General features: G+C 35.8%; 5 protein-coding genes and 1 long non-coding RNA gene across 10 annotated transcripts; 5 read left to right on the forward strand and 1 right to left on the reverse strand.

Moving 5' to 3' along the window:
• Positions 1-6354: 6354 nt before the first annotated feature.
• On the forward strand, positions 6355-10315 carry LOC135767503 (uncharacterized). Its single transcript, XR_010542044.1, has 3 exons — positions 6355-7867; positions 8300-8366; positions 8902-10315. It is a non-coding gene; the product is annotated as an uncharacterized lncRNA (long non-coding RNA).
• A 3765-nt stretch (positions 10316-14080) lies between these two features.
• Positions 14081-20481, forward strand: LOC135767446 (uncharacterized). Its single transcript, XM_065277170.2, has 5 exons — positions 14081-15066; positions 15599-15694; positions 15782-15887; positions 18268-18360; positions 18445-20481. Exons 1-4 carry the CDS (start codon positions 14562-14564, stop codon positions 18323-18325), a joined length of 765 nt encoding a protein of 254 aa, XP_065133242.1. The 5' UTR covers positions 14081-14561; the 3' UTR covers positions 18326-18360; positions 18445-20481.
• Positions 20482-22642: 2161 nt separating this feature from the next.
• On the forward strand, positions 22643-33236 carry LOC135767415 (protein lifeguard 1). Its single transcript, XM_065277120.2, has 7 exons — positions 22643-23570; positions 25979-26373; positions 26479-26561; positions 26648-26848; positions 30452-30580; positions 30902-31045; positions 31992-33236. The coding sequence occupies exons 2-7, from the start codon at positions 25980-25982 to the stop codon at positions 32142-32144; spliced, it is 1104 nt and encodes a 367-aa protein (XP_065133192.1). The 5' UTR covers positions 22643-23570; position 25979; the 3' UTR covers positions 32145-33236.
• A 2497-nt stretch (positions 33237-35733) lies between these two features.
• parp2 (poly (ADP-ribose) polymerase 2) lies at positions 35734-45777 on the reverse strand. Of its 4 annotated transcripts, none has more exons than XM_073815002.1 (17): positions 45452-45777; positions 44847-44935; positions 44387-44590; positions 44115-44282; positions 43789-43862; positions 43645-43695; positions 42084-42180; positions 41915-41990; positions 40870-40972; positions 40641-40788; positions 40397-40535; positions 38533-38731; positions 38085-38212; positions 37842-37941; positions 36458-36556; positions 36250-36374; positions 35734-36168 (listed from the first exon to the last, which is right to left on the reverse strand). In XM_073815002.1, the coding sequence occupies exons 2-17, from the start codon at positions 44923-44925 to the stop codon at positions 36009-36011; spliced, it is 1950 nt and encodes a 649-aa protein (XP_073671103.1). In that variant the 5' UTR covers positions 44926-44935; positions 45452-45777; the 3' UTR covers positions 35734-36008. The 4 variants fall into 4 exon arrangements, with proteins under 4 accessions (XP_073671103.1, XP_065133125.1, XP_073671104.1 ...); XM_065277053.1 differs by lacking the exon at positions 45452-45777 and adding an exon at positions 45173-45307 and having other exon boundaries at positions 43789-43859; XM_073815003.1 differs by lacking the exon at positions 45452-45777 and adding an exon at positions 45173-45307 and having other exon boundaries at positions 40641-40785.
• On the forward strand, positions 45289-50173 carry mettl17 (methyltransferase like 17). Of its 2 annotated transcripts, none has more exons than XM_065277095.1 (14): positions 45289-45428; positions 46243-46381; positions 46509-46658; positions 46746-46833; positions 46902-46983; positions 47084-47157; positions 47270-47364; positions 47448-47518; positions 47589-47696; positions 47832-47900; positions 49145-49195; positions 49335-49418; positions 49574-49773; positions 49994-50173. In XM_065277095.1, exons 1-14 carry the CDS (start codon positions 45351-45353, stop codon positions 50088-50090), a joined length of 1386 nt encoding a protein of 461 aa, XP_065133167.1. In that variant the 5' UTR covers positions 45289-45350; the 3' UTR covers positions 50091-50173. The 2 variants fall into 2 exon arrangements, with proteins under 2 accessions (XP_065133167.1, XP_065133168.1); XM_065277096.2 differs by lacking the exon at positions 45289-45428 and adding an exon at positions 45864-45998.
• A 6654-nt stretch (positions 50174-56827) lies between these two features.
• On the forward strand, positions 56828-58032 carry LOC135767463 (uncharacterized). Its single transcript, XM_065277191.1, has 3 exons — positions 56828-57203; positions 57297-57500; positions 57588-58032. The coding sequence occupies exons 1-3, from the start codon at positions 56934-56936 to the stop codon at positions 57798-57800; spliced, it is 687 nt and encodes a 228-aa protein (XP_065133263.1). The 5' UTR covers positions 56828-56933; the 3' UTR covers positions 57801-58032.
• Positions 58033-59278: the final 1246 nt, after the last annotated feature.

Genomic DNA, 59278 nt, shown 5'->3' on the forward strand with positions numbered 1-59278 from the left:
TCACTACGTGCGGTGCATCTTAAGCGTGATCACTGGGTCCTGGCAGGCGAGGAGGCCCGCGAGAGTCTTTGATCGTGGGATCCAACGCCGCGCAGCGTCTCAGCAGCGCAACCCGGCTCCCTGTGAAAGAAACAAGGCGCTGCGTCATGGTGTCAATACATCGACACCACGACGCAGTGGTATGTCCAGAGATGGGCAAAATTCCAAAGACATGTATGGCCCGACCAACCAACCACCCTGTCATTAAATGTGTAAGCCTGGTTCTCCCAGGTGCTGCCATTAGATTTGCTTGTTTCCTAGCTCGGGATGCAGGACCCTGGGGGGAACTGCGGCCCCTGCCTGCCCTCCAACGCCGCTAGTCCCGGCCAAGGCGCTGCATCCCGATCTAGGAAACAAGCAAATCTAATGGCAACACCCGGAAGCGACCTAAACCCGAGGGCCTTATGGGCGCAACGGCGGTCAGTGTAAGGCTCACCTTTGCCCTTGACTGTCGGAGCAGTTTTAGGGTATTTAAAAACGGGTTATGTTGTTATGGAACTATGCCCATCTCTCGTGCACCAATGACTTAAAAGTGGAACTACTCACGGCGTGCGGTGTGTCTTAAGCGTCATCACTGGGTCCTGGCAGGCGAGGAGTCCCGCGAGAGTCTTTGTTCATGGGATCCTCCACCACGCAGCTTCTCAGCAGCGCAATTCGGCTCCCTGTGAAAGAAACAAGGCGCTGCGTCATGGTGTCAATACATCGACACCACGACGCAGTGGTATGTCCAGAGATGGGCAAAATTCCAAAGACATGTATGGCCCGACCAACCAACCACCCTGTCATTAAATGTGTAAGCCTGGTTCTCCCAGGTGCTGCCATTAGATTTGCTTGTTCCCTAGCTCGGGATGCAGGACCCTGGGGGGAACTGCGGCCCCTGCCTGCCCTCCAACGCCGATAGTCCCTGCCAGGGCGCTGCATCCCAAGCTAGGAAACAAGCAAATCTAATGGCAACACCCGAAAGCGAACTAAACCTGAGGGCCTTATGGGCACAACGGCGGTCAGTGAAAGGTTCACATTTGCCCTTGACTGTCGGAGCAGTTTTAGGGTATTTAAAAACGGGTTATGTTGTTATGGAACTATGTCCATCTCTCGTGCGCCAATGACTTAAAAGTGGGACTACTCACGGTGGGCGGGGCGTCTTCAGCGTCATCACTATGTCCTGGCAGGCGAGGAGCCCCGCGGGAGTCTTCGTTCACCAGATCCTCTGCCGTGCAGCGTCTCAGCCGCGCAATCCGGCTCCCTGTGAAGAAGCACAGTGGTTTGTCCAGAGATGGGCAACATTCCAAAGACATGTATGGCCCAACCACCCACCTTATCATCAAACGTCTCAGCGCTTCGTTTTTAAAAGAAAGAGAATGTCCTAATGGTTATTATTTTTGAGTACCTCTTAGACAAAGTATAACAATCTCTAAAAGAAAAGCCATGCCGTTTCACCACGTTATTAGGGAAAGCGCCAATGCTTATCATTACACACTTTTGTGTTTCAAAAGCAGAATTATTAAATAATTTTAATCATTGAAATGAAAAGTTAGAGGAAGTGGTTCGTTGTCTTGAATGATCCCTTAAAAAAAAAAATTTAATATTTTAAGATTTATTAAGAATATAAAATATAGAAATAAGAGGAAGGGCTCTGTGGTCACTGTTCAGACGTTGCCTGGGCATCACAAAAAAAGGAAGGTGGTCAGTGGACACTGGTCAGATATCGGCTGGACATCAAGATGATTGTTTGAAGAACTTCTCGGCAGCAGGAACTGGATCTGTTAGTCCCAGGTTCGAGGACGAGACTGGGAGAGAGAAACAAAATCCTATCAGCGTAGGGGACACTCACATAAAATTTAAGTCTCATACAGTATCATGGATGAAAGTGTGCTCAGTTCCAGACAAGCTTACTCATTTCATGCGTAAAAGAGATTTTTTGAAGAGAAATGTCTTTAGTTTAGATTTGATAGATTGATAGACTGTATCTGTTTCAAAACATTTTGGGGAAAAAATCCTTCCAGAGCTTGGGGGCCAAGTAGAAAAATGCATTTACCACACTTAGACACTTTTGATATTCTAGGGTTAATTAAGTGACCAGAATTTTGCAACTGCAGCATATGTGATGGATTGCATTCTGATAGTAGTTCTCAAAGATATCTCAAATTCACTGTGAGACACAGGCATTTCAGCTGGTTCACACGCTTACATGCCACACCTTGCATTTCTCATGCTGAAAAGTACAGTAATATGCAATTAATGGATGAGGCACAAGCTTATGCAGGGCAGTTCTGTCGAGTTCAGTTGTTTCCAACATCAGCCAACAATATCAGAGTACGAGAAATCTTACGGAGGAGGCTGATTTCAAATGGGTCTTGCGGTAGTTGGAAGAGCAAGATCCGATGAATGCGGTAGATATTATAAAAAAAATAATAATAATTCCTTACATTTATATAGCGCTTTTCTCAGTACTCAAAGCATATGAATTTACATATGAAGAGGGGAATCTCCTCAACCACCACCAATGAGCAGCATCCACCTGGATGATGCGACGGCAGCCATATTGCGCCAGAACGCCCACCACACACCAGCTTATTAGTGGAGAGGAGACCGAGTGATATAGCCAATTAGTATGAGAGATGATTAGTAGGCCAATGGGCAAGTTTGGCCATTACCCCTTTTTGAAAGGATTTTAATTGTATGATTCCTGGATGAAAACATTGGCCTTTGATCAAAGACACTGAGAGCTGATGTTAGGGGAAAAAAAGCCAAATTCTTAAATAATGTACTTAAAGTGGTCTGGGTAACACTTCACAATTCAATTTTCAGACCATACCAGGTGCAAAAATAAAAAAAACTTTTTCTGGATAAACTTGTAATTGGATAGTTATCATTTTTCTCTCCTTTTTTTGTTTGTTTTACTTTTACTAAATTATAATTTAAGAAATGAAAAATGTATACAAATGAAAACTAGGCGATTTTCTTTTTTGGTATTTTTCATTCATCAGTTTGCTGTGGGTCATACATTAGCTGGGGTAGGACTCACAATCTTTCTGTGATATTTTATTGTAATGATAGTTATAAGCGCACATATAAAGTGTCCACAACCCGTCAGTATTGCGATTGATCCAGATCACTCTTTTAAAACATGTCCAGTAACAGCCAAGGTTCATTAAATACATCATAGAAAATGCATGTGATCATCCTCCTGTCAGTACTGCACTACATTGTTTTGATGTTTTAAAAGAGTGATCTGGATCAATTGCAAAACTAACAGCTGTGTACCATTCATATTTATGCTTATTACAATCATTACAGTAAAATATCACCAAACAAATGTGCGTCTTACCCTCGCTAATGTACGGCCCACAGCAAGCAGATAAATGAAAAATACAAAAAAGAAAATCGCCTAGTTTTCATTTGTTTAAATTTTTTATTTCTTGAATTACAATTTAGTAAAAGTAAAACAAATAAAGGAGAAAAAAATGACAATTATTCAATTACAAGTTTATCCAGAAAAATTAACTCTTAGTTTCATTTTTTATTTTGCATTTACACTGTATGGTCTGAAAATTGAATTGTGAAGTATTATGCGGACCTTAAGTGCTCTATTGTACTAATTTTGTATTAAATATAGCCTACAAAAAATTATTCTTTGGTACATAAATATGAACTTAAATATGCTAAAATGTATTTTTAAAAATGTATTTAGGTACCACTTGTAGTAAATTTGAACCTTTCTTTGTATGAAAGATGGGGATCTTTACAAGTTTACTACAAGTGGTATACATTTTTGTAATACAACAGATATAAGGCCAGATTTACTAAACAGGGCAAACTAGCATGAGAGCGCAAATACAAAAAAGCACCAATGGGAGTGGTAATGTCTGTGGGTGATTAACTAAAAAAGCTAATTAAATAACACAGGGGAAACAGCAGATTTTCATAATGACCAAAGCTACTAAGAGCAGCACAAATTGGCACAAATTAGTTCAGGGGCGCAAAGCAGAGCTGATCTTGAGTTCAGCACCACGGACATCACAGCGGAAAAAGTTAAGGTAGTAATTACTTTCTTATACATTGTATCAAGTCAATCACATAGGGGGGAGCAGGGGCAAAAGTACAATATTTTGAGAAAAACGTAATTTTAATAGATAATGTTTTAGACAGATATATATTTGCTTTGGTCAATAACTCACAAGTATGGTCTATCAATATCAGGTTGGATTTTGAACAAATGTAAAACGACTTCAGTATAATTTCACTTTGAACATAAGCAGCACATTGTTACTTTCGACCCTGTCAGCTGGGACGACAGTAACACACAGGTGGGACAAAAGTAACACAACAAAATAAGGTAAGTTCTCTGTATCATGGGCACCGTAAAATAAAGCATTACAGAATAAGAATATAAAAGTACTTACATACCATAAACAGAAACAATTCATAAAAAAGAAATTCATAAAAATATTTTACATTATAAACCCAGCTCCCAATTCACACAGTTCCTTGATTAATTGTTCTATGCAACTTTGTTTTCTTCTCCAGAATTTTCAACAATTCATAACATTTTAAATAAATATTTAAAATATTAAAGTACAATAACACTTTCTATATATGTGTTATGCTGGCAGGAAGGCAGGCCGAGGATCCAAAAGCAAGGTTTTATTAAATAAATCAAAGTAGATCACACAAAAAACACAATAATCCAAAGTACCAGAAACCAACACATTACATAGACTTTCAACGAATGACAAAAGACAACCGAGACACAGGGCAATATATACTGAGGGGAAACAAGATAACAACACACCTGGGAAACAATCAAGAACATGGACCAATGAAACAAAAAACTACACAAAACTACAAAACATGGGTGACTAAACAGAACTTCAAAATAAGAGACATGGACAGGGAAAACAGACAGGACTGATCTCCACAATATGAATGTAAAACATGCCAATCAATATAACAGCGCCACCCTCAGGCTGAATTACATAAGGACAGCAAACCTCTGCCAACAGGTCTGTACAGTATGTGTTAGGTTATCTGAATGTAAAACTTAAGACTTTGTTGTACCCCCCCAAAAAAATCCAATTAAGCACATGCCTCCACAGTATAAAGTATATCAATATATCAACAATATATAATATTTAATATAGTCTCAATATGTTTATACACACACACACAATACTCAGTATTTCTAATGACATTTGTTAGAGTTATTAAAAATTGTTGGTCTTTACATCTGCTTTTTGGTTCCATTTACATCAACTTATGACATACATTACAATAACATATGACATGTTTAGACATGCTGAAAAGTTTTAAATACAGTATATACTACAGTATTCAGTATTTTGGGTTAGCAACAATTATTATTATTTTAGCCACAGTAGTTTTTATCTAACACAATTTTCTTTTGTAATGTTTTGTAAGGTTTCCTTTCATACCTTACTGATATTTCATGAATATTAAAGTGAAGTTACAGCATATGACATGTTGAGGATATAGTGCAGTACTTAAAAATTCCCAATCACTTATAGTGTTTCTAAATGGTTGGCCTTTTCATCTGCTTTTTGGGTCAATTAAGATAAACTAATAAAAAATTTTTTTACTAATTGTTATATTAGCCAAAGCAGTTGGTGTCTAACACGTTTTTGTTGTAATGCTTGGTAAGGTTTTCTTTCCTACCTCCCTTGCAGCGTCTCCCTGAGAGTTGTCAACCTTTACTGTTCTGAGTCTCACAAGAATGACCGAACACACTGCAGACAGCGCCTAATGAGAGAAGCGTTCTATGTGACGTCACGCATTCTAATGTAATTCTATCTGTTTCATAGCGACAGAAAAAACTAAACAAAAAAACTGGTTCAAAGCGGTTCAGCATAATACAAAATTAATAATATATGCCATTTTACATTTATTTACATGGTATTTATTTGTCTGGGAGAAAACGATTTCACCGATTGTATTATTGTTTTTTATAATAATAATAATAATTATTATTATTATTATTATTATTATTTATTAAGTACCATAATGCTGCAATGGTAAACCCCGGGTTAACTGAATCCTGGGTTACCTGTTCCTGTTTCACGTTTCACAATGCATGTTTAACTTACATCACTAAACCGTGGGTTAACTTTGCATATTTGCAGTGTCAGCCGACGCGATTGGCAAAATAACCAAATGACTGAATATATAACTCTTTAAAAACGCTTGTCTCGTGCTTCTGCATCAGTGACAATTCATTTTTCCTCACCTTTGACCGTAATTTCTCACTTCTCTGCCGAACGATTAAACGACTGCGTACACAGCGTCCAGCGTTTCTGTCACTACACACAGCTACTATGAATGCTCTTCAGTTTCTTACTGTGCACCACTCTCGTACACACTGCAAACTTTCGGAAGTGACAACCGCATATAAATGCGTGAGTGAATCCCCGAAATGACCGTTTCATGTCTGTACGGAACAAAACTCACTGCCGAAAATGCCATGAAGTAACCATAGCAACGCCCTGCCTGCTCACGTGGCTAAGCTTTGACCAAAATAATATTTCAGCGTTATGTTTTCCAATAAACCTCTGTCTTGGCATTTTGTTAGACACATTTGTCAAGCTGCTTCAGCGCTGTCTTGCAGTGTTGCCAGGTTCACGTCTTTTTTAGCTTAACGTTAACGTTACATTAATTATGCTTAGCCCCGTTTGTGGCTTTGGCTCATGACACGATCAAGTTTTTGGTGTCATTAAAGTGGGAAGGTGCCGATCGCAATATTTTGATATTTGAGGTAAAGAAATTGGATTTACTTTGGTTTGTAATGGAATTTGTCTTGTCCGCTGTAACCCCTATGGTTACAGGCCGTAACCACAGCTTGAACATTTTAATTTAATTTAATTTAATTTATAAAGCACATTTAAAACAGTCACCAGACTGACCAAAGTGCTGTACAGAATAAAAAGAAGAGTTAAATCAAGTCCAAAGCGAAAACACATACTAATCAAGAAAATAGTAAAACACATTCAAGCAAGACACATAATACAATAAATAGTATAAAAAAAATAAAAGAATACACTTCTGACCATGTCAATTGACAAAAGCTAAGAAAAACAAATGAGTTTTTAATAGAGATTTAAAAATACATAAAGATGGAGCAGCTCTGTGTGTTAGCACCCTATAACTTTGGCTGTGTTTGACGTATTTACATTGAAGTCAGTTCCTTAGATAAGCCCAGCGATTCAAAATATCCCATGTTTTGACTTACAGTTTGAGATTTCTTGTACATATATTTATAACCCATAAACAAACAGTAATTTTTACCAGGTTTGTCAAGTTGAGATACCCACGTAGAAGGTGACGTTCTCTGGCAACATTCCCTAAAATTTCTCTAAAGAGGATGAAAAGACCTGAACCTTTAGAGAACATTAGGTACATTCCTAAAACGTCCTTTGTTGGTTATAAAAGTCTTGCAGTTCAAGGTTCCTTATGTGACTTTAGGGGGACGCCTGAGACATTAACAGAATGTTCACAATGTGCAGTGGACCATACAAACAAAGTAATAAATAAATGATTTCAGAATGAAGAAAAATAAATGAGTGATTTAGTCTGCACTATCATACATCAGACAAATATACTAATATGTATTATGTTGTACTCTCCGAATATGATGATTTAGATTGCAATGCATCTTGGAAACAGTAGTCAGTTAACAGCAACAGCGTTTAATCCGCTTTATGAAAAGGACTACCTTTAATGGCACAGCTTACAAGAGGACCCGGAAGTCGCATGAAATTCAAACTGCCACAATTGACGACGTTTGATCTTCGTTTGTCTTTATATAATATACTGTAAGGTAAGTTAAGATACTTTTCTTTTTAAACCTACATAAATTTCACTTGTTGTTCTACAGCGAGTTACATAAATGTTTTTTCTGTTTATTTGCTATTCTTTTATGTGATGTTTTTTATTTCAATGTTAGGCTGTAAGTGCTAGTATTATATTCTTATTTGCCATTTAAAGTATAACGATAAACATGCAGGCTTACAAAACAATATGCATGTTAAAGAAATCTATAAGATGTTTGATCTTTACAAAATTAATTAATGCTCAGACCACAAAGACACCAACCGAAGATCATATGTTTTGTTTACAAAACAAAAAATATTTTTGAAAATGCTTTTGTAAAGGAATTTAATACCTAAGAGTCATAAATTTGTGTTTGTCTTACTTTTTTATTTTACTTTTTTACAATTAAAATGAAATCATGTTTGTGTTTGGTTTGCAGAAGTCATGTACCACACTTCGTCAAACCTGAAGAAGTGTTTCTTCCTGCAATCTGGGTAAAGAATGATGTAAGTTTAATACACTTTACTTAAAAACTTAACAGTCATGTTCATTATTTATCTTTGTGCAATTTGATTTAAATTACAATATTCAATGTATTGAATTTGCTAAGTTTTGTATGGGATAATTTCTTGTATGGGTTAATTTGCCTAATATTAGTTTTAGATACAAAAGCACAAGTGTTTTGGCTTAAAAGTGACAGCATGTTTTAAAAATGTTTCAGGTACTGGTCCTTGCATTGTTTGAAGTAGTAAAGAATAATGGCAAATAATGAAGCAGGCGATTAAAAAATACTTGACCAAGAAGTTTTGGAGCTTAACATTTTTGTAGTTTGTAATTGCTTTTTCTTTAAGTTGGTAATTTGAAAATCTTTCTGGAAGTCTGAAACCTTCCAACATATTTTTTCACATCTCGATTTGAATGTTAAAAATCTTAGTTCTTGGACTTGTGATGTTTTATACTATGTGTTTTTGCCCTTACTTATGCATTTTATGTAAATGTATTTTTTAACTGGATTTGTATTTGTATGCTCTTATTCTGCAGGCTCCAGATCTGGAGATTGAAGTTCCTAAAGGTTGATGTTTATCAAGCTTGTGACCTTATTGTATGGTGTTAATTTTTACATTTGTATATCTAATACACATTTGCACATCTGAAAACATACATTTTACATTTTGTGGGTTATTTTTTATTTTATTCAACCAGTTGTTAAATATTGGTTTCTGTTATTACATTTTATGCACTTCAACTGTAAATGTTTTGTTTTAATTGGATCTTTATTGTTTTAAACAATTTAATTATTGTGGGTTTTTGTTAGCTTTTATGTTATTCTTGTATTTTTTGGCTATTTATTTGTAGCTTTTTTATTATCATTCTGTTTATTTGCCAGATTTTGACATTCTGTTTATTTTTCCTGTAATCCCACTTCGATTATTTTCTGTGTTTTTCAATTATACATTTCCATCACAGTCCCAGTTTGTTAAAGCTTGTTTTTCCATGTTTCACCGTTCATCATTCATTTGGACTTCATTTCCCATAATCCTCTTCACTCTCTCACCTGAACTGTGTTTGTTATTATCCTCACCTGACAGTCATCCCCCTCATAACTCAATTGTCTAAATACCCCGCTGTTCCCTTTGTAGGTCAGTTCTTGTTTATAGTGATGTGTTGTGAGTTTTGCTGTTTACCAGTTGCCATGTTCCTTGTTTAATATCAATTAAAGATTATCATTTTGGATTCATCATCTCTATCTCCTCCTTTATCCTCCACCACACCAATCGTATCAATTTCACAGTATAATTATATATTGGTTGAGTTACCGCTATTTTTTGGGGCTTCTGGATAAGTTGTGGGTGAGTCTCAAAACGTTCTGGGAACTTTAATAGGCAATGTCCTTAACACCAGCAGGGTCGTTCTGAGCGCGTTCTGGAAACGTAAAGTCTACATAAAATATGGTCCCTTTGACATTTCCAGAACGTTCTGAATGTTCTGAATGTCTGCTGTCCTCCAACCCTTTCAAGAACTCCACAACACGTCCGTCTCAGAACGTTTTGGGAACTTTACTGGGCAACGTCCTTAACACCAGCGGGGTCATTCTGAGAACGTTATGGGAACGTAAAATTTCTAGGGGGGATATGGGCACAGGACATCCTCTTACATGTATCTTGTCTGCCTCACCATTTTGGTGACCGTAAACCATTAAACTGTGTTTTTAAGTGTGCATTTTACACAGATTTTTTATATACTCATTATCAGGCATGTCCAGATTTGTTTCCCGTTATGCACAACTGCCCATGTTGGGCTTGACTTGGCATTGCAGCTTACAGCTATAAATGTTACTGTACATGTGCACTTTCTGTAAAATGACTCCAGATTATTTCTCTGTCATCTGATAAGCAGAATCATGGGTTTCTACAATTTACTTATATTTTATGATGCTGTCTGAATAAGCATTGTGAGCAGCAATACTCTCTGTGATAAAACGCTTCTGTTTTTCATCATTTGCATGTGTTCAGATGAGTTAAAATAGTCCTGTCCAACATAATTATTTACTAACATATGTCATCTCACTTATTTAGGCATTACTTTTGTGCTAAGTTAATTAAATCACTGAGAGAAACATCTTTAATTGTTTGTTTGTTTTTTCAATTAAAAACAATAAAAATCACAAAACAAGTATTTAAAATTATGACCAAAATCTAAATGGTTTCATAACTACAAATACAATATCCCACAACATTGCTGTTTACATCATGATAGGGAAAAACAATCACAGTATATTAAACCTTGCAGATGATAAGGGGCATTAAAGTAAACAATGTGATCTGTATTAATGGTCTTTGGTTTTGCGGTGTCCTGGTTGTGTAGTGTGTGTGGTGTTGTTCTGGTGCTTTCTGCTTGTGTTTGAATGACAGGGGACAGCGCTGGATAACTCTTCTGGATGAATGAGGATATCTGCAAAGACATTACAGCAATGCATTTACTTAGATTAGCAGAAACACTTCAAGTATGATACATTAATAAAGACCAGGGGCAACTGTAAGATATTTCTTAAATCTCAAACAAATAATGGCAGTAATTCAGCACACTTAGTGACGTTCTCTCTGTGCCATCACATGTGAGAATTATTGCACAAATTTTTTGTCTGAAACAGTCTAAATTAAATGTTTATATTGATTTTGGTTATTGATGTAATCTCTACCATAACTAATTAACTAATGAGAGATGCTTAAACTGTTGGGAGTAATCGTGCAAATAATCATAGCTGTGAAGACAGGGATTAACTGCAACCTTTTTTTTAAACACAATATTATCCACCATTTCTGTCAAATCAACATATTTTTATGTCAAAACAAATTCAACTATGTTTTATACGTTTTGTCAGCTTATCACAAGCTTAAAATAGTGTAATTGACTTGTTTGAACTTTATTCTGCATTTTTTTTTTTTTTACAAAGAAACACTACTCAGTGTTACAACATTACATGTTGAAGCTATTACATTTATTAGTTTGAGGTTATATGAGAACAAGTTGGTTCATTTAATTGTTCTTCAAGTGATTCAATTCACCCACAACTAGTCATTTATAAATTCAATCATGTCATGTTACAAAGTATGTTCCTTAAACAAAAATATGACAGGTAGATTGTGGAAGTCTACACTGTAAAAAAAAATCTGTAGTTTTTACAAAGAAATGTGACCAGTCACGGAAAGTAGGGAAACAAACTATTACGTTGTAATTTTTGCAGGACAGTCTGAATTAAAACACACCAGTGGCTTTCCTGTCATCAGTATTAAACATGTTACCCCTCAAACCCCCCTCCCCACATAACAATTTCCAATTGAACCCCTATGTTGGCTAAACCGCCTTTCAATTGTCCATACATCCATACACGATGGTCAGAGTTCGTCCCTAGTGGCAGTCGTAATGAATTTTCAGTTTAATCTTTTTTTATTGAAATAAACGGACAACAAACATCAATTAAAAAACTTGACAGTAACAATACAAATACAAAGTATGCTAGGGCGAATTTACAATAAAATATTAAATAAAGTACAGATTTCAAAGTTTTCTGTGCCTTTTGCTTTAAAGAGAATTTTATAAAATCAATATAAAGTTTCATTTGTTTTTTAAATTATATGAAACAGGGTTTGTTTCCCAGAAAATGTAGTTGGTAGGTTAGTGATTTCGAAGCACGCTTCTTGGGGCTTTGAAACAGTTACGAATCATTTGTTTCGAATCATTGGTTCGGAGCATGTTTCAAACTTGCCAAAGTCACGTGATTTTAGCAAACGAGGCTTCATTACGTCATATCTGTTTCGAAACGTTTCGAAAATCCGACGATTCATCACTAGGGGGAGTTGATCACAAATGACCAGTGTAGGTGAACTTGGGTCAGTTTTATTATAAAAGTTCATAAAACATGCATCCTTCTGACTAATAACACTGCCATTTTGTCTACTTTTTGTTTATAGACAGATTTAATTACAAAAATGTGCATAATTACAAGAGGAGTTCGTTTTAATGCTTTGTTTGCACATAATACACTTTTACTTATGTCTTAATTAAATTAAATAATTCATTTTTCTTAAAAACATATTTTTAGAACAATCTTGCAATTATTTTGTAAAAAATGTAAAATGTTTGGACAGATCTTGCTGCTTTCACACTATTTTGACCAGCAGGTGTCGCCAGCGTGTATGGTGTTTCGAACGCTTCGAAAAACTGAATCAATTTGCGAAGCAATTGGTTCAATTGATTCGAAGCTTCGAAAAACTTCTCCAATCACTATAGTAGTCTCTTTGATTCTTCAAAACACCAAAAACACATGTCTCCAAAAAAAACCTAAATCAATATTCTTAACAGTAAAATAAAATAAAAAAATTCCCAGAAGGGTTTTACAAGTGGGCAGTACCAATATAGGTGAACCACATATTTTCTAAGCTGTTCATACAAAAAGTACAATTTGTGTCTATATCGCTTCTAAGTTTCACAAGAAAATGTTTTGCTAGGTAGATCCTATTAATAAGTTAAAAAGAATGAATGAACATAAGGCAAAGATACAGTGCCGGCTCTAGATATTTGGAGGCCCTAAGCAAAATTTATGATGGAGGCCCCTTGCACCCCCCTTATTTTCAGAATCATGTGAGAAGTTGTCATAAAGTGTTTTTTTCTACACTGTTAGAAATAATTTAAACACTGCAGTAATCAAACATGTTTTTTTTTTCTTTTTTATCAAGTTAACCAATGGATTATGTTAAATCTTTGAGAAATTATGCAAATTGTGTGTTAAACGTTTTAAGACTATGGATGCAGTAATTGAATTTGTTGTTATGGATGCAGTAATTTATTTATATACCTAATTTGGGAGGGAATAAAATTCAATGTACAGTGGAATGGTAAAAGTAACCACGCTGATTTTAAATCAAAGATGATAAAGATGACTGGACAGTAGGGTCGCATTTGGCCCATGGGCTGCCAATTATATCTTCTGTATGATAATTTTGTCCCATTTTGGACCATACCAGTTGCTATATATATATATATATTAGGGCTGTCAAAAGATTAATCGTGATTAATCACATCTAAAATAAAAGTTTGTGTTTACATAACATATGTGTGTGTAATGTGTATAATTATTATGTATATATAAATACACACACATTCATGTGTATATTTAAGAAATATTTGCATTTATATACTGTATAAACATTTATATCATTTATATTATATAGAAATATAACTATTTTATATATAAATATAACCAATTTTTCTTAAATATATACATGACTGTGTGTGTTTTTATATATAAATATTAATTATACACACTACACACACATATGTTATGTAAACACAAACTTTTATTTTAGATGTGATTAATCACGATTAATCTTTTGACAGCCCTAATATATATATATATATATATATATATATATATATATATATATATAGCCTAATGTATTTATAGTAAAAGGAAAAAGTTTTCTTTTATACATTTTCCATAGTTAGGCAAGAGCAACTTTCAAAATTGTTACATCTATAACATTGTTTCTTTTTCATGAAAATAAATATTATTTGTTCTTTCAAAACTATCCCTCTATATGTTGGGTGTTATTTCTTCAGTTTTTTAATTTACATAAATCCTACAACGTTGTCTCATTTTGTCCTTTATTGTCACATACATCTAAAATTGAAGACTGGATGGTATTGGTTCTGGAGTTTTTCATTAGGGTTTAGGCAACAGATGGTTCAATATAATGGTAATAAATACATTCTCTGAGCAATATGTAAAGTATATTTCACTTATATTTGAATAATAAAGATGTCTTTGTTAGTTCACATGTTAAACGACCCACAATCATCAACTCTCAAAATCAGTGCAGTACTTTTCAAAAGCTAGATGTGCGTGTTCTATGATTGGATGAAAAGTCATTGAAGACTGTGACGTCAAAGGATCGGTTGCGCGCAGAAGGCGAACTTCCGGCATAGTCCGTTGAGGAATACAGGACATAACTTCCAGGAAAATGCGTTAGACAGTTGTCATAACTGAAAGAATAAAACCAAAATACAGTACATTTCAATGTTATATGACGTTTAAATCAATGTACGATAAGGTTGTATATCCTGGGGGCTCATACGGAAGCGATCGTGTTAGCTGATCAGTCATCGATCGATAGGTATTAAGTGCGCGAGCTCGGCTAAACATGGGCACGAGATCTAGTCGTTTACAGGAGGATTCCGTATCTACATCTTTCGATAAAGATGGCATCAAGCGTGAATCCTGTCGACGGATCCGGAGCGCAAGGCCTACCAGCCTCATGGTGGAGTTTTCCGGTAGTTTCGATCATGATTCAGAGGCGAACCACAGCCGGTCAGAGGAGGGCAGCGATTCGGATACCGGACAGCAGGCGAGCGGTGACGGCAGCCCCGCCGATCGCACCGCGTCCCCGTCCCTGACCAGCCAGGCCTCGCCGACGGACGACAACGGAGCCGATGAGAAACGAGAGGAGGACGGAAGCCCGACGGGCCCTGTGAGCGGGGAGGAAATAGGCCGTGCACCGCAGCGCACTTTCTCGGAGCGTTTGCCCGGCGCTCGTCACTCTTCCGGGAGCGGCGTCACGACGAGATCCGCACGGGTGAGAGGGAACCACGCGCGCCCGATGTCTGAGGCGTGGATCGGCCTCTACAGAGTCAACAACCGTCACGGTGGTACGCAAAAAAGCGACCGTTTCCTTTAATAAACATTGATGTTAAACGTTCAATTATATTAATTTCCTGTTCCTGCTTTGTCATACTAGACATGCAGTGTTGATAGTGAGAGTGACAACAATTAGAAAACAGTCCAGAGGTTTGACAAAGACAGCAGCACAAGCACCCCTTAGTACAGTAACCAGGGATTAGTTACCATCTGAACAACCCTATTCATTTTATAACAAATTAAACATAAAAGACTTCAAATCCAGTTCACTGGTGGTCTGAGTCTCTGTTACTGTCCTGTTCATGATATAGAAAGTCTCCATAAGTAAGGGATCCAGTAAAACAATTTCTCTTGTGATCCTGCCTAAAATCCAGGTTAAAGTCTCTCAATCTAAATATGAGATTAGGAGCATCAATGTTTGATTTCAGTCACTAATATTGTCCGAGTAAGATCATGTCAAAGATTGAAATCAAGGATATATTTGAACAGAATGTCATAATGTCAAAAGGGTCATAGTATTAATTTGTTTATCCTCCATTCCAGCTATACGTTGCCCTTTCTGCACCAAACCCTTCCCCGGGGGGAGAATCGAGGACCACCTTTTAAGCTGTCTCACCTCTCCACCTCTTCCTTATAACAGTAAGCATCGCTTTTTTTATGTCATTCATTGGTGATCTCTTTCTTCTGCTAATAAGTCTAATACTGATCATCTGTTTTGCTCCATAGCGGATGTTCTTGCTAAGGACAGTGGCGAATGTACAATCTGTCTTGAAGATCTACTACAAGGAGAGACCATCGCTCGACTGGCCTGCCTGTGTGTCTATCATAAGAGGTATTTAAAAAATTACACTAACCACTAGGGTTGTAAAAATACATGGATATGGATCGATACATTTATTAAATTTCTAAAGATATGACGCCTAGATGCCACACGTAAAATATCAATATGACGTAACTATATTTTGACACTCTCCACATCCTCATTCCTTGATGTAACATCCATCTACTCGTTTCTGCCAAAGCGCACATTTTCATTTATATCCATCTGCTAGTGTCAGCAAGTGAATGCGATGCTGCAAAAAAAACAAAGCTTGTCTTCTGAGAAATAGACAGAAGACGAGCGTGTGTTTGGCACTGCAGGTAATATTGTGTCCATGCAGAACGCAGTGTCCGCTCTCTCCAAAAAATGTTAATTTGTTGATATTTATTTATTTTCATTTTTTTGTTATTAAGAAAAATCTCTCTACTGAACACTGCAGCACTCGTTTGACTGTTAGATCTAAAGTTGTGTGGCGGATTAAAGGCGGGGTGCACGATTTTTGAAAATGCTTTGGAAAAAGGAGTCAGGCACAGTACCAAAACACACTGGTAGCCAATCAGCAGTAAGTGGCGTGTCTACAAACTGACATCGTTGCCTGGGTTGCGTATTTGTGGGGCGGGTCTATCAAAAGAAGTTGTGTTAGTTTAGGTGATTTCCAATGTCAACACTGACTTTCAGAGATTGTTCACCCCGCCTTTAAAGGGTTCTTTCCTGGACATGGATTATCTTAAACTGGGACTAGGCCTCAGTTTGATTGGGTAATATTGGGTTTTAACAAACATGCCTTACTAAAAACTTTACAGTTTATTTTAAGATATGTTGTTTTCAGTTTGGACAGCTCTTACATTTATTTTAGTCTATGACTAGTCTAATCCCTGTCCGGGAAACTGCCCCTTAACGTTTAAGTTTAACAGCTTTATTTTTGGCACAAAATACTGAACTTTGAATGTGCCATTATAAGCTTGATATTATTTTCCCCTCATTTTTTTCCTTTATTTAAAAAAAGTGTATTTTTTGTTAGTTTGTTGTTGTAAATGTTCCAATTGGGGCAGAGATTTTTTTTTTTAATTTTCTATTTCATGTTATATATTTTAGTTGCATTTGTAAGTTATTAATTATTTTCCCGCCAGCATGTTTTTTTTTGGCAGCCAGTGCCACTGCATTTTCACAAAAGTTTCATGTTTTCCAGAAAATGTTTTTCTTTAAATTCATAAAAATACAATATATCAAATGAAAGAACAGGCCGTCTACTTTCAAAAGAAAAGTTTCATCCTATCTTCATTTGATCTCTCTTTATCACCTCTCAAATATGAGTAGGTTTCTTTAAAAATAGAAAATTGTAAAAACAGTAAAAAAAAAAACTGAGATGATTGCATTTTTGTAAAGGTTTTTTGTTAGTGATCAGATTTAGAACGATGATCAAAACATACATGGAGTTTTAACTAATGCTTTACTGTTTTATTAGTTGGGTAAGAGCACCACCTTTTGGATAATAGCGTAAATTAGCTTTGCTGGGAAAAACTCATCAATGGTAGTGATGGGAGAAGCAAAGCTTTTCGAAGCTTCGAATCAAATTAACCAATTGCTTCGCAAATTGATTCAGTTTTTCGAAGCGTTCGAAACAGCATACTCGCTGGCGATACCTGCTGGTCAAAATAGTGTAAAAGCAGCAAGATCTTTACAAACATTTTACATTTTTTACAAAATAATAGCAAGATTGTTCTAAAAAAAATTTTAAGAAATTTTTTTTTATTTAATTAAGACATAATTAAAAGTGTATTATGTGATTTTATTTTTATTTATGGCAAAATCATAAAAACAAACTCCCTTTTTAATTATGCACATTTTTTGTCATTAAATCTGTCTATAAACAAAAAGTAGACAAAGTTGTAGTATTATTAGTCAGAAGGATGAATGTTTTATGAACTTTTATATTAAAACTGACCCGAGTTCACCTACACTGGTCATTTGTGATCAACTCCCCCTAATGGTGAATCGTCGGATTTTCGAAACAGATATGACGTAATGAAGCCACGTTTGCTAAAATCACGTGACTTTGGCCAAGCTCGGAACCAATGATTCGAAACAAAAGATTCGAAAATGTTTCGAAGCCTCATGAAGCATGCTTCGAAATTGCCCATCACTAGTGGTGGCGAAAGAGTTAAAAATGTAACTGTTTGACTAGGCACATAACATAAAAAGATTAATTGCATTGAAGCAGTGTTTGATGTTTCTGCAAATATTTGGATTGCTAGAGGAGAAAAACGATATTGGATCGTATCTGAACTATCCGATTTACACCCCTACAAACCACATGAAACCTGGGTGTTGTGCTTTGAAATAGATTGACTCTCATGGATCGAACGCATATTGATTTTTTTTCTCTGAACAGCTGCATTGATACATGGAGCAAAGTGAAGCCGTGCTGTCCTGAACATCCTTTCGATTGATTCGTGTGTCCAGGTGCAATGACACTTTGACTCAGGTGAGCATTTAGGCATTCACTAAAGCGAGTAAGGTGTTTAGTTTAACATTGGCATTTATGTTTGTTTTTGTGTCGTCTGTTTAGGAGACAATACCCCCGGGCAGGAGCTTATATTTTATGAAACGGAAAACAAGCATCAAAACTTGTTGCTAACTGAATAAGCCTGGTTTAAGTAAGCCTGGCTTTAAGTATCTGATGTGACTTGGCTTTTTCTCTGCTCTGCAGCACCTGACTGAACAGCAGGTTCGCTCTGCTTGCCTTTTCTCTCTTAACTCTTTACCACAAAACTCAACGTGAGACTGTCAAATGACATGGATTTAAAATGTAACCGGAGAGAAAAGGTACACACGGATCGTCTCACGGACATCTTGATGGGGTTTGGGTTCCTCCCTTGATGGAGACTCCGTCATTTATGCTGGGATCGCAGGCTTGGTGTTTGGGTTTTGCGCAGCATGCTGGGAAGACTGAGTTTACGGCTTGAATGAACTTGATGTTTGGCAGATCCTGGATGAAAAGAAATAAGTTGTACATGCGTAAATATTGCACAGGATTACATACGAGGCATGATGTTTTATATTTCGGGTGATACTAAATGATGTTTTTTTTTGTGGGGGGGGGGATTATTTCCCATATTGTTGCTAATAGGAACATTTCAAAGGCAAGTAAACTTGTAAAAAACATGAAAAAATTGTTTTATCCACATGCTTTCAGTTCCTCAAAGCTTTTATAGGCTCTTGGTCTGAATACTTCTGCTCGGTTAAAATGTACATTATTAACAAACCGGAGCAGTACATCAACCAGTCAGATTAATGGATGTATCATTGGTTGCGGTGAAATGTCTGTAGGTGCGTGCTTGTGTTCAACATAATTCGGATTTAGGGCGTAGGTTTGGCTTGGTTTTTGTGCAGGACATGAAAGCGAACTGTGAACAGTCATTCATGCATTCATTCAACATGCTTCACTGTGGATGGGATGTAGTAGACTGAAGAGATCCAGTCACACCAGGCCTTCTCTGATAATATGTTGAATGCGTGTGAATCAGGCCATCTGTGGCTCGGAGATGTGTGTCGGGTACAGTGATGCCATATGGCTCATGCCTTGCCAGAGATGGAGTTTCAGTGCAGCTGATGGGAAATGAGGACTTCTTCACCAGCACTATAGGAAGAGTACAGTGGAAAGGCAATATTTTGGACAGGTTTAGGATCCTGACACAGAGATGTTTTTACATTAAAAATGTGTTTTGAGGTTTTTGGGGTTACTTGATTTCTGAGTGTTACGTTGATGACTCTATTGTGTCTTGTAGTGTTGAGTTGGTCTGTTACCTTTTCTTTGCCTTAGATTAATGGTTCATATTTTGAATAGTAACGTCTTGGAGGACTTCCCACTTTCTGGACGTATGAAATAAAAGGCCTTCTGGGCTTTCCCTGCCTGGCCCACTGGAGGTCATAATCTCCGAAAAGTATTGTAATGGGTTTGGTTTAGAAGAGACTCTTATTTTCTATTCAAATACGTAAGATGCCGAGTGTGTGTGCGTGCGTGTGAGAGAGTTGATGGCAGCAATTATCATTACAGTTACATTTGTTTTGTGTTTGTGGTGCAGTGCATTGTGGAGTGTATGGGAGATATTGTCAGAGTATTTTGACAATCTTTTAAGCTCTGTACGTTAGCTTTTGCCCTTTGTTTAACTTATATGGTGCCATACCTCATTATACACATTTACTATATTATTCTGGGGCATAGCTAACTCCAAAGGTGGTGTTTTCATTAAAAAAATATAAATATATATATATATACAGTATAAAATCAATGGAAAGTTATGTAATTATTCAGTGCTAAGGGTTGATCCTGTGTGGTTTGACAGTTGTTGGTCAAAAGTGAATAAGGTGGAAATGTTTTTAGGTCAATATGGTTTGAGGATATTCACAACCCCAGTCAGACAATCTGCCCTCATTCTGCTAAAGAACAACTGAGTATTTATTTATTAAAGTGTAAATATGTATTGCATTTCAAAATGGCTTTGTCTTTTGTTTGTCCATGATGCTGTTTCTATGCCTAAATCTTTTGTATGTCTGACAAATTGTTTTTATATGTATTTTTTACAATAAATATGCTTAAGTGTGATGGCTGCCTTTCCTTCAGTTTTTTTTTTTAAGAGTATGTACATCTTTTATCAGTATTTATTTTGTAGTTGTAGTACCCCTTGGGGATCAAACCCATGATTTTGTCACAATGCTTTATAGATGAATAATGTGAGTTCTGTACATGGTAATGGCATATCGTAAGTCTTAAACACGATTGTTGTCTCCTTATGTAAGCTTTGTGCATGCAAAACGCAGCTGGAAAACAGGCCAATATCAACATAACACTGACTGTGACATTAGTCGAGATGTACGCCTCAACATTAAATTAAGTACAATGTTGTTACAATGCTAAAAACAAAGTTGTGACTGTTGTGCTAGCGTTATATGCTAGTTAATGCTAAATGTTGACATTTAGGCTGAAGTTCTACTATTGACGTTACAGTTACGTTTTGCAGATCCATACTACAAAAACACAAACTTACCACTCAGTAACATCCATTAACAATTTCTAGGGATGCACCGAAATGAAAATTCTTGGCCGAAACCGAAAATGAGGAAACCAAGGCCGAAAAACCGAAACATCGAAATAAATTATTATGCCAATTATTAGTACAAATGCATTTATGGCCATCACTGTGTACTAACTTTAGTAGGGGTGTGTGACAGATCACATTACAGTTTTTGAGGCACGGATCGGATTATTTTTCAGATCAGCAAAAAGGGGTGGGGAGAATCTAATAAAAAATAAAGAAATTACAAACATTTATAAAAAAGAACAAAGCTGCACATTAATAAGGGCTAACAGTAGCATTAGGTACAGAAATCGAATTAAATGAGTCATAACACTGTCTTTATTGTATAAATTAAATATATTTTTATTATTTTTAGAGCTATTTGTCTCTTTGTTAGACTTAAGTAGGTGAATTGAGGTTACTGTCTCTTTAAATAGGCAGAGACTGGTTTATGACTGTAATCTATACAAACACTTAAGACATAAACAAATGTTTTTATTAGAAAAAGAATACTTTGGAGATAATTTTGTTTATATGTGCCCTCTCAATAAAAGAAAGATTTTACGTTAGCTTGTTTGCGTCTCACTCGTGTGTGCACTATTGAGGGCACTTAAACGCGCGCGCACACAGAGAACGAAGGCGAATCCCAAACAGCGCAGCATAAAAACGTTACGTTGTTTTTCATTGCTTTATTCGGCACATGTATGCTAATGGACTATACAGTATGAGACACATTTGCGCGACTCTCTCTAAAGTTTACACATCAAGAGTTCTGATCTTTGAAGAGAGTACTCACTGTGATGATCACGTCTGGACCGGACACAACCATGTGCCTCTGTGCGTACTTTAGCGCCTTTTTGCGGTTAAATACATCCACGCCGCATACATGTTGCTTCAGACAAGCACGTGCAGGTTGCGGTTTCTGTTTGCGTCATCACAACATTTCGGCCGTATTGTTTCGGTGATAAAAGTCTTTAGGCCAAAAGCCGAAAATGCTCTTTTGGGCCATTTTCGGCCGAAAATTTTCGGTGGCCGAATATTCGGTGCATCCCTTACAATTTCCAAACAATGGATCATTCCTCTAAATCTGTATTTTAATTTGATACAGGCTCAAACATAAGGTCTGTTTACACACACAGAGCTACTGAGCCACTCTTAGAATCAGCCAATCAGAGCAGAGCTCAACATTATTATTCATGACCCTTTCAAATAAGGTAATAATAGACCATTTAATTCTGAGGGCAAATCCTAAGGTTGTAAATGGACATGTAAAACCATTTCTGGATCATTTTTGCATTTAATAAAGCCACATACCTTCTATGTAGATGTCAGAACAATTTATTTAACATTATTTCAATGCATTCCTATCTTTGGCACCTTTAACCTACTGAGCTACAGAAATACAAAGCATTATGTTGTGAAACAACAGTCACAAACACACTGAGCTGTAGTACATGACAGTTGCAGTGTCTTTGGTGCAAGTTTTATAAATCGTTTTTTGGTGTTTGAGACTTTTAGGGGTGGTTTCCCAGGCAGGGCTTATCCTATTCCCAAACTAAAATGCATGTTTGAGCTGCCCTAATTTAAAAACAATGTTGATTTTAAAAAAAGTGTTATTGTTTTGTCTCAACGGTATTGTTTTTGTAAGGTTTGTTTGTAAAAATGACTTAAATGTCTTAATATAACTAAGGACTAGTCCTGGATTAATCTAAACCCTGTCTGGAAAACAGCCCTTTAGTTTCAACCTGCAGTAATGAAAGAAGACAAAGCTTAGTGGGTTTTGCCCCAGTGTGTCAAAATCTTGTATATCCTATGTTTCAACAGCTCTTTTGTTGCACTTGTGTTGTTGAACTTGTGAAACCTCTTTTCGCCATTATGTGCCCTCATGTTGTGATTTCCTTCTGTTGAACACAAAAGGACATAAACCAAGTATGAACAAATCAAACCATTTGAAAGCAATAGGTCTTATTGCAGATAACAAATTATAGTGGGTATATTTTCATCAGGATCATTAGCTGCTTTTTTACCACACTCATAAATGACTATTGTTAGACCCCTGACCAGAATAATACAGAAGCTGATGGGCTCTTAGTCAATTTTCACTTTCATTTTTATATACTTTCATTATTATATACTTTCAATATTATATTCTTTTAATATTATATGCTTTCATTTTTATATGCTTTCATTATTATATTACATTATTATGAAAAAAAATGAAAGTGAAGTGGTTTGTAAACAATGAAATGAGAAATGTTATGTTGGGTGAACTATTCCTTCAAGTCAAGCTGTATTAGGCAGCCTTGTATTGTCATACAGAGAAGTATCAGTGTTTTTATTTATTTATTTTAATGCTTTTTATTTTATTGTGACTGGTGCACGTTCTTTGCACCAATTCAAGCTAACTGGAAATGAAACAAGTGTATGTGAACTTCGGTTAACTTGCAATTGTTTGCAACCACAGCTTCTTTTTTACAGATTTTCCACACCGCGGGTTTTTGTTAGTGACGTAATAACGGATGTGAAGCTTCTTCAGGCTGTGTGAAAAACACAGGTGATACTTTAAACAGCAGAAACCTCTGGGTGTTCAGACCTCAAACTAGACCAGACAGACCAGGTGAGCATTTTTATTTTATTTGTGCTCTGAATTATTCAGTTGACAATGAAATGGATACTAATGAGAAACAGATTTTGCCTCAAGGAAGCTTGTTCTCATTTTAAATAATCAGTTCAACTCTGTGAAATTAAAGGGATAGTTAGTTAAGAATGAACATTTTGTCAAAATTTATTGACCCTCAAGTTGTTGTAAACTTGCATAAGCTGAAACAAGATATGTGGAAAAAACAGATTTGGGGCATCATTGACTTCCATAGTGTTATTTTATCCTATGGCAGTCAATGGTGCCTCAGATCTGCTTGGTACAAACATTCTTCAAAATATCTTCATTTGTATTCAGCAGAACAAAGAAATGTATACGGTTTTGTAAATAGTTTGAAACAACTTAAGGGTAAATAAATGTAGACAAATTTTTATTTCATTAAACTATACCTTTAAGTTAAAACATCAGCTGTCCTTCAAATAAAAACAAAAGACTCTGTAGCTTAAATGTTCTTTAATCAACCTTTGTCGTTGTTATCCTCTTAGTATTTTAAATATAATGAAATTTGATTAAATAAAAGTAAAACTGTACACTTTAGTATGGGGAACAATCTCAGTGAAACAATAAAAATAAATTTAAACCAGTAAAACGGTTGTTTTTTAGCGGTATAAAACTCTTGACACCATGCAGGTTATGGGAAATTTTTATATGTGACCCAGTACCACAAAACCAGTCATAAGGGTACATTTTTAAATTGAGATTTATACATCATCTTAAATCTGAATAAAAAAATTATAATATTTGGCCGAGATACAACTATTTGAAAATCTGGAATCGTAGGGTGCAAAAACGCAAAATATTGCCTTTAAAGTTGGCCAAATGTAGTCCTTAGCAACACATATTACTAATAATAAATTAATTTCTAATATACAGGAAGAAAATGTACAAAATATCTTCCCAAAACATGATCTTTGCTTGTTTTTTCCTAATGATCAATCAAAAATAAAAAAATAAAAGAGATCATTTTCACCCATGCTATGTATTGTTGGCTATTGCTACAAATATACCCGTGCGACTTGTGATTGATTTTGTGGTCCAGGGTCACATATAACGAACCTTCTTTTTTGGTCAAAATAAAACTTTTCTGCAAAATTAGCAACTTATTTCTCAATTCTTAATAACACAATGTATGTATGTATGTATGTAATAGCCTATAAAATAACGTATATAAAATGAAGGGCCTAAGAGAAATATAGTTAATAAATTATTTAAATATTTAATAAATATGTAATAAATAATAAATATAGTTAATATAGCTCTTGTATTTTAGAGAAATGCTGTTGAAAATTTTACGAGTTAACATTTGAACACATAACAGGTTGAATAAGACAGCCAGGCAACAGAATATAAAAAAGTGGAAATGCAAAAAAGAACAGACATAAAGTAAAAGAAAAAAAAACGATGCGAGAAAGAATAAAGATAAATACGAACAACTAAAGCACTGCAAACTGTTTTTTTTTTCAGTTTTATGTTCATATTACAATTAATATCATTATTATAATAAAATATTTGGGTTTCATGTTCTCGGGGGCTAAGCCCCTCCCCATCCCCTCTAAACCTAGCAATGCCCTAGTTGCGCTCCTTAAAAATAAAGGTGCTTTACGGATGGTCCCATAAAGAACCTTTAACATCTGAAGAAACACTTTGTTTCACAAAAGGATCTTGTGGTGATAAAAAGGTTTTTCAGATTATAAAAACGTAAAAAAGAAATGGTATTTCTAAAAACGTTTGACTGAATGATTCTTTGAAACCCAAATTGTTTTCTTCTATGACATCCCTATAAAAAACCTTTCAAGCACCTTTATTTTTGAGAGAGTATATAAATTCCTGTTACATGTACAGGGGGAAGTTTTGAGGTATTTAAACATTTTTGTTTAGGGAGGATTTTACAGGATTTTTAATTTGTTACAGGCTATTATAGATGAGAAAAAGTGATATTGGGGTGGTTTCCCGGACAGGGATTAGCTTTAGCCAGGATTAGGCCTTAGTTTAATTAGGAAATATTACTAGTTTTAACAAACATGCCTTATTAAAACGTTACTTGTGTGCATTTTGAGGCAAAACAAAGGGTACTTATGTATTTTAAGATATGTCAATGCAAGTTGTTTTCAGTTTGGACAGCTCTTACATTTATTTTAGGTTAAGACCTGTCTGGGAAACTGCCCCATTAAGAATGAAAACAAAAATATATTAATATCAGTGCATTAATTATTTTTTACAATTGTTTATAGTTTTTTAAAATTGTAGTGTGCTCTAATAACTAAAATTTTAATGTTTATACCAAAGTTGCTTTTACATCAGTATTGTATCTTGTCCTGTTCTTTTGATATCCTGACATTGCAATGACAACCAACCATGTTGTTTAGGATGACGGACATGAAGAACCCATTGGCAGGACCAATCTACCCTCCACCTCCTTACCCTACTGGCCCTGTCACGTCAGACATAGAGACCCACAATCCTGCACCAGAAAATAACCCATTGGCCGGACCAGTTTACCCCCAATCTTCATACATGCCCCCTCCTTACCCTACAGCCCCTGTCATGGGGGACAAAGAAAACCACAATGCTGCAACAGAAAATGGCCCATTGGGCGGACCAATCTTCCCACCTACATCATACATGCCCCCTCCGTACCCTACAGGCCCTGTCATGTATAACCAACCCGTTCCTCCACAAGGCGGCTTTATTGCACCCAACCTGCCACCAGAGGAGGCTGGCTTCAGAAAAGAAGACCCAAATGTACCTTTGGTCGCAACAGGTGTTATACTTCAGCCATAAAACTGTAGCTCAAATACTTATAGGTGTGTAAAGGAAGAAAGTCACAATGACAATGTGTTTGTTTGTTTTGCATCCTCTAAAACAGATGAATCTAATCCAAATCAAGATAATGAACTCCTAGTGTCAGAATTTGAGGATGACACTATTCGGAAAGCATTTATCAGGAAGGTGGGTAGCTTTTAGTAAATGCGTACAAGGTTTATTATAATATGCAATGGCTTTACTTATAAGGATCTTTCGTTTGACACATGCAGGTGTTCAGCGTGGTAACACTTCAGTTGCTAGTCACCTTTACTATAGTGTGTATATTCACCTTCTCAACCACAGTCAAGGTGGCGGTTCAGGGCAGCATCTGGTTGTACCTAAGTTCATACATCATCTTTCTTGTGGTGGCCTTGTGTCTTGCCATATTCTCCACGTGTAGTCGCTCGCATCCCTGGAACCTGATGGCACTGGTGAGTTTCTGTTCTCATGTCGTCATGCTTTGCATTAGAGCATCATCAAGCTTATAAAGTCACCAGTGGTTATGATTCTCGCTTAAACATGAACATAACCTCAAAATCTTTATATCAGTGGATGGCTAACCTTCACAAAGCTGGTTCCTCTTGTTGGTTCCTCCTCGATCTTGTTTCTATTGTTCTCATTATCCTCATTTGTGACCCTGCTTGTGAAAATTGCAATTTTTTGTGATTTATTTTTCTACATAAAATCATTTTACATTTAAAGAACATTCTGTGAAAATATAACCGTTGACTAATGCCAAAAAGATGTAAAGTTAAATCAAACTTTGATGCTCCTCATCTCATCATTAGATTATGAGAATTTCACAGACAGGGTTACATATAGTAAAATTACATTGATTTACCCATAGGACAAAATGTCCCACTTCCTCTGTCTGCCTTTACATTTTGTAAGGTAGTAATTTCCTTTTCATGACAGATGGGTACAGCTTGTACTTCCTCTTGACAAAGTGCAATAGCTTTCCAGGTTTATGCAAGACAGTGGTTCTCAAACTGGGGGGGTGTAAGATGGTGCCAGGGGCCCCACTTGTTATAAAACACATTCATTTATCATAAATTCTGCACAATTAAACCTCAGAAAAATAAGACTAACCAACATCACTACATTGTATCATTTAATATGTTTTGTTTAATTCAAATTCTTAGTTTGAGATTGTTTTATGTCATGAATTTTCTTGGGGGGGGGGGGTGGCACAAATGAATGCATCTTACACAAAGGGGTCCGCATGCCGAAAAGTTTGAGAACCTCTGATGTAAGGTATAACTGAGGCCGCCTGTAATAAACCTTGACATTGTAAAGATGTATAATGATATAATAATATATCATTATATGATAAACCAAATACATAGATCATCATTAAAGGTACAGTCCACTTTTTTTGAAAATATGCTCATTTTCCAGCTCCCCTAGAGTTAAACATTTGATTTTTACAGTTTTGGAATCCATTCAGCTGATCTCCGGGTCTGGCACTAGCACTTTTTAGCATAGCTTAGCACAATCCATTGAATCTATTAGACCATTAGCATCACGCTAAAAAATAACATGGCTGCAGCAGGCACAATGATATATTACACAGTGCCCAAAAATAGTCCCCTGCTATTGGAAGTTACCAAGGGAACTATTTTCAGGCACTGCGTAATATCATTGCGGAGCTGGAAAATGAGCATATTTTCAAAAAAGTGGAGTGTCCCTTTAAATAGTCATTCAAGTTAAAATGATTTGTGATGTCAAAAGAATCATATTTATTGTCATCTTTTTATATAAAACAAACTTTATATAAACAAACTTCATCATCTGTTTTAAATATGCTCTAGCTTATCTCATTCGTAGGGAATGCATGTACTCATGGGCCCTTCCACTGAATAGGTGCTATATGCATGTTGTAACTCGTTCATTTTTTCGTTCACTTAAAGCAACACTATGTAGTTTTTTTTTACCTATAAATAATGTCTCTAAAATTATTTCAGTGATAGAACAACTTTTAACTGGACAAATTGTACTGTTGCTGCAACCTGAGCAGCCTCCTAGCTGCTACAAGCACACTCTGAAAGTGGCGGTGGAGGGTAGGAAACACAGCCCCGCCCCTCCCCCTGCCTGCAGAACAGTGTTTGATACTGCACTGTTGCACTTTTCAACCACATGGGGGAGCTGTAAGTCATTTTTACATGGAAACTACAAAGTGTTGCTTTAATCTAATAACACACATATTTTACTTTGCAAAATGAGTGTTGGTCAATCTTGAATAACTAGTTAATTTTTTAACATGGTTTCTTAATGGAGGCATTTTGGTAACAGGACTGAAAGTAAAAGGACTGAGTTTTTAGCATAGAATAAGCAAATACATGAAATATAGCTGCATTGAATATGTGCTTATAGGATCAAGACACTGACCAAATTCTAGTGATTTACCAAGTTTTTCTTTTAAAATAAACCAATAATATAGAAAGGAATAACAGAATGTATATATTAATATATAGAATAGCAAAGAAGTATCAGGACTGAACATTAAGATTAAGACATTCACAGTCATATAGCATCAATATCATAAAATATACTGAAATAAAAATGAGAATAGTGATTAGTTATCGGGACATAAAAAACATTTCTGTAAATGCACCAGAATAAGCCAAAGGTTATTTTCATCCGTTGACCCTGGACAGAATGTTATAAATCACCCTGAAAGGAAATACAGTATACAAAGTTAAAGCACATATAAGTAAAAGGAAATAAAAACATCACAGAGACCATAAAATATACAAACAAAATTTTATTTGAAGATCCAATATTCCTAGTTTTTCCAAAGCGAGGAAAGTCTTGGGAAACAGGAATGAGTACAATCCTGGGGACATGACTAAAATGTGCATTTTATCTAAAATATTATGACTTAAAATATATATATATATATATATATATATATATATATATATATATATAAAGCAAATATGCGATATAAAGATATTTGAATCATTTTATGCTTTATATTTAAAGGTAAAGTATTGAGATACAGAGCAAGGATGGTTGAAAATGTTTTCAGTTTTCTATGTAGTTTTAAAGTCGCTATGAAAATGTTTTGAAATATTTTTTTTTTCAATTGATTTATCTGTGAGCTTCATTATTTTTAAAAAAATCACGTGCCCTCGTAATCTTTAATAAAAACCGCAAATCTCCTAAAAGCAATTTCTCTTTACTTCCGGACCCGGTCATATGGTATGGCAGGTGGGTGGAGTCCGGGAGCTGCGATTAGAAATTAGCAACACGACTCAACTTCAAACGATCCAATCAGATCTTGATGGACAAATTCAAATCCAGCCCTGCCTTATTTCATTTCAGAAGCTGGGCTACGTTCAGCCCCGATAAAATGTCGCACAATGTTTATTGAAAAGAAACAGTGATGCGTTGAACACCCTGTTGTGATGACGCAAGAGTTGCAACTACGGTAACTGAGAAGGCCATTCTTTGTGTTCTTTTTAAATGTTTCCCTAGCCTGATGAAATCATTATAAATAACATTCCAACTTAAACCCATTGTGCGAGCTGTTTCTTTAGTACCGTATGGTTTATTTACATGTTGCTGCTGATTAGACTGCAGTTCTGACACACCCACCAAACAAGAGAAAACTTATCTCAAACCCTGTTGCCCATGTCGTTCAACCCGGAAACTGTAGCAAAATGTTGCGCATCGTTTTGAACTTGAACGTGCCTGGTTTCACTCAGATATACCTCACCACAGGGAAAAGAAGGCAATTGCTTTAAATGATATAGTTTTAATTTGGTGTAAGATTAACACGCAAGTCACTTTGCTAACTAATAAAATGTATTTTAAAGTTTTTGTCTTTTTAATGTCCTGGGGACAGAAATGGCACCGATTCGGTGGATTGACCCTCATACAGTTTTGCTGGGATGCATTTTTGTCTGCCAAATGCAAAATATTTTGTATGGTTATTAATGTGTATATCAGTAATTTTTTTCAGTTTCCATTCTCCAATATACTATTGCCTTTGTAAACCTGTCATGTTATATGCTCTTGTATCTGTGCAGTCAGTGGTGACCCTGAGTCTGTCTTACATGGTCGGGACTGTGGCTTCATATCACAACACAACATCAGTGGTCATTGCTTTAGGATCAACAGTGATCATCTCATTCACCATCATCATGTTCTCTGCCCAGGTATATTCAGTTTCATCAATGACTTGAAACAATAAACAAAGAGTATGATTGACTGCAGTGGTTTTGTAAGGAATTACAATATGAAAAAATTGAGGTTCAAGAGCTTTTTAGAGTCAAAATGAACACTGAACCACACAGTTACTGTAAACCCAAAATATTTCATTTATATAGCAAGTTTAATATTCTGTGGCTTTTGTTATTTATTTTTATAACAATTGAACTTTAAAAACTCTAAAGGATCAATTATTGAATAACTTCTGAGACCTCTGAGTTCATTTGTTTTTCATCCATTCATTCCAGCTGTATGTTTTCTGCTTTCAGACTCGTCTGGACTTCTCCGTGTGTAATGGCATTCTGCTCATACTCGCTGTGGACTTACTCATGTTTGGATTCTTCAGCATCTTCTTTTACTCCAGGGTTTTGCAAATTCTCTATGGGTGTCTGGGAGCTCTTCTGTACGCAATGGTAAGAATAACAACTTTCATAATAATAACGTTTTATGCTGCTACCAACATCATATGTGTAGAGATGTTTACTTTCTGTACTCAGAACCACCAACTGTACTAATTGGCAATATTATTATAAATGTTTTATTTTTATGCACCTTTAAGTCTTGTATTATATTGTATTGAATTGTTGTCTTTTTGCATTGTCTCTGGTCTGGCATTGTTTGCTTCATTCGCGTCTGGTATGAACGCACCATTAGGGGATGATATGTTTGTCCTGTGGCAGCTACCGTAGCTTCTCTATGCGTTTTGAAAGGGAGGGGTGAGCTGTGGACTGAGCCGTTGGTCTCACAACTAGATGCTGCTAAAAATCATAGTGGACACAGTGGACCTTTAACGACAATCCCCAAAAGTTTTGATAATGTGCATGTGTATACAAAACGTTGTCAAACAACTGTGATATTACCCAGTGCCCAAAAATAGTCCCCTGCTATTGAAAGTAACTAAGAGGACTATTTTCGGGCACTGCGTAATATCATTGGGACTCCTGCAGCCCTCAGCAAAGTCCTTGATTATTACGCCAGAATGAGAGTATAGTTCCTTGCCATATCTGCCTAGAAAATCACAACTTTTAATTTACTGTCAGTCTTAGTACACGATGTAACTACAGAAGAGTCAAGTTTTAAATTGGAAAAATATCGAAACTCTTTGGTTATTTTTTAGCGCGATGCTAATGGTCTAATCTGATTCAATGGATTATGCTAAGCTATGCTAAAAGTGCTAGCACCAGACTCGGAGCTGAAAGTATTCCAAAACTGTAAAAATCAAATGTGTAACTCTAGGGAAGCTGGAAAATTAGCATATTTTCAAAAAAAGTTAAGTGTCTCTTTAAAATTGTATGTATCATGTATTTTAGATATGGACAGTATTTGTTTCTCATTGTCTTGTTGGTATCTCTGTTATAGTTCTTGGCGGTGGACTGTCAGCTGGTGATGGGCAGGCAAAAATACAACCTGAGCCCTGAAGAGTACGTCTTCGCTGCTTTAGTTATCTATCTGGATATCATCATGATTTTCCTCTACATACTTATGATTCTTGGCGGAGGCTCAAAGAACTAAACTTGTATACAGGTCCATGTACAGTACATATACCTGCGCAGGCATATTTGACACATCAGCATTTATACACACATAAACACACAGCAACAGCACTCCTAATTCTGCACATGCATACAATATTCATCTCATTTATAAAATACATGAAACCTTTTAAGATCATTCAAAATGCTGAGGCTGGACTGGTGTAGATTCATCTCAAGTACTTTCACGTCACACCTTTCACGCTTAAAACACTTGTGATGGCATACAAACAAGACAGCCGGATGGACAAGTAGAGACTCAACCACTCCTACTGACCACCAGGTCAAAGCTTCACACAGCCTCATATCAAAGTCCGTCTCCTCATCCCTTGAATGGGAGAACAGCAGAATCCAAATTGAAGATTCTTTAACAATTTTATTTTGTTGTTTGTTTTCGATTAGGTGTAGCTGTATTTGTATCAGGAGTAATTATTATTAAACATTTCTCTGTATATGTGAACCAGAAGCATTTGTTTTTCTAACAGATAATAATGATGCTACTACATTTTTTCTCTTTGTTGATCACAACAGTATTAACAATATGTTTTGTATGCTAAATGTCTAAAATGTGAATTTTTTTGATTGTGAAATCCGCCAAATCTTGTACTATACTCTGTGATAACATGACTGCTCTTTATTTATGCTTGAATTCAATCCATAAATCCTGTTTGTACTTGACATCAGCGTGTTATATTAGTTGGAGATGTGTAACCTAAAAATGAGATTAATAAATTGTTTTAAAAAAACTAAAAAGCGCAGCACATAGATACAATGCAACGCATATACATATAATGTAACAGAAATGTCAAATTTTTTCTGTTAATTAGTTTAAGTTGCAATAAGTAATTTCGCATATCTATTCTGTCTCTGTTTAAAACAAAGTTACAAGTTACTGAATTAAAAAACAACTACTGTGAAATCCATAGCAAAAGCTTATCATTTTAATTGTACCACTGTGAATCAAGGCAAGATAAGGTGACCGTTTTTAATATTGATTGTTTATGTTCATGCTCTGTAACTCATTTTTGTTTTATTTTTAACCAGTAATGAATCGCAGCTTTAATAAAATGCATTTCTCATAACCTGCTTATGTAAGTTGCAAACTTTTAAATTTGTTTTATATAAGAAATATTTCATGTATTATCAGTATGCTAAAGTAAATAGGTAAAGGCAGGGAGCTCGAATCGATATGTCATGTGTACCTGTGTAGGGCAAAAATATTCTCCACAGAGGAGGGTGTGGCCACCCCTCTGCCCCACCCTGTGGCCGGTTGCATAAACATAGCCGTGACGTTAAGACTGCGTCTTAAGAATGATTCTGACTAACTAGCAATTACTTAGGGCTAATCAGTCTTATTATTTGGATTAAAATTAGACCAATCAACCTTTCAATGTAACATACTTATGATCAGTCTTGAAAAAAAAATGACTAACTTTTGACTAGTCTTAGAGGTTTATACAACCGGCCACAGGTCTTTATGTAGGGCTTCTGGGTACTGTCACACCACTGTGGAGTACAAAGAAAAATCAACAAATGCCTTTGTCTCGAACGCTGAGCGGGGTATTGTATTGAATGTATATCTCTATGCCAGTATAGGCCTGCTTTATTACCTAAAGAAAGAGAAGTCATTCAGTATAATGGTATTACAGTGGGAATAATAATAATAATCTTCAGGTAAAATGAAGTATAGTTAAATGTACTAAAAATATACTTAAATACCAGCAAATAGATTTGTAGTACAGTGATATTTTGTGCTAAATAAAAGTGTAATAGTTAGGCTATACGCTCTCAGAAAAATGGTACAAGAAGGTACAAAAGTTGTCAATGGGTTGATAACTTTTCAAAATGTACACTTTTTTTACCTAAAAGGAACATATTGGTACCCCAAAGGTACACATTGACAACTTAGGGCAGTGGTTCTCAAACTTTTTCGTCATATGGCCCCCCTTGGGTACGGTGCATCCCCTCCTGGCCCCCCTAAAGAAAATGTATGACATAAACATTTAAAAATGTAATAATTTTAATTAAACAAAACATACTAAATTATACAATGTATTGCTGTTGGTTAGTAGCCTTATTTTTTTTAAAGTTTCATTACACAGAATATATAATAAATTCATGTATTTTATAAAACGTCATAAAACTGGGGCCCCCAGTTTGAGAACCACTGCCTTAGGGGTTCATACGGTACCTCAAAGGTAAATCTGTACCAAAATGGTACATATTAGGACCTTTTAAAAGGTACTGTCCCAGTGACAACTTTTGTACTTTCTTCTGAGGGTCTATAAATATACTAATTAAAAGTATGAATCTACTTCAGTAGTACTTAAAAAAAGTATACTAAATACCAGTAATACTTTAGTGTATTGAAATAAATGGTGTCTCAAGTTGAGCACACTTAGATGTTCTGAAGTTTACTTTCAGACGTACTAAAGACACATTTTTTTATATCAAGTACAAAATTAGTGCATTAAAGTAGAACATTTACTCAGCATAAAGTGTATATTAGTGCACTTTTTTCACCTGGGGCCTCATTTATAAAGCATGCAAAAAATCCATGGCAAAGTCCATATTTATATATATTCTTTGACGTGGAAAAGTGCTTAGCGCCACGTCAGGGTCTGAGCAGACGTACGCACTTTTGCTTGTCTGATTGCTGCAGGTTTTTGGAGATATAAGCCATTTCGCTGCTCAAAATTGTGTTTAAAAATTGACAAGCGCTCTTCTATATGTCTATGACATTAATTGGGCATCATTTAAAGGCGGAGATCTGAAACTGCTCAGCTGCACACAAGTTCAAGATCATTTGCAATTTATAAATTTCACATCTCAAAGAAAGGGGTACCCGTGTTTTCTGCGCGTACGTTCGGTTTATGAATCGCACGTACGCATTTTTGATAAATGATCTAAGATCAAATGTGGGAAGCATTTTAAAATGAGGCCCCTGGGTATATGGATGAACTTCACCTTTAACTCTTATATTCCAGCTTGTTGTTACATGAATATAAAAATTGGTGTGATCACCTTCCCAAGCACATTTGTAACTTTAAAGTTAAAAATTAAGATTCTATGAAATGCAAATACTGATAGCTCTTCTACAAAACCAAGAAATATTTAGTAATATAATAATGATCATCAATTATGCAATGTTGGTGTATAGAAGGACACAATGCAGGTAGTCTTACTTTTTCTAGTTCAAGGATCTGGGTTATGTTTGTCATGATATTCCTCTGCATACTTATGATTTACTAAACCCATATACTAAAAACATACTGTATACCTACATTCATACACACGTGTCTCCAAAAATAAAATAAAAATTTAAACCTGTAAAACCATTCCTATGTAAATTAAATGTGAAAGGTTTTGCAAGAGTGACAAAAATGTATTTTTTTTACTTATTCTGGTTTTGTTTCAAGACTAAGGCCCATTAACATGCATAAAGGCTTATGTCTGCAAAGATCAAACAAACCAGTATGGATAATAAATTTAAACAATTAAGTTATTTTCCCCTTTAATAGTCTTCAGCAAAATGTATTCTGTTCAAACTTCCACAAAAGCACATAAGATTTATACAACATATTACATTTTATTTTCTTATAAAAATACGAACACACTTCCTTTTGTTAACAAAAACAACATTTTGCTTACATTAGTAGAACATAAAATATGCAATTCTTCAAGATTTTCAGATTCTATTAACCTTCATGAATACATGAGCTGCACCAAATACTACATGTCACGTCCTTCACCTCAGATTGCATTAGTTATAGATGTAGACATTAATAAATATATATATAAATTCAAAAGTTAGTGTGTTAAATGTCAAGAATCCCCTTTTGCTTTACCACAGCGAGGAGAAATTAAACTTCACATGAAGAAGGTATTTCATGCGTGTCTGGGCAGGGTTATAAACAATGTATTCATTATACAGGAGCGAGTAGCCGCCTCTCTGCCCCACCCCGGTCTTTACACATGGCCCCATGGGTACAGTCGCACCATCCCTGAAAGACAAAAGTGAACATTTATATAAAAGATTTATAGCACTTGACTCTATTATCATTTCATTCTTATAATGGACTCACAATACAACATGGTTGTTTGGGTCGGGCGCAGTCTGTCCCATGCCTTTTGTACTATGTTTCCCAAAGGGCAGCTTGTCAGCTTCGTAATTGGAATCCAAAAGTTCGTTGACACCCCCAAGGGCAACCTGTAGAGAAATAAGTCATCCAAAGATGATCTTTTTGACATTTAGAAAACTGTGGAAAATCTGGTTGCACAAGGGAAACCAACCTCACTCAGCAACAAAATTCCTTGGTTGTTCTTCTGGCTGGCAAAGCAGTAATTGGCACTTTTTGATGACATGTCTGCAAAGTAAATCCCTTTACCGAACTAAGGACAGAGAGGTTAAAAGATTAAGTGACTGAGTTGTTACACTGCTCATGTCAGTTATCACTGTTTTGTACTAACACCCTGTCTACACCAAAAACAACAATGCATCAGTTTGAGCTCGTCTACATGGAACTTTAAAAATGGGGCACTATTCAATGCCATAATAAAGCTGAATAAGCCAGGATATTCTTTAATATAACCCCCCACCGTGTTCGCCTGAAGGAAGAATGTCATATAAGCCTAAGATGGTTTGAGGGCAAGTAAAATATGGGTTAATATTAATTTTATGGTGAACGATCCATTGAAGACATCGGTCTAGACCAGTGGTCACCAACCTTTTTACGCCCAAGATCCACAACCTCGGCCTTGATGAAAGGCAAGATCTACCTATCAAAAGGGCCCAAACTGAACCTCCAACTTGAGGTGTTTTATTTAGGATCATTATATTTTAATTACATAAAATGCATGGATCCAATTTTCATGCCAAGAAAACTCATAATATTTAAAGTTGCCACTTTCAATGTTGTAAAATGAGGGGGAAACGTGCACCATAGACACAATTCTTAAAATAACATAACAAATAAAGTCAGTATGTCATAACACTCAAAATATCTCATTATAATGAGAAACATTCTCAAAATTAAACCTTAACATGCGGCAAGAAAACTGCACGCTGGCGACATCCACTGGTAAAAGCGGTGTAGTTAATGCAATGAGAATGAAAACTGTTTTTCAAATTAATTGTTTTTATTATATATAATATTATAACAATTTACAATTAATTTATGTATAATTGGTAGGTTTTAGTCTTCTTTTAGAGACTTCTTAATTCATTTACATAAGATCAGATTGTTTTTAATTGTTTTATCGGAATTGGTCCATAGGATGTTGGTAATATCATGTTGTCTCTCTTGAAATACAAGTTGTAATGTTTTTAATTATCATTATAGTCGCATCTTCTTTAAGTAAGATAAGGGATTATTATAAGGAACTTTCTTTAAATATATATGGTTCATAATTATCTGGTTCACCAAATAAGATCTGACAAACATACGAAATTTTATATTAATTGACCAATAAGCTGTGCCAGGAATTATCCTGGTGATCCAGATGGTCCGACCTACATTTTTTCTCTTACTTGCGAGATCTACAGGAGAAGGCGATCGACTGGTCGATCTTTGAGACGTGTTGGCGACCACTGGTGAAGACACTTTCATTGACTATACCTGGAATATGTCCTGCTCATGCCCGGTCTAGACAGAGCACTAGAAGTAAGAGTTCTTACCATGTATCCAGTTACAGGAGCTTCTGGTGGAGCAACTCGCAGCCCCTGACTCAAGATCCCCACCCAGTTAGACAGACGAGAGCCATGCCACAGAAGCATCCTAATATTAACACATAAAATAATTAACTACTATCTAAAATACACATACAAAGCATAAATCTGAGAAATCTGAGAAGTCACCCACTCAATAAACCCAAGAGGTAATTAACTCTCATAATTGGCATGTGAACCCTGGTTTAGTACCTGTTGTCCATCTGAGAGAGGAAGCTGTCTTTCTCGCCCTCTCGCTCCACAGTGAAAATGTCCAGGACGGTCATTGTGTAGTCAGTGTGTGTTGGTGCATGAGTGGACTGGAGATATTTCTCTATGACCTACACACAAACAGAAAGTGAGCTCATGACAAACAAAAAACACACACACAAAGAGCGTGCGATTCAGATCCAAGATTTTTTTCAAGAATGTTTGAAACAGATCAGATTAGGGGCACCATTCACTTCTTTAGTATTTTTTCCTACAATGGAAGTTAATGGTGCCCCTGTTTTTCCTTGTCTTCAAATATCTTCCTTTGAAAAATAAAGTAATTTATACAGGTGTGAAACAACTTGTGTGCATGTAAATGATGACAGAATTTTCATTTTTGTGGGTTTCATGTTTCTGTGACCTATCCAATGAAGGTTATAAAAATATGCACCTTAAATTCATTGCTGTCAGAATCCAGTGGCTGCAGTTGACACTTCAGAGAGTGATACTGTCTGTCCAGAGGATGCTCGTCGTTCTGAATGCTGGACTGAACCATTTTCACAGCTATCTGAATGTCACTAAGAGCCTCTAGCAAAGCAATCTTTTCCTTCAGCTCGTCCTCTGTGCGAATGACGGGTGGTGTCCGCAACCTAAAATCGACATCAACTCTTTAGAACATCTAATAACTTAAAACAAAAATAAATAGGCATGTGACACTATAGCTCATGTTTCTATAAAAAACACAATACTGGGTTAACAATACAATACAGTAGCATCACAATATTTGCAAAATTGAAATTGATTTTTTGTTGTACATATACTTGGTACAGAATGATACATTTATTAAAAGTTTAACTGAACCTTCTGTATTTAAAATAAAAATGTTATAGATATGTTACTGATCTGGTCATCAACCAAATAGGATTACATAATCATAATGCTTTAAAAAATGTATTACCCTACAATATTCAGGGTTCCCACACCTTAGTTAACAAATAGGCTTTATGTCCAGCTGCACTACTTCCTGAACTTCAGCCAGCTCCTTGTTTCCTGTCTGCCATTATTGGACAAACTGAATAATCCAGGTGTGTCTGATTATTGTTGTTGTGACTACTGAGGTCAGGCACACCTGGATTAATCAGTTTGTTTGTGACTACTGAGGTCAGGCACACCTGGATTAATCAGTTTGTCCAATAATGGCAGACAGGAAACAAGGAGCTGGCTGAAGTTCAGGAAGTAGTGCAGCTGGGCATAAAGCCTATTCAAGGGCCTTTCAAGGACTTTCCAGAACCAATACCCTCAAATTCAAGGACTAAATGTGGGGACACATTTCAAGTGAGAGCAATGTTACATCGTATTACCTTTTAAGATACATTGTTACAGCAGTGACACTTTGGGGACGCCTCCAGGGGTAAGTGCGTCTGAATGTGTATATCAAATTCAACCAATAGTGAGGCTTAACGACAAAGACAGGGTGACACGGGAGCCAGGAAGTATATCGCTATCTGAAATATTGCCAAAGACGGCGTTACAGGGACGCAGGAAGTATGGCAAGAGAGACGCAGCGTCTCGTTCCCTTCTCAGGGAACAACAGTTACATACGTAACCAGAGACGTTTTTATGTGTCAAACACAATTATGCAAAAAAGCATTTTGGTATGAATCAACATTCACATACAGAAGATAAAAGCATTTAAAGCACACAGCTTAGAACGTGTGTTTGGAAATCTGGAATTTTTATGATATTATCCTACACTACACAGGGAATTGGATTTTTTCCAGAAAACTTCCTGCATAAAATAGATTCAAACACTTTCAATGACCTGTATTTATGTATTTATATCTTTCCAAAACTTTCCAGCCCTTAAAGCAACACCAAAGAGTTTTTTTTACCTTAAAATAACGTTTCCAAAAAAGTTTCAGTGGTTCATCCACTCGAATCAGGGTGAACGGCACTTTCACATTCGCTTTGCAGCCCTCTATCGGCCAAAACCGCACTAAAGAAGTTTCCAACTGTCGGGTAGTGGTCCTGTAGTTCGAGTGAAAACTACAAAAACTTGCTTTACGGCAGACCTACAATCCAATCAGAGCCAGCTATGCTGCAGTATTTACGACAGTGCTAATGAACAATTACGCTTCTAACCTGTAGGGGGAGCAAAGAACAAAAACTCTTTGGTGTTGCTTTAAATATTTTTTCCCAAGATTCACAAACTTTCAACGACCTGTGGGAGCCCTGAATATATACAAAATATCATCATACTACATATCACTACACCCATACAAATAACTATATATACATTATTGAATAATTTTTACCCAAAATCATGTGGGATACGAGTGTAAAACTGGTTGCATGCTTCCAGTAGTTGTTTATTATTGCCTTTCTTCTTTAAGCAATCCTCAATCTTCTTCAGAGATGCATAACCGGCTCGGATTTGCTCTGCTGTTAGCTTACCTTCAGGATAAATAAATACCGTCAATATTAATTTCTCTGCCATTTAATTTTCAATTTTGTTTGAACACATTAATCATCACTTATAATATTCTTTCCCACGCTTACCGAGGGGAGCTTTTTTGATATCAAACTTCATCTCCAGCACGCACTCTTCCATGGCTTTCAGATCACATATGAGCTCTAGGAGAGACTTAACCTTGATGTTTAACCGGCAGGGTTTTTGTTCGAGAGGAGGGGATATCTTGTCCTCCTGCTGTGAAGAAAAAAATAAGAATGAAGGAAACAATTGCTTGTGTGGTTGGTACTGGTAGCTAAAAAGAAAGCATCTCCTTACTTTGTCCTCAATGCTGTAGTCTACAAACACCATATCGTATTTTCCTGCAACTTTCTCAAAACTTGCACGATCTTCCCATTCGTTCTTGGTCTTGTCTAAGAACCTGCAATTAAGTAGCATATGTCATTTTAATTTATGTTAAAGATTATTTACATTTGTAGACATCTGTGAATAATACAACATAATAAACACTGCAAGTTTACAGTCACTTAATCATGATGCTTTATTTGTTGAATAAAGTTTTGAATAAATGTATACTTAAATTTGATCAAAATTATGGAATAACAATGAATGCAACTATATAAAATAAATATTATGGAAGTATTGTGATAAATGATGAAGATGATGTTTCGATAAATAATGGTAAGCACACAGTTGACAGTACAAAAATTGTTTTTCCTACTATGGAACTCAATGGTTACAATCAGCTGTGTGCTTACCATCATTTATTAAAATATCTTCTTTTGTATTCACCAGAAAAAAAAGAAATTCATACAGATTAAGAACAACATGAGGATGCAAAAATGATGACAGATTTTTCAGTTTTGGGTGAATTATCCCTTTAAGTGTTTTTTTATGTTAGCGTGACCTTTTTAAACCACAGACTGAACAAAATTAAGCATTGCTTGGAAACTGTTTGACCTAAATTGGTATATATCAAATAGTTTTAACTCTAAGTTCTTGTCATATTTTATAAGCATTATCTAAATAACAAATAAACTGTGATAACATGAGACATTTTTGAATCTTGACTGAATAAAAACATCTAAAACCAGCATAAGCTGTTGAGCTGGTTTTTGCTGGTCTCCCAGTTTGGTTGTAAACTGGTTTAGCTGTGTTTTGGTCACTTTTCAAGCTTGTCAGGCTGGGAGGGCCAACTTGAACTAGCTTGAGGGCAAGTAAAAAGCTATTAAGCTTATGCTGGTCTTACCTGGATTTTTCAGTAGGGAATACATTTTGGTTTGACTGTATGTCTTCTTATTAGAGGGTTTTTGTATCAAATATTTAATTCACCCAACCATTTGAATAGTAGTATCAATCTTACTTTTTTTTGAAGGTGTCTTTGGCCTGAGCTAGATTCCCCCCGCAGCTAACCAAGCTGTTCTGTCCAACTTTACCCACTGAAGATATAAACAAAATGAACATGAATGATGATGATTAGTCTGGGTTCAGATCCAGATTTTTATACAATTATTAAAGTCAGTTTCTCATACCTCGCCCCCACCTCATCCATACACTGTAAGCCTTCGCGTTGTCATCCTGAAGGAGCTGGATGAGGTAATATTTATTGTTGTTGAACTGAAGATTAGTCTGTAAAAAGAAAGCAAAAGAAGACATCAGACTTTGTGCTTTAGGGTACACTGGGCCCTTATTTATGAAACAGGCGCAAACTGGGCGTACGGTCATTTTCATGCAAAACTTTGCATTTATCAAAATGTACATAAGCGGTGAATATGCAAGTTTGTGCAAAAATATCGATACAGCTAACTATTGTGATAATTTTTCCACAATAGTGTTCCGATATTTCGATCTCTACTATTTAAAAAAAAAAACTCTGTCTGCGTCCAGTTGTCTGTCACATACGGCCATTCAGCCAATGTCTCAGAAGTTAGCAGGAGTGAGAAAATGGCAGAATAATTTAAAACGCCAGCAGCTTTCAAAGCAGATGTGTGAAAGCACTTTGACTTTAAAAAAAGTTGTTTTTTTATATTCAGCTCTATTTATTCATTTTATTTTTTACATTTTTGTATAAAAAAAAAGAAAATGTATCGCAGCATGCAATGTATTGTATCGTATGGTGATGCATTGTATCATGCCCAATGTATTGTGATGCATGGTATCGTGAGGCCCTTGCCAATACCCAGCCCTAGTAAAACTTGCAACAAAATTCACATATACATAATATTTATTTACATTTTTATGAATCGATGCAGAATAACAATTCATCATAACAATTGTTATACAATATATCTCCACCAATATTAACTATAATGAATTGTTTAGTAAATATAAGTATATATATCCAAAAGTCCAAAAACACAATCTACAAATTTTACTACAGTATATACTACTATATGGGGCAGTTTCCTGGACAGGGTTTAGATTAATCCAGGACTAGGCCTTAGTTATATTAAAACATTTAAGTAGTTTTTACAAACATACCTTGCAAAACAATACTGATGTATGTTAAGAGATGTCAGTGCAAGTTGTTATAAATCAAGGCAGCTTAAACTTGCATTTTTGTCTGGGACTAGGATAAGCCCGTCCAGAAAAAATGCCTATGTTAGTATACTACAGTATTATTCATGTGAGCATTACATCACAAGTCATTTCTTACATTAAAAAAGCTGTATAATTATGTAAATTGTATGAAATAACAAGACTAACAGGCATTTTCGGTGTAAGATTATTTCTCTTCAGTGATCTGACACCAAACTGCATTTTTCTTACTTCCTTTAATTTCTTCCTTTACATCCAAGCCATTTTGTTTAAACTTGAAAGGTCAGCGTTCATGACTCTCTGCGTGCCCGGGTTACGTTTGTAGTTGTACATGTCATAAACTCTAGGGACGAGGCTTCATTTATATGGGTGTAATATTAAAATTACAATAGCTTTCATCTGCTTGATTTTTCAATGCATGATCATTTGTGCAATAAGTTTGGCGGCATACAAATGTTTTTAATGAATCGCATGTGAACCCTGTCTGCGCTTGTTTCTGTGTTAGATTGATAAATGATGCCCATTATGTTTTGATATTTTTTCAGCACTATTCACCTGATTCAGCATAACATCATATACATCAGTCCCTTCACTGTAGACATGGGCCTGCGAATGATCAACAGAAAAAAGATGCATTAAAACAAACCACGTTTAAGAAGTTTGCATTTGCAAAAATGAATCACTGTAACAGATATTTACCTTTCCAATTTTAGCTTTACATTCTGGGTCAACTGGAGCTTTTCCCTTCATAACCACCGTCTTCACAACCTCTGCTTACAAACATGAGAAATGTATGGTCATGAGCAACTGGGGCAAAAACAAAAGTTACGTCAATATCAAACAGTGTTAAGAAACCCTTTTACCGTGGGACTGCATGCGATGCATTCATGAAGGACAGGACAGTATTTTTACAGATTTAGTCATTTTATTTTGATGAAATATTACAAAGTTTTGTCTCTGTATTATCTTCCCAGAATAAGACTAGGATATAGGAATGTGTATTATTATTTTTTATTGAACATCACCTTTACTTTCCTCTTTGGCAACAGGCTTGGCTTTGTTCTGACTCCTCCCCTCATTGCGTCTCTTCTTGGACACCGGCTGCTCATCTTCCTCCTCTTTCTCTTCTTTAATTTGAGCCACATCTGCGCCTTTATTATTACCGTTTAAAACATCACCTTCATTCAGATCCTCTGCAATGCAACAAATCACCCGCTGTTAGTTTCTCTACAGAGGCTTCATCAGATACCGAAGCAAAACAGAGCTGCCAAACTGACACACTGTCCACACAGATTACCTGACTTCACTTTTTGAAGGCGTATTTTTCGCTTATACTTGGTGACACTGTTAATCTGAACCAGTTTTACAAGATCCACTTCATAACCAGATCCGAATGTCAATGACAGCGACTTTGCTCCAGACTGCATTGCTGTATCCAGCTGGGCACAGATTTCTGGACTGTACGGTTCCCACTCACCATTGTCCCCCTTCCACTGCCAAACTGAAAAATAATAAATATTATATATTCAGCATCACTTCAAATCATTAAACCCTTATTAAACTTTAAACCTATACAGCTTTCTCACTCACACCCATAAATCTGTAAACAATGTGGTGTGCACGAGCTAATTTCAGTACTGTATTATATAGTAATGTCTAAATTTAACTTTATTAAACCAATTAAAAAATGTAAAAATCATTCTACACTTAAATGATAAGTTGTTTTGACTTGTTTATTGTGAAAATGAGGTATTTACCTGTCTTTACAGTTGAGCTTTCACTCCCTGAGGTTGAATCTGCCACAGACTTGCCTCGTGAACTTCTTGTTCGTCTCATGCTTTAAACTCTTATAAAGAAATACGTTTATATGTTAGCGTTGTTTTATGAAACAGTATGACATAAAATAGTTTTTAATGAAACAATTGACTGCGTATATAGTGACTGTCTGAACACTTCCTCGTCTGCACGGGACACGGACTCACTATTCAAACTACGTCAAAAATACATAACGTTAGATAAAACGCCGTGCTTTTCTCCTTAAAAATGCAGGCATCCGTTATTTAACCATGTTATCAATACTAACCTGAGATTTAAGAGCTTCGTTTTGTGATTTGAATGGCGCCAAAAGTAACAATAACGCGGACCTGTTGTGTAGGAACGAATTTACCACAGCTTGTTTCTAGACGGATTTGTTTTGAAGCCGTATTACCGACGGTCACACGAACACGCGATCTTGCTGCGTTTACTATTTTTAAATAAAAATGTATTTACTTAGCAGCCGAGTGTGTCTTAAATGTCCAAGATGTTACGTTTCTCTTTGTATAAAAGAAGCACAGAGGGTAAGTAAAAAAAATTTTCATACAATAATGTTAAAAACAGCGGAGGGAGAGTAGTCTGAATTGGGTTCTAGCATTTTGTGCTAGCTCACACATCGAACTCATTGCGCCAGCCGCGAGCGTTTCCAAGCCAGCGCGGATCGCATCGGTTGAGTCGCGGAATCGTGCGCGAGTATCAACGTCTTGTGCGAGACCACCGCGCGTGACCCATGTTTTCTGTGCACTCGCTCATCCGGTCAGATGATGTCCTGTGAGGACAGCGATTGGCTCTTGTCTCAGACCTTCCCCGAGGTGATTGGACGAGTGACGAGCACTCAGCACGTGACCTCTACAGTGAGCTGCCCTCCGCTGTGGTTCAACGTCATTTAGAGAGTTGGCTATATACGGCGTGCACGCGCTATGGTTTTGAGTGATGGTGATAAAGTAGATCGTACATATTTATTAGTTATTCACACAGTTACATTGTCTGTCCGTTCGTGTTGCATGGATATCTGGTATTTTTGTTGACCAGTGTGTTGTTTTGACAAACTTTGCTATTTGATCTCAGTCAAACAACTGGAGCTTGAGAATATGGTAATTGATGTGCAGTGATTGGTCTACTTTGATATAGTAACTCCTCCCATTTAAACACCTGTCATATGGAGACATTACTATACATTCAATTCCTGATTAAAATAAAATACCACCCTACATTATCATCTAAGTCTTGCAATTTTTGTTTTTCAATTTAAAGGAAGTTTATTGGGATGATTCTGTCGTTTACGATATTGCATTGCATTATACATGATTTAAGCATTGACATTCTGCCTGTTTTTAGTGTCAGAGTACTGTAGAGCCTCTTGTCCAGACTAACTTCCTGAAAGGTGCTCCTCATCGGAAACACCCAGGTGTTACAAACCTCAAAACAGTGCGGCTGCCAGAACAACTGCAGGAGGCAGCACTGTCCATCCTACGAAGTAAGAACTCATCCACCACTTTTTTAACCATTGGAGTAATTAAACAGAAAATTATTTCACCATTTAAAAATACACATTTTCATATATTGCATATTTCTAATTGTGGTTAAAAATGCATATTTTGTAGGGGCAGAGGTAAAAGATCTGACAGAAAGAGCACATAAACTGTCGAACTTCCTTTGGAGCCGAAAGCGTGCGGTAGAAACCTCACAGCTTAGGGAGAAAGCCATTCTTCTCGAGAGGAAATTTTTGGATAAAGACAGTGATACTCATACAGGTGGCGTATATATGATTAAGAAGATAACGGTGAAGCTTCGTGCACTGAAAATTATACTCAAACCAATAAAAAACTATATTTTTTCAGATGTTATTGACCATGAACTAGAGGCTCGAATAAGAAAGCAAGTATTATCTGAACTGAGAAGAACAACATACCACAGGACTCATCTCAGGTAGAATAAGATTGTGTGGTTTTGCATGGCATGCAGGCATGTTTCATAGTGTGTGTTTATCTTTAAAGGTATGATAAAGAACTTGGGTTGCTGTATATGGCTGCCAGGCTCGCAGGTGGTTATGCTGCTGTCACCAGAGCATTAAATGAGGTTTTTAATAAACATTTATTTGTATTTTAATAGTATTTTATTAAAATACATCAACACCCTTTTTAATTTGTTTTCAATGTGTCACTTTACCATATTTTAGATAAAGAAGAGAGATCCTTTATTTGTACCATATTCTCTTTTGGACTTTGGATCAGGACTTGGATCATGTACTTGGTAATATGTTTATATAACTACATGTATTTCTTATAAATGTTTTTACATAGTAAACCTTTGTAGAAAGGTTGTATATATATGCTAATTATAAATGTTTTATTCTTTCACTTAGGGCATCGCACACCCTCTGGGGAGACTCTTTGAAGGAGTATGTTTGTGTTGACAGCTCTGGAGACATGAACATGTTGGCAGAACAGCTGATAAAAGGTTATTTCCATTGAGTAAAACTTACACCTTATATAGACATATATAATGTTTTGTATTTAATGAGGTTTGTGCGCACCAAACAGGAGGCGATGAAATGGATAATCCATTGATCAAAGAAGTATATTTCCGCCAGTTCCTCCCTGTTTCTCCTAAGGTATTTTTTATAATAAAATCTTTTCATATTTCCCAAACAGAACATACTGAATGTCATGTCGTTTCTGCAGGTGCAGTTTGATCTCGTGCTAGCTGCTTTCTCTTTGTCAGAGCTAGCCACTTTGAACGAGCGAATCAATGTTATTTACACCCTATGGAGAAAAACCAACCAATATCTTGTGAGTGATAAACCTAAACAGTACTCCTTAAAGTCACATTTTGATTAACAACATTGTGACATTGAATAGTGTACAATCTTGTCTCTCGTGAAGATTAACAGTTATTAATTGCAGTTTTTTTTGTACTTTGTTCAGGTACTTGTGGAGAATGGAACCAAGGAAGGCCATCAGATCCTTATGGAGGCCAGAAACACTATACTTAAGGTATATGGGTAATCTTTAATGTACAACTTGTATTAAACATATTATGCAGTGTTGTATACTGATATCAATAGCTGCGTTTCCATTACCCTTTAAATTGCACAAATTGATATTGTGAATTGAAAATACGGCCAATGGAAACACATCAATTTTGCAGATTCGTTTACGCCCCAAAAAAAAGCACAAGTGAATTTAAAGTTTCAAGTTAAAATCACAAAAAATTAGGTTTCTGTCACACTTTTAGTGGTTTTACCAACAAAGGCCACTAGGTGTCAACTGCATAGTTAGCTGCATAATCTTAGTCACAAATTAATACTTTACTGTCACAGCATTATTATTAATGCAATAAGGTTTTGAAATATGAAAACTACATTTTTAGAGCTTTCCAGTTGATATATAGTTATTGATTTATTTTTTGAAGATTTAGAAATTTATTTTGATGGATATTAGAATTATGAATGTATTCAAATTCATATGTAATCCTACCTTGAAACATGTAAATTTAGCAAAAACTCCCATATATCTCAAAAATTTTTAACGCTCGCATAAGGTGGTTTTTTAGGCAATTCAGAAAAGTTGTATTTTGCAAAACTGCAAATAAGTCACAATCATTATTTGAAGATAAAGTGTTATGTACTAAAACCTCCCAGAAACACTGCTCTCAAGTATAAGAGGCTTTTCTTGCCAATAATGTTTAAATAACACTCCCTCTTTGATTTAAAATAATGTACTATTATGTCCAAGAAACACCTAACGGTTTCCATATAAGGGGCTTTCCTTGGCATTAATTTTTAGATAATACTCTTATGTCTCCGTCAGTTAAAACTAATGTCTAGTGCGGTGGATGTGATATTAATAACAACATCAGTCGACTTGATGTTTGGAATGACTTTTCGCTAGAGGAAAAACTACCTTTCGGTCGCATATCATCGGTGAATGGAAACTGCATAATTTCGCAATAGTATTTTGTTGACATTAAGAAAAAATCTAATGTTTTGCACAAATCTGTAAGGGAAACGCAGCTATGATATGATTTCGAGAAGGATTTCACCTTATTTTGGGTTAATAGTGGTATAACTTCTTCATTTTAGAAATTGTAGTATGTATGTGAAGTCATTTGTCACTAACTCATCTACATTTATTCATTTAGCAGGGAATTTAACATTTTGAGTGTTTTTAATTGTCTAAAAATGATCCTGTACAGAAACTAACACAAGTATATTGTATTTTTTTCTGTATGACTATAGGGAGAAGAGCAGGTAACACATGACTTGAGGAAACCAGCAGTATTTGCGCCGGTGTGTTGAAACAGCATCACTAAAACCATTCTCATTATCCTGATGTAATACCTGGATTGTAGTAAATCATGTTATGTATTGTTATTTGGTGGGTAATATTGACACATCATTTTTATTTTGTTTCCTGTATTTTGTACAGTGTACTCATGAGCTGCCTTGTCCCAAATTGATCAACCAACCCTGCAACTTCCCCCAGTTTTATTATTCCCTGCCCTTATCCAGGGTAAGTCAACAAAACGGCCCGTTTCCCAGCTGATTTATTTACCTTTGACATTTCAAAATGCAATTCGATTCAATACATTTTAATTGAGCAAGTGAGCAAGTTGATATCCAGTGATACTTCTCTCCCGACCTCTCTCTATCAATCAAACTTCACAGAGCCAAGAAAGACAGCAGGAGAAGTTCAGCTATCTAATTATATCCCGGTCAAACGGAGAGAAAGCTTTGAAGACTGAGAGTTTGGATATGGGTAGACTCACGGCACAAGTGCACCGTAGACCCAGACATGTTCAGTGTCAGCTCTGCTGCTCCAATGGAGAACTCAGACAGCTCGCCGTAACGGCACGTCATCATGGAAAGTATGTTGTACTTGTATTCAACCAATCTTTTTTGCTCTGTCTGTATATGCAGAATTGCTATAGCATCTGTAATAGTATATTATCCTCCCCTCATCTTCCCTTGCTGTTTTGGTTTTTTTTGAAAGGCGCTATATAAATGAAAGTTATTATTATTATACTGTTTTGTCTGTTTTAAATAAATTCAAAAAAATGTATTTGATTTCATTGTCTCTTCTTATAGAGATATGTACAGGTGTGCCAGAAACAGTGACTGGGGAGATCTGCTGCCAGTGGTTCATGAGGAGGAACACAAAGAAGACGATGAGAGTCTATTATGAGGTCATCTATTAAATGTAATATTTTGCAGACCAAACAGTTATGCCTTTGTTGTATTTATTTGCAAATAAACCTGTTTATCTTTGCAATTATTGTTTTCATATATTGCACTGTAAAAGAAAGCAAGTTCATTACAAAAACTTGAGAAAACAGTTTGTGACCCAATGTACTAGCTTATCCAATCAGATGATGAGTACTGTTAGGACGGTGATTGGCTGTTGACTCAGAGTCAGACCTTCCCTTGGTTGATTCTACAGTGAACATTTTAATGAATTAATTTATGCCACTCCAGCATCTATATTCATGGCAAGAACCAGTTAATCTACATAAAAGTTCATTCACACAAGCAGTTGAGGGAAGGGCAATTTAACATCTACTCAACTTACCTGCATATTTGTGGCCTGTTGGAGGAAACTGGAGTAAACCCATGCTGACACGGAGAGCATGCAAATCCACACAGAAAGACCTCCTGAACCAGCCAGGGCTTGAACAAGGGACCTTCTTGCTGTGAGGCAACAGTGCTACCCAATAAGCCAAAAATGGATGATTATTTCTCATAGCAGGCATCTCACACTATTAAATTAATTTTCTATTGAATTTTGTAGAAATATGCAATTTTTACTTTTTCTAAGTAATTTTCTACTTGATCAAATAAATTAAATTTCTTATGAGTAGAAAATAATGGATGGTCCCACATTTGACTCTGTATATCATTTTTGCAAGGCCTCAAACAATAATACAGCACATGCAGTCACCTCCATACTTAAAATTAAGGTCTTCAGCAATGACATAATTTATATTGTAGATTGCAATTTGTTTGCTGCTGAACATCAGAATAAATTACCATAAACTGGTCTTCAACTGATCTAAACAACCAGGATATGGTCTGCTTGTCTTTGTCATCTCACCTTGTAGAGAGACTTTCATATATGTAAACCTCATTGCTTCTGCAAAAGAGGTTTCTAACAGCCAGTGGATGTTCAATATTTGGATGAAAAGACTGCTAGAAACCAATAAACACAAGTTTGAATTGGAATCTATCAATGTATGGGTACTCATTTGCAAGAAGGTTTGATGCAAAATCAAACTCATCATAGCTTAGCTGAAGTGGATGAAGGATTGCAGTACCAATTCAATTTTGACATTTGTTAAGCAGGAACAGGGACTTGTGAAAAAAAAGGCTAAGATTACCCTTGTGAAAAATATGTGTACTACTTTTAGTGCGCTTCAGTGTATTAAAGTGCACTTTTTTAAAAGTGTACTTGAAGATAACAATATTTCTAACATTAAAGGCAACTTCCCGCCTAAAAAACAACAACAACAGAACCCATCACAGAAATTTCTGTTTTAATATGAATTGTATTGTAATGGAAACTATAATGATCTCTGTGGGTCTCTACTGGTAGGCCTATGTGTTAATTTGTCTTGGTGGGAACATTAAATCCTCCTGGAATATGTCCCAAAACACACTAAAATAAGGAATTTTGTAGAGGTTTAAAGAGTAAAAGCTAATCGTTCCTAACTGTATTTTAATGGAAACCATTCGAATTTCTGTGATGGTATCTACTGTTTTCTCAGTAGGGTTGAGAGCGGGGATAACCATAATGTGTGGCGGGGAAAATTAAATTACACACCAACACTGAGACGACAAAAAAAAAAACTAAATACAAACGTTGTACACTGTGTCAGTCGGTTCTTCTGTCACGGGTGGTGTATGATAAGGAAGACGAGTATATGCCAAAATCATGTAAATTTTAATAAACCAACAGGCATGGCGGATATACGCAACACAACATAAAGCAGATGAAAACCGATGAAGACAAAGGGAGAAATTAGGGCTAAAATAGAAGGATAATTACAAGTCCAGATTGGACAAAATTGTTCATTTAATATTTTAATATTTTCCTTTGAGATAATAATGCTTTACTTAGATAACTTATAGTTTTCTGCATCACATTACTTAGTGTGAATCATTGTAAAAGTTGTTTCAAGGGGATTTCAAGGGAGCCCACAGGGTTGGCAGAACATAAATTAAACACTTATATTCAGGGATTACTTTTTTATGATATCATTGAATCCCAAGACTTATACTTTCATACTAATTAACATAGTAACAGTTATAGACTTTATTTCTCTCATCTTCCTCTGCTTTAACAGATGTGTTTTATTAACACACTGCCACAATGAGCAGAAGAAAACTAACACTAAACTTCAAGACCCAAGTACCCAACTAAAGGAAACACTAATCGGAGCAATGGTGACTTACTTTATTAACCAGATTTACAGCAGTTCTTTAGAAGTTAAACCTATGATCCATGTAACTCTGCAAGCAAGTTGTAATTTTAGTTTTCAAACAGAGATGATGATAGTGTTCATTTAACTATGGTGATTTCATCTATTGCATTTAATATTTTGTCTTTCTTCCTTCCTCATTTTAGTATTACTTTCTCCAGAAAAAGAGTCAACAAAATAAACATTTTAAGACAGGAACAATTCCAAAATTGAGTTGATTTGACACGGAATGACCAGCAGGTGTTCACTATTAATGACTCAATCACTTCATTATCTTATTAACTTTAACACTGATTTAGTGTTTTTTTAACACCAATCTTGGTGTGGATTATATAAACACTGAGCAGTGTTAATTTAACACTGGGGATTTTGCTGTGTGACATTATCTTATATCTTCTTATTATAACATTTAATTAAGATGTATTTTATCTTAGATGCACATTTATAATTTAGGTTAATAAAAACAAATAAATCCACTTTTAGGACAGTGGTGTAAAACACTGACAGTGGGATTTGTAACTATTCAATTACATTTACATTTAGTCATTTAGCAGACGCTTTTGTCCAAAGCGAAGCAAGCAAGTAAAGGTAAGGTGGTGCTGCCCCAGTGGTGGCTTTAAAGGCCAGGAGCAGAGCTTTACATTTGATGTGAGCTGCTAGGAAGCCAGTGTAACCTGTCAAAGAGAGGAGTGAAGACCTCTCTTAATGCGCATTCTGAATCATCTGTAGGGGTTGGTTGTGCAGGCTTGGAGTCCGGCCAAGGCATTGCAATAGTCCAGTCTGGACAGGACAAGAGCCTGGACTAGGACTTGCGTAGCACGCTCATTTAGGAAAGGTCTAATTTTCCTAATTTTGTAGAGAATGAATCTACATGAGTGAGTGGTTCTGGCAACATTCCCAGAGAATAACATTCATCTTCTCCAAAAATGTAGTTGAAGCGAATGCCTCACCAATCTAAGAGCACATTGTTTATCCTCTAGTGTGGGAAGTCACATGGCTAGTTTGAGACTACTGGTCTGCTTACTTATTTCAATTGAATTAAAATAGCATAATGCATAGCCTATCACATGAAGGTTGTATTTACTACAGTCAATTTTCCATTTAAATTTACAATATAACAAACAAATAAAAGCCTGTTGGAGTACATGCCTTTACATTAACGTACAATAAGGGCAGATTAGGAAACAATGTCTTATTTATTATTGTTATTTATTTCATGAATTAATCAGGTGATTTGGTAACACAGTAAGGTTGTATTAGTAAACATTAGTAAATGCATTAACTAACATAAACAATATAGTTTTTCAGCATGTATTGATTTTTGTTAATGTCAATACAGTTATTAATGTTAGTTCAGGTGCATTAAACTAAATTTAAGAGTAACAGTGCTTGATTTTATAAATGTATCAAATGCTGAAATTAACAGGAACTAAGATTAATAAATGCTGTAGAAGTATTGCTCATTGTTGGGTGATTCTCACGAAACCATTGAAACACCACGGCACTAATGATTTTAGCTATAAAATGTGTAATATAGTAATTTTAAAAAGCATCAGAATTAACACAATACTGTGTTCTACCTTGCACAATGTGTGATTTTAACATAAGAATTCATAATTTGTCAATTTTATCTCCTTTTCTGCTGAAATTCTCATTACCGCAATGCGTCCGGGTGTGTTTGAACATGTGTTATGTTTTAATTTAAACAAATTATAACAAAAATATTTAGAAAAAAATTAAGTGATTTTTTTGCTAGACTACTGTAGATGACAGAAAATAATTTACTGAATATTTATGTATAATAATAATAAAGAAAAATTAGGAAAACGATGTGTCCATGCCTGATGTTCTCATCCTCCGCAACACTTTTTGAGAACAGTTTAAGCACACATACAGAATTTAAATAAAGTTTGATTTTGAATGATCAAGCACATGGACCAGGTACTTCAAGATGGCTACCAGGTAAGATCATCTCTTTATATCTCTCCAGTTAAATTTGAAATATTCTCTTGTCAGAATGTTTACACAACATTTCGATTCTCATTACCGAAACAGGTAGTTTTATACATTTCAAAAATTCTTTAATTCACAATTTTTTTATAAAAATGTTCTTTATTAAAGTCTAATTATATGCACTGAGTAGAAAATTAGCAAAGCCTTCATGGCTTCTCTACTATTAGCAAAACATACTGGGGTACCTCATCCTCCACAACACCATTCTCATATACCACAATGATTTAACAGCAGTTGCGGTAAAGAGAACATCTGTTTCGGAAATGAGAATTTAAGCACATTGTTTATTACTTTTAAATATCTATTATGAATTTAATAAAGTTAAAATGTAATAACTGTTGATATTTTGCCTTACGATTTTCCATTCCAGACAGTCAGCAAATGAAAGAAAAAAAGCTTTGGCAAAGGCCAGGTTGACAAAGTTCAGGGGGAAAGTATATAGCAACCCAGAACTGCTCGAGGAGTACAGAAGAAAGGAGAGAGAAAGGTTAGCTTTGGAGATGTTGCAGCAGGTGTAATTAGCAAAAAACACCCTACAGTGTTAGGAAATGTACATGAGAGTATACATGCACTCACACACACACACACACACAAACACACACACACACGCACAAAGCAACAAGTCTATACTATATGATGATGTGTACATACGTTTTTTTTTCTCTCCATAATGTGAGACATGCTAATTTAATGTTATGCTTTCTTTCCACTTCCAGGTATCAAAAAACGAAAACAAAATGGCAAAATAAAGAAAACTGAAGTACTGACTAAGAAGCAACATGAAAAGAAAAAAAGACAGTGGCGGGAAAGCTCAAAGCGTTATTATAAAAGAAAGAAACAGCTTAAAGCGGTACTAGACAAAACACCATCTAGTGAGGAAGATGTTTCACTTCAGCTTATTCAAGTTATTGAAGAAGCAAATGAAGTTCAAGAAAATCTTCAAGCAGCAGCACCAAAAGAACAGCCATTCTTGTCTCAGCAGGTAAATGTCCCTGAAAATTCCAGTTTTCAATAGGGCTGCCTAACGATTAGTCGTGATTAATCATTTGCAGAATAAACGTTTTTGTTTACATAATATATGTGGGTGTACTGTGTATAGTAACTATGTATACATTAATACACATATTATACTTTTAACGTAATTAAGTTCAACTAACACAACACACTATTCTCAAAAGTTCTAAAGCTCTTTTTAGTTTTTGAGTTTCCAACTTATAGAAATATATTTTACAGTGTAGTGACATCAACTTAACTCCCCCCAAAAATGAGATACAGAAACCAAGACAAATCAAAACATCTACCCCAAAAGACTCACCCAAAACGAAGAAAAGAAAAAGAACACTATCCAAACTGAGGGCAAAGTTGCGCAGCACAGAAGAGAAGCTTCTGGAAAGAAATAAAGAGATTATCAACCTAACGAAAAGACTAGGAAGACTTGAGAAGAGGGAGAGAAAGCAGGAACTTGTGAACATGGAATGCAGAGAGGACAAAACAAAAGCTAGAAAGACAGATCAGAGAATGTTACCTAACAGCCAGAGAAGATTTATGCGCAGAATTGTTAGCGACTTCTTTCACCAAGATGAAGTTTCGACTGTAATTAATGGCAAATCTGGTGAAATTCGAAAAAAGGGCCAGATATTTCGCAAGAGAGCCTTGACAAACAACATGGCAAATCTACATAGAAGATTTCAGACTGAGAATCCCAGGCACAAACTTTCTATGTCTCAGTTCTGTAAACTTAAGCCATTTTGGATCATCCAACGTAGAGTAACAGACAGAGAAACATGTGCTTGTAAAACACATGAAAATTTTGGCTTGAAGATAAAAAAGCTGCATCAGCTAGGAATCATAGCTACATCCTCTCCAAGACAGATTGTGCAGGCCAGTGTGTGTTGCGACAACGACATGTCCTGCATGTACAGGACATGCAGCAATTGCAAAAATAAGAATTTTCCCACAACACAGAATCCTTCACTGAAAGAAAACATCATAGTATGGGAAGAGTGGGTTACAAAATCTGTACCAAAAAAGGTACAGTTGTGCCCACTGAAGAAAAGGAAGTGAGGAAGGCTTTCCTTGAGAAGAGACATACCTCCATTGAAAAGCTTGTAGAACTGACACAGGACCATCTCTCAAACTTCTCAAGACACATATTCAACATCAAGCATCAATATGAAAGACTGAGGAAATTGAGAGAGTCCCTTACTCAGAATGAAGTAGTAGTTCATGTTGACTACAGTGAGAACTATGCTTGTAAATACAGCAAAGAAATAAAAGAAACTCACTTTGGAGGTGGCAACCAGCAGGTAACCCTCCATACTGGAGTTATTTATCTCAGTGGGGGGAAGGTGAAGTCCTTTGCATCACTTTCAGACTGTCTTCAGCACAATGCCATAGCCACATGGGCTCACCTTGATCCGGTACTGAGGAGCATTCGAGAGGAGCATCCAAATGCAAGGGACATCCACTTTATTTCAGATGGGCCCACATCTCAATACCGGAACAAAACCAACTTTTATCTAGCCTCAACAGTGCCATTCATGAGAGGATTTAATTGTGTAACATGGAACTTCACAGAAGCATCCCATGGAAAGGGTGCTCCTGATGGAGTGGGTGGTGCCTTAAAAAATCTGGCTGACAGAATTGTGTCCTATGGTACCAGCATACCGGATGCCAACACTCTTTTTGAACAGCTAAATCTCAATTCATCTGTAAGGCTCTTTAAAATTACGGAGGAAGATGTCAAAACAAGTGCCGAATTAGTACCACCAGACCTGAAGACAGTGTCTGGTACAATGAGAATTCATCAGGTAAGTAAACATATTGAAAAACATGAGTGTGTCCACATGTAATATATTTTATAGATATATTTAAATCAAAATTACTGTTTGTTTCTCTTTAAGCTGACATCAACAAAGGCAGGCCTTATCTACACCAGAGAAGTGTCCTGCTTTTGTGATTTTGCCTGTGGATGTTTCAGTCCAAAAGAGTTTGACTTCAGAGACAATGTTGAGCCAGAAAAGGAGAACACAGAGTCAGTTTTGGAAGCAGGAAAGTGGGTCCTTGTACAATATGATGGAGAACTGTTTCCTGGCACAATCACACAGGTATGAAGTATTTGGTGCATGGATATTTGTTGTTGTTGATTTAAAATCCTTACATTAATTTATGTATTATGTATTTTTACTCTCTAGATTGTAGATGGTCAGTATGAAGTTGACACAATGAGTTCTGCTGGACCGAACAAATTTTTCATTCCATCCATAAGATATGAGGGAGAAAAAGTGTGGTACTACTTTGATGACATAAAAGCAATCATTCCAGAGCCACAACCTGCCACATCCTCAGCTCGACACTTCTGTGTATTGCCTGAGATCTGGGCAAAGTACACAAAGAAACATGTGTAAAACATTCAATTGGTAAAGATGGTAGCAAGAGATGTTGGGGTGGTGATAGAACCACACCATATATTGTTCGTTTGCAAGGTAATCCCAATATAGTAAACCAGAGTGGCATTTAACCTACTGAAGTATAGTTAACTGATTTTCGTCTATTACAATTTCCTGTTTGCACCAAATCCAATGAATTAAATACCTTGCCAATATAATTAATTCCTATTTGTTTTTTGTTTTGAAACAACCAGTATTCTACATTGAAAGAAAAATGTTTATTCCTGTTGTAATTTTGTTTTCTCAAACACTACACAATAAAGTTTTGAACTTGAATGCATGATTGTGCAAATATTATCTGTTTTTCTACTTTAAAGTCGCCATGAAACGGAAGTAGCGATTGCCTTATTTTCCCCGTGGTGACGTATATCCGAATGAAACGGCTTTTGAGATGAAATAAGGCAGGGCTGGATTTGAATTTGTCCATCGAGATCTGATTGGATCGTTTGAAGTTGGGTCGTGTTGCTAATTGCTAATCACTGCGATCTTCTCCCGGACCCCGCCCACCTGCCATACTTTTGACCGGAAGTGAAGAGAGATCGTTTTGAGGAGGGGAGGAGATTTGCATTTTTGATTAAAGATTATGAGCACACACGAATTTTTAAAAAATAATGAAGCTCACAGATAAGTCATTTGTTAATAATACCACACTATTAAAAATACATATATAGTTTTTCATTTCAATTTCATTGCGACTTTAAAATTAGTTTGTAATTTCAGGCTAGTATACTATGTATTCTCATTACCGAAATAATTAACATCATTTCCGAAACCTATGTATCATTACCGCAACACATTCTTATTAAATGATAATTTAATTAATAGAAGCATAATACTTTGATTTTAAATGCATGTGCAGACTCTCTAAAATATGTTCTTTCAGGTTTGTCATGTCATTTTGAAAATATGTCAGGTTTCTTCGAGATATAAAAAAAAAATTGTTGTAAATTGTGGAAGGTGTTGCGGTATATGAGCTAAATAAAACAAAATAAAAAAAACTTTCAATTAAAGATAAATATTATTTCAGAATTTCAACTTACTGTGCATGACTATTAATAATCCATTTTTTAAAATGTGAAAATATATTAGCTTTTCTAACAGTGTTAATGTTTTCTGACTGTTGCGGTAATGAGATTTTTTAGGACTTACTTTTGAAATTATGTTACAAAAAGTGTTAAATGATAAGTAAAAGTTTTTAAATTAATGTTCCCATATACTCCAGACTTTGTTTCTAATGTCTGGTGGGAAAAAAAGTAAATTTAAGCAATTTTTTAATTTTCATGCTTGACATTTTTCAAACCAAGTTTTCGTGAGAATCACCCTGTTAGCTAATGCATTAACTAATTTTTAACAAATGCAACCTGTGTAACCTACACGTTAATTTACAAACACACATTTTGTTGTTACATTTTAACTTTGGCAACGATACTGACCAT

This window comes from Paramisgurnus dabryanus, chromosome 6 (genome assembly GCF_030506205.2).
Source record: "Paramisgurnus dabryanus chromosome 6, PD_genome_1.1, whole genome shotgun sequence".
In the NCBI taxonomy this organism is placed as follows: domain Eukaryota; kingdom Metazoa; phylum Chordata; class Actinopteri; order Cypriniformes; family Cobitidae; genus Paramisgurnus; species Paramisgurnus dabryanus.

Bases quoted from the DNA above. Each gene is read 5' to 3' on its own strand.
- LOC135767446 (XM_065277170.2), top strand. From the start codon at position 14,562: ATGGGCACGAGATCTAGTCGTTTACAGGAGGATTCCGTATCTACATCT. The intron at 15,695-15,781 runs GTAAGCATCGCT...TTTGCTCCATAG, and splicing joins TCCACCTCTTCCTTATAACA to CGGATGTTCTTGCTAAGGAC. The intron at 15,888-18,267 runs GTATTTAAAAAA...TTCTCTGAACAG, and splicing joins CTGTGTGTCTATCATAAGAG to CTGCATTGATACATGGAGCA.
- LOC135767415 (XM_065277120.2), top strand. From the start codon at position 25,980: ATGACGGACATGAAGAACCCATTGGCAGGACCAATCTACCCTCCACCT. The intron at 26,374-26,478 runs GTGTTATACTTC...CCTCTAAAACAG, and splicing joins TGTACCTTTGGTCGCAACAG to ATGAATCTAATCCAAATCAA. The intron at 26,562-26,647 runs GTGGGTAGCTTT...TGACACATGCAG, and splicing joins GGAAAGCATTTATCAGGAAG to GTGTTCAGCGTGGTAACACT.
- parp2 (XM_073815002.1), bottom strand. From the start codon at position 44,925: ATGAGACGAACAAGAAGTTCACGAGGCAAGTCTGTGGCAGATTCAACC. The intron at 40,536-40,640 runs GTAAGCGTGGGA...TTTATCCTGAAG, and splicing joins TATCAAAAAAGCTCCCCTCG to GTAAGCTAACAGCAGAGCAA. The intron at 36,169-36,249 runs GTGAGTCCATTA...TTTGTCTTTCAG, and splicing joins CCAAACAACCATGTTGTATT to GGATGGTGCGACTGTACCCA.
- mettl17 (XM_065277095.1), top strand. From the start codon at position 45,351: ATGTATTTACTTAGCAGCCGAGTGTGTCTTAAATGTCCAAGATGTTAC. The intron at 46,834-46,901 runs GTAGAATAAGAT...TTATCTTTAAAG, and splicing joins TACCACAGGACTCATCTCAG to GTATGATAAAGAACTTGGGT. The intron at 47,901-49,144 runs GTATATGGGTAA...GTATGACTATAG, and splicing joins CCAGAAACACTATACTTAAG to GGAGAAGAGCAGGTAACACA.
- LOC135767463 (XM_065277191.1), top strand. From the start codon at position 56,934: ATGAGAGGATTTAATTGTGTAACATGGAACTTCACAGAAGCATCCCAT. The intron at 57,204-57,296 runs GTAAGTAAACAT...TTTCTCTTTAAG, and splicing joins GTACAATGAGAATTCATCAG to CTGACATCAACAAAGGCAGG. The intron at 57,501-57,587 runs GTATGAAGTATT...TTTACTCTCTAG, and splicing joins TTCCTGGCACAATCACACAG to ATTGTAGATGGTCAGTATGA.